The following is a 70,881-nucleotide window of genomic DNA, read 5'->3' on the forward strand; positions in this document are numbered from 1 at the left end:
CCACCCCACCCTTCCCCTCCACCTGCCGGTGTGGGGATGGGCAGGGGCGCAGGAGAGCTGTGTCCCCTGCAGGACCTCCAAGGAAACGGGCACCCTGAGGCCAGGGGAGAGAGCCGGCATCCAGGGACGCCCCCACAGCACGGGGCCGGGATGGGTCGTGGGCCCCCTGCAGCCGCCCGGGGCTGGGGAGGCGGGAGGCGGAACCCCAGGTGGGAGTCGCCCGAGGGGTGCGGGCGCGGAGTACGTGCGGCGGGCGGCAGGCGGCATGAAGGACGCGCAGCCGGCTCCCGCTGCCCGAGGCCGGCTCCCGGCTCCCGGCTCCCGGCTCCCGGCTCCCGGCTCCCGGCTCCCGGCTCCCGGCTCCGCGCGGTCCGGCGGCCGGGCTGCGCGGGGGGCGCTGGCGGCGGCGACCCTCGCCCAAGAGCCTCCGGGCGCGGAGCCAGGGGCCGGGCGGGCTCGGGCGGGAGGTGGGGACGTGGCAGCGGCTCAAGCGGGCGGAGCCGGGCCGGCGGCCGGGAGGCGGAGCCGCGGGGAGGAGGCGCCGAGCGGGCCGGCCGCCGCCGCGGGAGGTTCTGGAAACGCCGGGAACGGCGCGTGTCCAGGTGAGCGCCGTGCCTGCCCGGCCCCGGGCCGCCTCCCGCCCCCAGCCCCCCGCCCCCCGCCGCGGGGCTGGGGCGCGGGCCGGGGTCGCGGGGTCGTGCGTCCTGCCCCCGCGGGGACCGGGGTCCCGTGGGCGCAGCGCGTTCCCAGCGCAGCCCCGCGCCCTCCGCCCTGTGTCTACACCCGTCTGGGTTCCTGTCCGCCGCCGGCGTCTCCTCCCCGGGCTCGGGGTGGTGAGGTCAGCGCGCCCTTCCTGCTGTCCCTGGGCGGCCGGCGGGGCGGGGAGCGTGGCCGCCCTGCGCTGTCAGGCTCCCGGGAAGGGGCGGCCTGGCCGAGGCTGCCTGAGGTTGGTCCCCGAGGGGCCGCTCCTGGCTGGTGAGGCCACCTTCCTCCCTGCAGAGGGCAAAGGCTGCAGTCTGTGCCCTGACCCGCCGGCTTGGTGCTCATCGAAAGACGGGTGGTGGTGTGAGAAAGTTGTGTGTGTTTTCTGCCCCCTCCAGACATCCCTTTCGAATGTTTTTCCTCAACAGCTGCGGAAACCTGTGATAACTGCTTAGCTCAACAGAAGGACCCTTCAGTGTCAGAAACTGTAAGGCGCTGCTAGCCCAGGGGCCGACCAGCTGGACTGGAAGACGGGAAGTCCAGGCCCAGAGCAGGGTGGTGAGTGCTGTGCTGGAGAGAGCCCCGGCTGCCGGTAGTTGGTAGAGGATATGCTTCGGGTCAGAGGGCTTCCTGGGGGAGGTAACTTATTCACTGGAGTGGTCAGATGAAGCTGAATATGCCATAGGATAACCTGGACAGAGGAACAGCCTGTGTGAGGGAGCAGCCCCCAGCAAGGTGATGGGGGAAGAGACACTTGGAGGTAGCTGCCCATGGATCCCGTGCACAAGAGCCTCAAGTGAGGGGACAGTGTCTCGCACTGAGCCTTGGAGGGTGCTCAGCGAGCCCTTGCAACAGGAGAGTGGACCAGGACAACAGGGGTGGGCCCCTGGCCTCTGCATTCTAATCAGACATCTTTAAGATGCTGTAGAACAGCAGAGTCCCTTCCAAGGCTGAGATCTGTGCCCTCTGCTGGAGAGTGACACCTCGGGCTTGTGTTTCTTGATGGAAACCATCGGAAGCCCGGCAGCCTCAGCCCTTCTGCAGGAGATCCTGGCCGTGAGAACAGGGGATGGGGAATGTCACTCTGTAGTGTAGGGCATTCCCAAGTGTCTCCGAGTTTGCAGAGATCCCCTGCTCACCTCAGCACTTATAGAATGTTTTTGCAAACTGTTGCTTCTTCTCAGCCGGTGTCACATCTGGGGCAACAGATTCCATAGTCTAGTTCTCTATGAAATGAACCAAGATTTCCTTTGGCTTGTGCTTAAACTATTCCTGAAGTGTCCAGGGTTCAGTGCTCTCACTGTGGTTCGGGGCCTCAGGGCTCAGCTTCTTTTTTCACTTCTGCTCGCCAGATCTTTGGGCTGTGAATCCTTTTCTTGTAGTGCCTCCTTATTCTCAGACGGCCAGTCATGTCCACTGTGTGGGCCTGCCAAGGAAGCCACGTAGCAAGGATGGAGCGAGTTGGCTGGGGGCCTCATCCCAGAGATGCTGTCATACTGGGCCACCGTAGGTCTCAGCAGGCAGATGTGGTGATGACTAGTCTGTGGCTTCTGATAGGCCCTTCTGCCCTGCTACAGGCTCTGAAATGGGATGCCCAGGGGAGTATTTACTTTGCTGGTTTAGCCTGGCCATAGCTGATTTATGTTTATTCCTTGAGGACATCCTGTGTGCCTGGCTTCTGCTTAGAACATGCCTGGGGCCGGAAAGAGGGTGGAGCAGGAGGAGGTGGCAGCACTATTCTTGCCCATGGGTAGCTCATGATCTCTCTGAGATTGTTGCTTCACGCTGGCAGCTGGCCATGTGCCAGGGGAGGAGTCCAGAAGCGAGCGCTTATCAGAAGGAGAGACTGCGAGGGTGCAGCCCTGAGGAATGAGTGGGGTGAGGGAACCTGGGATCTACTCATTTCCTGAGAGCGCCTCGCTTTTTGACTCTGCCCTCCTTCATTATTGGGAGGGTCTGAGGCCCATCTGTGGCCACGTTGGCTGATAGTGTGCTTGGGCTGGTGGGTGTGTCCCTGGATTCTGGGATCTGTCAAGAGTTTAATCTTATGCAGATGGAGGTTGGCAGGAAATGCTGTGATGCAGGCACGTGCAGCTGGATCCAGAAAGTTGCTCAAATCTAGCAATTTGGACTTTTGAAGTACTCCAGTCTGGGACACCAGCCTGTCCTAGAGCAGAGGGGGCTGGCTGGTGGCTCCTGTGGCCTTGGGTTTGTGCTGGGGACGTGGAATGAGGGATAGAGTTTTTATTCTTAGAAAGAGCAGAGGGGAATGAAAAATATAGCCTAGACTTCTTGGAGCTGTGGAAGAGAGTTTTTAAGTGGTATCACTGCAACGCAGAGGATTAAGTTAGGTGTTTGGGTAGTGAGTACTCCGGCTCAGGTAGGATCTGTCTGAGCCTGATCACAGACCAGCCACTGCTCTAACCCTTTCAGCAAGTGCTTGCTAGAATATAGCCTATTTTGTACCTAGAACTCCTGAGGGCCAGGGTGTGACCAAGATCCTTAGGCCTTGTACTTGTAGGAACTTGGAGTGAGCAAGTCAGAGGCATAGAAATACATGAGCTCCAAGAGCAGTGGTCGGCAAACTCATTAGTCAACAGAGCCAAATATCAGCAGTACAACGATTGAAATTTCTTTTGAGAGCCAAGTTTGTTAAACTTAAACTATATAGGTAGGTACATTGTTATTAACTTAATTAGGGTACTCCTAAGGCTCTTAGGAAGAGCCACACTCAAGGGGCCAAAGAGCCGCATGTGGCTTGCGAGCTGCAGTTTGCCAACCACGGTCCTAGAGTATTGGCCCAGTGCCCTACCTTTTGCCAGAGAACTTCCCTTCCTTGGTGAGATATAGAGCCAGTAATTGACCAGTTCCAGGGTTATTCCATGTTGGCTAGTTAGTGAGGGGTCCTGGATTGTGAGAGAGCCACAACTCCCTAACTCCCCCTAACTCCCTCTTTCCTGAACGAATGTTTCTTCTTTTTTAGTACTCCTGGGACCTGGAGATTGCCCAATTTTTGCCTTGTTTTCATCTTCACTGTTCCCTAGACTGGACCTTCTTCCTCTCCAGGGATCAGCTGGACAGCTGGCTGATTCAGGTCCACTGATGTTCCTGCAGTACCCCTCATGCTGATGACTGGTATACATTGTGCCTGGTGCTGCTGGGCTGCCCACCGACCTCTGTCATCTCATTCAATCCTCACAACAGCCCTATGAAGTGTAGGTCCTGATATTATCACCACTATATAGATGGGAAACCTGAGGCTCAGCGACCCATAGCATTATGGTCACAAAGCCAGGAAGTCATGGTGGAGCTGAGGTTTAGCTCGGGCTCTCTGGCCCCAGGGTGGGTGTGCCTGCCTGCTGGACTATACCCCCTTGCCCTGAGCTGGGCTGGCTGGTCATTTGTGAGGTCATTTGTGATGGGTGTCTAGGGCAGGGGTGTCTATCACCTGCACTCAGGGCACCATGTTCCTCTCTTTTGGGTCCATGTCACTGTCTGCCTTTTGGTAGGACCTACCAGGGATGTCATGAAGTTGCATTGTGGGTCACAATAAAGTCCTTGACCAGAGCAGGCCTGCTGTGCCAGGCAAAGTGTGGCTCCCCTTTTTGGGAGGACCTTGTGCTGTAAGCCAACAGATGTTACTGATGGGGATTGAATGGCAGCAGTATTTAGTGGAAAGTATGTTTTGGGTTTAAGTCTCAGCTCTGCCAGTGATTTTCTGTAGCATGCCAGATGTGTAGAAAATGCTTAGCCTCAGTTATCTATCTTCTAGAGACCTGATGCACGAAATTCATGCATGGGGGGCGGGGGAGGTCTCTCAGCCCGGCCTGCACTCTCTCACAATCCTGGACCCCTCATTCCTAACTGCCCGCCTGATCGCTCCTAACTGCCTGCCTGCTCACTCCTAACTGCCCAACTGCTTGCTCTTCACTGCTTCCCTGCTCACTCCTTACTGCTTGGATCACCGCTCCTTAGTGTTGCCATGGAGGTGGGAGAGGTTCAGGCCGCTGCACTGGCTTCTGGCTGAGCAGTGCTCCTGCTGTGGGAATGCACTGACCACCAGGGAGCAGCTCCTGCGGTGAACGTCTGCCCCCTGGTGGTCAGTGCGCGTCATAGTGACCGGTCATTTTGGTCGTTCTGCTGTAAGGGTCACTGGGCTTTTATATATATCGATATATCGATAGCTGAAATGGAGATGATAATCTTGTTTACAAGATTTGGGTGAGGTTTGAAGGTGGAAATGAGAGGTTTTTGGAAATAAATATAGTGGTTATCTTAGCCTAGTTCCCAGAAACCAGCTTGAGCCAGAGCTTAAGTGCTGAATGCTTTATTGCAGCGGTTCTCAACCCTTGGGCGCGACCCCTTTGGCGGTCGAACGACCCTTTCACAGGGGTCGCCTAAGACCATCCTGCATATCAGATACTTACATTACGGTTCATAACAGTAGCAACATTACAGTTATGAAGTAGCAACGAAAATAATGTTATGGTTGGGTCACAACATGAGGAACTGTATTTAAAGGGCCAGAAGGTTGAGAACCAGTGGCTTTATTGGAAGGTGCACTTGCAGGGCAGCAAGAGTGAGGGAAAGGCAACTGAGGCAGAGAAGGATGGGAAGCAAATTCAGGATGGCGCTTTAGCAAGCTGCCCAGTCTGCACAGAGCAGCACCAGTTGTTCAGCCATGTGGGCCATCTCTGGGCGAGCTCTACAGAAAGTCCATGTGGCAGAACAGTTTCTCAGTGGAGGCCTGGAGAGGAAATTCATCTGCTGACCTCCTCTGTCTTCTGCCCTTCACTGGTCAGAGCTGTCTCATGAGGAGTTACCTCCCTCTGCTCCTGGGGTGCACTGCCAGGCCCTCCAGCAGCCACGGGGAAGGCGGATGTGGCATGTCATTGGAGTCCCAGAGTAGTGGGGAGAGCCAGAGATTTGGAGCCCGACAGCCTCCTCCACTTGGTCTGAGGGGAGTCAGTGGTCCAGGAGCTAGGTGAGGCCAAGAGGGTTTGAGACAGTACGTCGGGTGCATCCAAATCGGTGGCATGTGGATTGTGTCCTTGTGTGGAGTTCCTTCTTGGGAGTTAGTCTCAGCTGCTAAGTCTCTGCCAAGACAGTGACTGAATAACCAACTGGGCTGTTGCAGGTCGATTTTTACAGCCTTTTCTGCTGCTTCGTTGCCTGTTTACTGAAGCAGGAGACTGTGGTGTTGATGGTTCCCAAGTGGGAAGTACGCATCTACATGTTCATGGACGGGCCAGAGAGAGTGTAAAGATAGATAGAGATGAACACCTAGCCTTCATTAGGTTCTCCATGAAGGACAATATTTTTCTTGTGAGGTGGTAGTTGAAGGTATGAAACCTGGAGTCATGAGATGGGACTGGAGGAGGCAGTGGGGCCAAGTCACACAGAGTTCAAAAGGCTCTTCCGGCTGAGGAGTTAAGGCTTTATCCTGAGGGCATTGGAGAGCCTTTGGAGGGTTCTTAGCGAGACTGAGACCAAAGGAGGGGCTGCAGTAAATCATGCTGGCTGCTTTGTAGAGCAGAGGTAGGTGGGAGGCCAGATGAGATGAGAAAGCAGTGCAGGCCGGGGCCAGCGTGGCAGCAAGGAGAGAATTGGGGATGGCTCAGACCAGGTGATGACTGAGGCATGACATCAGGTAAGGAGAGTAGGTGCCTCCCATCCTTCCCTGGGGTGCCAGTGACAGCAGCTCGTGGGCCTGGCGGGGCCTGCTGGGACCGCTGCACAAGTCTAGGTTGAGCACGCCTGTCCTCTTGACTTTTCCATCCTGGAGTTGGGAGGCAGAGCCGCTGGGGGAGCCCTGTTCAGGCAGGTTTGGCTCCTTTACAGAAGCAGGCAGCCTCTTGTTCAGTGCCAAGCAAGACCTGTTCTCGGTAAACCCATGTTCTGTCTCGAGGCTGTTAAATATATTGTTAGAAGGCAAGCTGTTGCATTTGGGCTGCAGCTGGGAGCTTGGCAGAGGTTTCTGCCTGATGAGGTAAGGGGAGAAGCTAAGGACGCTCGCTGCTGGTTTGCAGCTGGAAACATCTTTCCACGGCCATTTGGCCAGGTTGTAAATGTCCTTTCCAAAGAGAGGGCTTGTTGGGGACTCTGATTGTATGTCTTGGAATTGCCTTGTGCTTACAAGCAGTGCCAGTCATCTGGTGGGTGGATCACTGTCACTGAGGTGTTGGCAGGATTTGGAGTACCTCCCTGTGGGGGTCCAAACTTGGGCTGCCAGGGCTGCTCTGGAGTCCGTTGGAGAGGGCCTGCTTTGTTTTCTTTTCATTTTAAGCATATCAGAAAATATGTTCCAGATTTCCCTAGGGCTCCTTGTAGAAAGTGTAGGTAATACAAATAAGCATAAAGAGGAAGATAAAAGTATTTCTCCAAGATACAACTAGGTTTATGACCTAGGATTCCAGAAGGCCTTTCTTGCATATGTATGTGTATATTTATAAATTTACATATATATATATATATATATATATATATATATATACACACACACACACACACACACACACACACATATAAATACATTTTTCCTTGTTAAATGAAAGCATAGAGTACATATGTTTGGGAGCCTGCTTTTCTCACTTAACAGTATGCTTTGATCTTCACTCCATGTTAATATGCATATGGTATCCATTCTTATGCAATCCACAACAATCCACTGTAGGGAAAAAAATGCAGTTTTCTGTTGTGGTAGTTTTCCTAACTTGAGCAAATCTGCAGTCAAGTATTATTTGTTGAGTGCCTGATATGGGCCAGACTTGGTTCTAAACTCGGGATGCAGCTCAAATAAAACTCAGTATTGGTTTTCTGTTCTGGCTCAGTGCCACTTTGTTTTTCATAAAAAGAGGTTTCACATTGCCCATTTCCAGGCCAACATGGATTTCTGAGGGCACCTGGGAGGGCTTCCAGCAGCCCTGGACACTTTGTGGGGGCATAGGGCAGGCACACAAACTCCTGTCTACTCTGTCCCAAGTAAGCTCTGAGTACAGGTCTAAGTGGGATGCGCTGGCATGTGGGCGGTTGGCCTTGCCCACACTGTGTGACACAGCCTGTCTTGGATGTTGCTTCCTCCCAGCCTGACCCGTTTTGTACAAAGCCTTCAGTGTTCAGCGGCCTAAGACCAGGAAAATGATGGGGCTCCAGAGCACCCATGCCTGCCGTGGCAGTGTTGATTGTGGCAGTTTGGGGGCTCCTTTGGGGTGTCTCACTTTCTGGGCCAGCAGAGTCGTCCCCCTCCTCCATCAGAGCAGGACTTTGCTCGCTCTTGGGAAGCCATTTCCCAGAACCCTGTCTGATATTCTTTGGAGCTCTGCCTCCAGGCTGGGATTTGTGGATGGGCTCAGTCTAAGCCAGGCAACACATTCCAGGGAAATGACAGCTGGTATTTACATAATGAAGGAACCTGGGTGCTTCTTCCTATGTGCTGTAAGGCACGAACCGTGGACAGTATCACCAGGGTGGCTTGAAAGGAATGAAGAAGCTTCTCCCTCCCTTGAATTTGTGCAACTGGCAACACACAGGGGAGAAGCGCTGGGGTCCCCCACTTCCAACCGTGTCTGGTCTGGTCTCCTACAAACATATAAAACCTGCTCTCCTGAGCTAGTCAAGCCTCTTGAGAGATAAGGAACAGCCACGACGCCTGTGGAAAGGACTTGTGTAAGCAACAAGAAAGGCCTTCTGGAGTCCTGGGCAGAGATGCAGTGTGGCAAGCCTGGGTGCAGACCTGTGGCTGCAACAGGGAGGACCCGGACCCCACCTCAGAGCTGGCCAGTCTCACTCCCCTTCTCTCTGTGCCTTGCTTTCCTCTGCTGCCCTCACTCCATGATGCACCCCTTCGCACAATACTCCCTACCCGACCGCAGATTCTGGGCTGAGAGCTCTTGTCCCATGTATCTCTGGGCCCCCAACATGTAGGGCGCTGATGGGCGTGCTGCTGGCTCTGTAGACACTGGGCAGGGACATGAACAAATGACGTCATTTACTTCTCTCCTCTTTCTGATACAAGACCCCGTTTGGGGGTGGGGGTTGTGGTTGAGCCTCTGGGAGCCTAGCCTGGAACTGTAGTGGACTGGAATTTCTTCTGAAAAGGTGAGGTGAGGAATGGTGGGTGTGATGAACTAACATTAGTCAGCTCAGACTTAGAGATGTTCGATAAGGCTTACGTTTTGGGGGGAAGCATTTTTTGTTGTTGTTAATCTTCACCCGAGGATATTTTTTCTATTGATTTTTAGAGAGAGTGGAAGCGGGGAGAGACAGAGAAAGAGAAACATCGATGTGAGAGAGACACATCGATTGGTTGCCTCCTGCATGTGCCCCAACCAGTGCTGGGGATCAAGCCTGCAACCCAGGTACGTGCCTTAGACCATAATTTCTTCTGAAAAGGTAAGGTGAGGAATGTGTAGACGATCTAACCACTGAGCAACTGGCTAGGGCAGGGCAGGGCAGGGGAGCATTTGGGTCTTCTTTATTTTCCTTGTTTGCTTTAAGTAAATTTCCTGTGGGGCTTGGCCGAAATAGAGCAGGAAGAGGAGGGACAGGCAGTGCTGGGCTCAGACGGGTGCTGGTCCTCCATCATGCCCGGGGCTGCGTGGCTGAGCTCAAAACGGCTCAGTTGTGTACTCGGGTCCACTGCCAGAGGGGCTTGCCCAGGTTGTGCCTGCTGCCTTCAGAGCTGGTCTGGCTCTTCTAGGCTGGTGAGGAGATAGCAGCTGGCCTCTTACCCATCAGCAGCACAGCCCAGCACAGCCTGGGGTTTCGGTCCTCTGTGGCTGATTTGTTTTTGTATCCGGTGTGCCTCGTTGAGTGCCTGGCATATGTGAGTCTTTAGAAAATATTTGTGAATGGTGCCTTGCCAGTGAGGACAGCACCGGCCACGGAGCCTCACTACAGGAAGAGCAGTATCTGCCCAGAATGCCTGCTCCCAGACTGCTCTCGCTGTGGCCAGGTACAGACGGGCAGGGGTCAGTTTTTATTCCTCTTCTGGCCAGCCATCAGCCATACGCTTCATGTTGGGTGTGGGTCCCTGGAGTCATAGTCTGTCAGTTTCTTTCTCTGTCATTGTCTCTCCTCTGATGTCAGTCTTCTATGGGCGGGGGCTGCGTGTTATATTTGGGTCCCCAGCACCTGGCGCTGTCGTGGTGCATGGAGTCGGAAGGAAAGATGGAAATAGATGAGCAGTCTGTGAGACAAGAAGGTGTGGGCCAGAATCTCAGACTTGCAGATTGTTAGGACCAGAGGTGACGGTGCCCCATGCAGGTTAGCTTTCCCATATCGCTGGTGGCGGCCAGGAGCCAGGAGGGCAGAGTCTCTCCCAAGGGCATGTGGCCCTGGTTTACCCCCTGATGGTCCTCAGTATCCTTAGCTTCCGTGTGCTAGGTCAGGGCTTTTGCATGTTTGAATGTGTGTGTGTGTGCAGTGCACATGTGTAGGTGTCTCCTCACCTATTTTTTTTTTTTTTTTTTAACTGTTGATCCAGTGCCTGTCACCAAATACCTAGCAGACACTACCCTTTGTGACCATGAAACTCCAGGTGTCCGTGTTGCTGGTGGCCTGGTTTGGCGTCCTGGGCTGTGTGCAGGCTGAATTCTTCACCTCTATCGGTATGTGCCCACAGGACTACCACCTACCTGAGCAATACTTGGCTCAAGTGCCAGGGTTTTGACCAGTTCTAGGGAGAGTGGCGCTCGCAGCGTTGCCAGTTCCCCTCTGAGGCCCTGATGACCTGGTTGTCTGGGAATCAGCTGTCTCAGCCGGGCCCCCTCCCTGGGAAGCGTAGGCTCCTCCTGGGCTGCCTGGCCTTCCTGTCTTCCTCCCAGACCAGAGAACATTCTGTGGCTGGTGGGTCCAGCTCTTCTCCTTCTGGCCTAAAGACTCAGAGCTTGTTTTCATGTGAAGAAGCCTCCAGGATGTCCAGGCTCCAGTGACATGACCCATCTGTGTGATGGTGAACGAATGAGATTTGGGGTTTCTTCCCTCAGGCACCCCCAGTGCACTTACCTCATATCCCCTTGGGGCCTCACCTCTCTTCCTGAAGCTGGGGGCCAGGACCATGTGAGGGCCTAGGTCCCCTTTAACTCGAAGTCCCCCTGAGAGCTGACCTGCTCGTGGCCCAGGGACTTGCCTCTGTGAGGATGTTCTATGCCCAGGGAAGGGGGCTGGACACCTCTCACCCATTTCTCACTGGGCCTTTCTCCTCTCCCTCGCAGGGCACATGACAGACCTGATTTACGCAGAGAAGGACCTGGTGCAGGCTCTGAAGGAGTACATCCTTGTGGAGGAGGCCAAGCTCTCCAAGATTAAGAGGTGTCCAATGTCCCAAGGCCCCACACCTACCTGAGTCAGCCCTCCTGCCCCCCCAGGGGGTGCCCATAAGAGGAAGCCATGGAGAGTACACTGTGTGGCTGGCCAGGCGGTTACTTCATGCCACTCCTCCAGGGTGGCTCTAGTGGGCTGAGGACTCTGCTTTTTCCTTTCTATTTAAGAGTCTCTTTGTATACATTGGGGTCCCAGATCTTATCTAGATTAAGGGGCTGGTAGGATCGTGGGGAGTTATGTATTCATTTTTGTTGTTGTTGTTAATCCTCACTGGGGGATGTTTTTCCATTGATTTTTAGAGTCAGTGGAAGAGAGGGAGAGAGACAGAGAGAGAAACATCGATGTGAGAGAGACACATCAATTCGTTGCCTCCCTCACATGTCCCAACTGGGGCCAGGGATGAAGCCTGCAACTGACAACCTAGGTACATGCCCTTGACTAGAATTGAACCTGGACCCTTCAGTCCGCAGGTTGATGCTCTATCCACTGAGTCAAATCAGCTAGGGTTTCATTTAAAAATATATACATATTTTTATTGATTTCAAAGGAAAGAAGAGGGAGAGAGAGAAAAAAACACACATCAATGATGAGAGAGAAACATCGATCAGCTGTCTCCTACACGCCCCCTACTGGGGATTGAGCCTGCAACCCAGGCATGTGCCCTGACCGGGAATCAAACTGTGACCTCCTGGTTCATAGCTCAATGCTCAACCATTGAGCCACACTAGCCGGGCTGTATTCATTTTTTATTGCCTCTCGATGAAAGCGTCCTAAATCTCACCAGGAAAATTACCACAGGTCAAGACCCGTGTGGGTGAGTGTGTTAGTCTTCCTTTTCCTCTGATTCCACAGCTGGGCCAGCAAAATGGAAGCCCTGACCAGCAAGTCGGCTGTTGACCCCGAGGGCTACCTGGCCCACCCTGTGAATGCCTACAAACTGGTAAAGAGGCTGAACACAGAGTGGTCCACGCTGGAGGACCTTGTCCTGCAGGACTCCGCTGCAGGTGAGGGGCGGTGAGTAGGTGCTTGGGTGAGCTGGCATGTTCCTGTGCTAGCGCCTGGGGAGTGTGTGTGTGACTGTGACCTGGGACTGGGTGTGGGTGGGCATGTGCACTGTGTGAACATGTGCCCTGCCACCTCATGACTCTCTTCTCCTCTGCGGGATCTGGCAATTGGGTGTCTTTGTTTTTGAATATGTACTAGTAATCAGTTCTTGCCTTTCCCTAGTGTTTTCACTTCTCTTTTTGGGTAGGATTTTTCTTTTCTAATTATACTTTAGTAATACATTCTTATAAAAAGTTGGAAAATACACAAACAATCACATGAGGAAATTATATTTCTTAATCCAATTGCCTAGTGATAAGCACTCAAATTCCAGTTTTTTTACACATGCATATACTTAAAAAAAAAAAAAGGAGCCATACATATGTATCAGGGATGCAAGCTCACTTGCTCTGAGGGACCAAATGATCTAACAGAAGCGAGTCAGGTGGCTGGGTGATGGGGCCAGCTCAAGCCTCATCTAAATTCATTCCCATTCATATCTTTTGTTTTTTAACTTCCCCCCCTTCATTTATATTTTTAGATATGAAACATATCTTTTGACCGATTTGTGACATAAGATTATACTGTTTTCCTGAACTTTGCAGCTTCTCTATATGTCCATTAAATGTTCTTCTGAAACATCATTTTAATGGCTGGGCAGTCATGTGTCATACTGATGTTGTGTAAACTGGTCAAGTCAGTGGGCGTGGCATTGTTTCCACGTCATCAGCTGTCTTGCACATACATCTTTGGTCATTTTCTTCGGATTCATCCCTAGAAGTGCTATTTGCAGGTCCATGAACTTCTTTAAAGCTTTAACTGTGCTTCCTGCTTTCACTGTGATAGAACTTCCTATGCTTTAACATTTTTCTCTCAACAGGAGATGGTGGGGTGGGCCCTCCTGCCTCCCAGCCCTGGACTCAGCCTCCAGGACTCTGCCTCTTCTCCCTGAGTTGGGAATGCTGCTTAACTTCACTCTACTTGTTTCTCTGGCCGAGGCATTTCAGTCCATGTGGCCAGACTGGGTTGGGCTTGGCTGGAGGCAGGGTGGCCTCTGGGGAGAGATTGGTGAGCTCAGCCGGGCTGGAGCCGTGCCCAGTGAGCTCACTGCTTCCAGAAGCTGTGGCTGCCTTTCCCAGACCCCTGCCTCCCAGCCTGGGCCTGTAGCTCAGAACTGACTGTTCCTTCTGCTATGTGGAAGAATAAGCCTGCTTAGATGACCACCTGCTCGGATGACCTCCTGTCTGCTTGGGTGACCTCCCACTCTCCATTCTTGTTTTCCATGCCCCACCCCCACCATCAGCATCTGTTTTCTTTGGAAAATCTTATCATTATCTGGAGGAGACAAGATAGGCCCATAGAGCAGTAGGTTCTTCTCACCTCTACCTTTCAGAGTTCTTGCCCCTGAAATGAGGGGGCATGTAGACAGTGTGGCTTTTTTGGGGGGGTAATTTTTCTTTTTACTAGATTATAAACTAGCGTCCCTGACCGTGCAGTCATGAGGAAGACAGCATTGCAGCTTCTTGGTCCCTGGGTCCCCAGGCAAGACTAGGAGTGTATGTTTGAGCCCGAGGCTGTGAGAGTAGGTGACTATGGGTGCTGCTGCTTTGGGGAAGAGGCTGGGAAGAAATGGCTTTGAAGTTCCCCTCCCAGTTCTCAGGCCACAGGCAGGATTGCAACCCCTGAGTCAGCACTAAGGGTCTTCCACCTGCTGGAGTCCTGAGGTGGCAAGAGGTGCAGATCTTGCTTTACAGCGAGGGCTTGCAGTCCCAGAACAGCCTCCTTGGGGTACTTCTGAGGTCAGGGGCTCTCCCAGCCTCCAGGCTGTGGTCTTGAGCACTACAGTTGGGGAGCTCCTGCCCTGTGGTCACAGCAGGTCTGGGCGTGGGGGAGTACCCTAGAGAGCATAGCAAGGCCCAGTGTGGTCTCGGAACCATGCTGGGCTGGTGCAGCCTCACCTGCCTGGCCTGGCTACATGATACCTGGTCCCTAATTCAGGGGGTGCAGATAGTACCATGCCTCTAGAACTGTCATCATCATTTTTCTGGATGATAAGAGCCAGTGGTCAGTAATGAGTGGTCAGTTGGGCTCCCTGAGTAGACCACCTCTATTCCTCGGGCTCCTCAACTTGAGATGAAGGCTGGAAGTCTGTGTTTACCTGGTCAGCCCAATTTTCCTGGATCCGGGTTTTCCATGTGATTCCTTTTCCCCTGAGTGGCCAGCAAGGCCTCCCTGATTCCTCTCTAGTGCCCCTCTGAGTTGCTGTCTCTGGCCTCCATCCCTCCATCTCCACTGGTCTGACTGAGTGCTTTGGAGCCAAGACTCCCCCATGTCAACCAATGTATGGGGCCATCTTTCTGTTCAGTTCCAAATGAACAGCACTACAGTGAGGAGCACGAAAGGAGAGGTCCCCATGGACTGGAGGGGGGACGGGGGAGCTTTCTGGTGGAAGGGAAATAACCTTTGATGGAGGGGCAGGGAAACTGCAGAGACACTCCAGTGAGTACCTTTCTGGTCCCAGGTGGAATTCTGCCCCCGGATCAAGGGTAACTTCTTGTTCTCACTCTCTCATTTGGAAGGTTTTATCGCCAACCTCTCAGTACAGCGGCAGTTCTTCCCCACTGACGAGGACGAAACGGGAGCCGCCAAGGCCCTGATGAGGCTTCAGGACACATACAAGCTGGACCCAGACACGATTTCCAAAGGGGAACTCCCAGGTAACTCGCCACTCTGGGCTTTGCCTGTCCAGCCTGTGATTCTGCTATGGTGTCTGGGCAGGGTTGGAGCCACTGCCCACTTGTGGTCTCTCCCCCCAGGTGGACCATCACCTCTCGGGGTGAGCCTCTCCTGGGTTTCCAGTTGGTGCCAGTCTCCCCTTCCCATGGAAGCCGTCTCCCCAGAGCCCTGGCCCGCAGCCTCCCTCCCTGTATTAGCCAGTTCCTCTCCTTCTGAACCTCAGAGAACGCTGAGGCTGCTGCTCAGGACCCCCTGGCTCCTGCTCCCAGAGCACCACTCAGATCTGCCCAGACCCACTCCTGCCCCCTCCCTTTGATTTCTTCTTGCCCAAGACTGATCTCTTGACTCCCAGCCCTGTGCCCTATGTGCCCTCAGTTGCAGTTCTGTCCCTTTCATTCTGTGTGTACCTCTCTGGGCTCTACCTGCCCCTGAGCTCACACACAGCTCTGTTCTAGCTCATCTTACAAATCTTCCCCCAGGATCCAAGGCCCTTCTGAGTGTCTACTGCTGATCTAGTTCTTTTCCCTCCTGGTGAAGCTGCTGAACAGACATCTAGTTTCTCTCCACTTCCTTGATTCCCATGCCCTCCTGAGCGCACAAAGTTTGCCCTCCCCCTCCCCCTCCTGTCCACCAACCCTGCAGCTGTAAGGTCACCAGTGGCCAGTCAGCCTGTAAAGCCAGAGGACAGCTTTCAGGCATAATGTTCTTTCACTTTTCTGCAGCATGTGAAACACCGATTGCCTGATATTTGCCCTTTCTTTGAATTTTGGGACACTGATCTCTGTCTGCCCTTTCTCTTTTGGCATCTATGGTCATAGTCTTTTCTCTCTCTCTCTCTCTCTCTCTCTCTCTCTCTCCCTCTCTCCCTCTCTCCCTCTCTCCCTCTTTCCCTCCCTCCTTCCCTCCCTCCCTCTCCCATTTTTCCTCCCCAAGGCCCCTTTCCCACTGATTGCTCCAATCCTATATAATAAAAGCCTAATATGCAAAGTGTCCGACCGTTCACCGTTCGACCAGTAGCTATGATGCGCACTGGCCACCATGGGGCAGATGCTCCGACTGGTAGGTTAGCTTGCTGCTGGGGTCCAGCCAATCAGGACTAGGCAAGTTGGGCCGGACACGCCCCGGAGCCCTCCTGTGGTCCCTCCCCAGCCCCGATCATGCACCAGTGGGGTTCCTCGGCCTGGCCTGCACCCTCTTGCAATCTGGGACCCCTTAGGGGATGTCGGAGAGCCAGTTTCGCAGTGGATTCATATATATATATATATATACACACACACACACACACACACACACACACAGACTGGAGGCCCGGTGCACAGATTCATGCATGGGTGTGGTCTGGCCGGCCCGCCCCAATCAGGAATGATCAGGTTAGGCCAGCTGGGGGGAGGGGATGCAGCAAGTCGGCCAGCCAGCCCCACCCCTGATCATGGTGTGGGGGGCCCATTGGGAACAGGGCTGGCTGGAGGAAAGGGCCGCAAGTGGTTGGCGGGCCGGCCCTGCCCCCTGGTCAAACTCCCCGTCGAGGGGACACTTTGCATATTAGCCTTTTATATATAAAAGGCTAATATGCAAAGTGTCCCCTTGGGAGTTCAACCGACCGGGAATTTGATCGCTCACTATGATGTACGCTGACCACCAGGGGGCGGCACGGAATGAAGGAAGGCCCCAGCCCGCAGCCAGCAGCCGGGGAAGGGAGGCCCCAGTCGGCAGCCAGCAGCCACTAGGGACTGTATCTGTGCACAAATTTTGTGCACTGGGCCTTTAGTATATTTATAAGAAGATATATTGGGTCTTTTGGTGGGGGGGGGGGGTATTAGATGCCAATAAACCCAGAATTCAGTTAGACTCCATTAAACCTTGGATGCCACCTCACCCAGGGGGACCCTGGAGAAGGTACGAGCACAGGAATTATGGTTTGTGGGAGAAAGAGGCTCTCTGTTGTTGGGTGGTCAAGGCCTAGAGCCCTAGTACTGAGGAGTCTGTGAACCAGCACGATGGAGTGTAGGCTTCTTCTTAGACACCCAGGCCACAAGACCAGGAAGAAGGCAGCTCAGGGCACCTGTGAGAAGGGTTGATGAGAAGAGGAAGCCACCAAGCATTGATCTTCTACCTTCTACCCATCCGCGTCCTAGAGGAGTGAGAGGTGGAGGGAGTTATTCCCTAAAATTCCAGCCTTACCTCGTGTCCTCCCTACATACCTTCCCAAGTGAGCCCAGCCGTTTCCATCACTTGAAGTATTACCTGTACACGGATGACATCCAGATCTGTGTTCCTTGTCAAGGCTTGTCTCCCGAGCTTCCAGCCAGTGTAGACAAATGCCTATGGGACATCTCTACTTGGATGTCCCACTGGGCTCCTCAAAATTCACATGTCCCAAACTAAAATCCTTGTCCTTCTTACAGCTGTCTACCCCTCTCCCTCACCCATTATCTCAGCAAAAACACCTCCATCCAGACCTGGAGAGTATCATGCTAAGTGAAATAAGTCAGTCAGAGAAAGACAAGTATCACATGATCTCACTCATATGTGGAATCTAATCAATAAAATAAACTGATGAATGGAGTGGGTCCAGAGACATGGAAGCGTGGAATAGAGTGTGGAATCTCAGAGGGAAGGTGGGTGGGAGGTAGTCAACCAAAGATCTTGTATGCATGTATGCATAACCCTTAGATGCAGACAGTGGTGTGGTGAGGGCCTGGGGTGGTGTGTGGGGGTGGGCTGGATAGGGTTGATGGGGGAAAAAGGGAACATATGTAATACTTTCAACAATAAAGATTAAAAATAAATAAAGAGCCAGTTTTCTCCCATTAAAAAAAAAAAAAAAAAGCACCTTCATCCATTGGCTGCCAAATCCAGAATCCTAAGGCCTGTAGGTTCCACCTCCCTAATGTCTTCTGTACTTGGAGGCCCTGACTCCAGCCTCATGATCACTTCTTTCTCAATTGTATTGTTGAAGTACCACTGTGACTTGTGTATCTCCAGCGCACTCCTACGCGTGGTCAATTCAGGGCTAAACCTAAATTCCTCCTACGTGTGGTGTTTGAGGTCCTGCATGGCCTTATCTCTCTGGCCTCCTTGCCCTTGACTGTTCTAAGCTTCCTCACCACTCAGCTCCTTTGTTCACCCCATGCCCTCTGCAGGAACACCTTTACCCACATCAGCAGGGCTCCAAGTCTGATTGCCCTCCGCACTCAGTCAGCTCAGCTGGCACTCCAGGGAGCACTGTCTAGGGAGCACTTTGCAGGGAATAGATATTTGAGTTGGCTTCTGGGGAAGATGCTGAGTACCTGTGAATCATTTGTTCCATTCTTGGCATCTGTGAGACATGTCGATAAAAGCTATAGATAATTATAATCCTAGGGATCATAGGGGATATCTTCATACATAATTTCTTTGAATTCTTGGCACAAATCCTCTAAAATTGATGCTATTATCTCTATTTCGAGATAAGAGGACTAAGACTCAGAGAGGCTAAGTAACTTGTCCATAGTCACACAGCAGGTGGGTGCCATAGTGAAACGAATCCTGTCCCTGACCCAGAGCCCCAGCCCTCTCAGCTGTGTTACAGCCTCCATCAATGCGTGTTCCTGGGCCTGCAGAGCCAGAGGAGCTCTGTGGAGGTCCGTGGAGCGTGCACAGGGGCTCAAGGAGCCCCCTGCCCTAACACAGAGGCTCTGGCCTGCCTATGAGCTCCATCTTGTATTTACTGTCCCCAACTTCCTATTCCACATTGTTCCTGAGCCACCAGGGCGAGCAGGCTCTGGTCTCTGAAGCAGCCAACCCATTGCAGCAGGGGTCTCATTCTGAGCAGAGTCATCAGGCAGAAAGAGCCCACTAAGAGGCAGCTCTTCCATGTCAACCGTGTCCCAGTTACTGTTAGCAGGGTTGTAGGGAAGCTCCTTGTTTTCCAGGATGGGGGTGGGGGCGGTGGGGGTGGGGGTGGGGTGGGTCACAGCTCCTCCTTGTTCTCCATAGGACCTGCTTTCATTGTTCTCTGAGGAACACACTCACAGACCCTCCCACCTTGCCCCCACCTTAAAGCCTGCATCTCCCCATGGCTAACACACCACATCTTCTTGATTTTAAACTATTTTCATGGTCATTTTCCAGGGCTCAGCCCACAGTGGATGACCTATGGTCACAGGACCTGCTGAAATGATGCTCAGCAAGTTCCCTGCCACCTAACGGCCAAAGCTGGCACTGCAGCCTTGGCTCTCGGCCTCCCTTGGTGTCTCTCACGGCTCCTGCTCCTTCTTTTGCGTTTACCTCTTATGTCCCTCCCAGTGTTATTCTTCCTCTGTCCCTTCTGTATAGGTGCTCCCTGGGGCTCTGGTCTCAGCCACCTTCTCTACTCTTTCCTCAGACTCTTCCTGGGAGCAGCTATCCTCATCCATGGCTTTAGATGCCACCTAGGTTTTGTTTTTTATATTCAACTAATTTTTTTTTACTCTCCAAACTCACACATCCAGGTGCCCAGCAGGTACCTTCTGTGTGGCTCACAGGACATTCATGCTCTCCTGAAAACTACTTCTTGGTGGGTTTCCTGGCCTCCACTATAGCAAAGGCCCCTTCCCACTGGGGAGAAGGGGAGTCTGAGGCTAGGAGATTGGCTGTGAACCCCAACCCAAGGTAGAGCCAGCCTGGCTGTGCTCACTGTAGCAATGGCCCTTTGAGGTGTGTGGTCTGAAGCCCCGGTAAGGCTCTGCTGGGATGATGCCCCCGGCCAGCGGCCCAGGCTTCCCTGACGTGGCAATCTCTCTCCCTCACACAGAGGCTCTTTGGTGCCTGACTGTTTGCCTGTCCTGCTGCAGGAACCAAGTACCAGGCAGTGATGAGTGCAGACGACTGCTTTGGGATGGGCCGCTCAGCCTACAACGAAGGGGACTATTACCACACGGTGCTGTGGATGGAGCAGGTGCTGAAGCAGCTGGATGCTGGGGAGGAGGCCGTCACCACCAAGGCCCAGGTGCTGGACTACCTGAGCTACGCTGTCTTCCAGTTGGGCGACCTGCGCCGCGCCCTGGAACTCACCCGACGCCTGCTCTCCCTTGGTAAGAAGGTTAGGGGAAGGTCAGATCGGGGTGGGCAGCTGGCAGGAGAACTGGTTACTCCACTGGCCACTACCTGGCCATTCTCCTAGGACTGAGCCAGTCTGACCTGTCCACTGGCAGTGGCTAATGCCTTACTGCTTTTGGACCCAGTCCAGTGACCAGCTAGCTCCTTAACCAACTCAGTTCTGTTTGGGGAATCCTCCTGCATTTTAGGAATCCTCGTGTTATGAGGCCCACAGTGCATCTGCTATTATGCATGATGGAGGTTTCATTGTAGTTTGAGAGTAAGCTATACTCCAGGGTTGCTGCAGTGACCATGGCCTGACCCTGAGTCTAACTGGTGGACTTGCCATGGCATTAGTGTTTTATGTGTCTTGTGCTATGGGACTGAAGGAGATCAAAAGCACTGCCCTGGTCAATGTGGCTTAGTGGTTAGAGGGTTGGCCCACAGACCAAAGGGTCACAGGTTCAATTCCTGGTACCTGGGTTGCAGGTTCGATCCCCGGCTCCAGTTGGGGCATGTGCAGGAGACAACCAATCAATGTGTCTCTCTCACATAGTTTTTCTCTCTTTCTCCGTCTGCTACCAATCCCCCCTTCTTCCGCTCCCTCTCTCCCTTTGCTCTCTCTAAAAATCAATGGAAAAAATATCCTGGGGTGAGGACTAATTAACTAATTAAATAAAGCATCCTTTTAGTAACATATGGGAACACCATAGTCTGGAATTTCACAGACCAGCAAAAACTTTCTTATGCTGATGCTTTTCATGAGTCTGATGTCAACTAGCATAGGAGTGACCAGCAAGACTGATGTGGGGAGAGAGCTTTTTAGATTCTGTCATGTAAGTAAGAGCCTTGGACAGGGAGTCAGGAGACCCTTGGGCTTCAGTTTCCTCGTCCGAGGAGGGGCACAGTAATCCTGCCAAGCGTGCTGCTCACTGTGAGGCCCACAAGCTGAAGCTGCGGCTGTGTCACGTAGCTGTTCTTTTTGCCAGTATTTCAGCCTGCCTTCTAGCCATGCCCAGCATGTGATGTGGTCACCAGGGATGGGTGCACTCTAGGGGACAGACGTCACTGGCACACAGCCAGGTCGGGAGAGGAGGCAGGACTCTGGACCTGTGTCCTTGGGACCTCCTGGGAGGCCTGAGAAGACAGCCCCCTCAGTGGCCAGCCAAGTGTGCCCACTTTGTTGCTTCTTTCTCGTCACTGACCAGAGCAGAGAGAACATCTGTTGGATTTTCTGCTCTGACTCGCGAACCCTGATGAGGTGCTGTGGAAGGCAGGATGCTGCATGCGAGTGAGCTGCTGGGAGAGAAACTGCTTATAGAATAATTTCTCTAAATGACCTAACAGATGTTTGTGGTTTCCTTTTCCTTCTTGTTCTTTGCCTTTTCTAGACCCGAGCCATGAACGAGCTGGAGGGAATCTGCGTTACTTTGAACAGTTGCTGGAGGAAGAAAGAGGAAAAATGGCATCAAATCAGACAGAAGCTGGACAAGCGCCCCAGGACAGCATCTATGAGAGGCCCGCGGACTACCTGCCCGAGAGGGACGTCTACGAGAGCCTCTGTCGTGGGGAGGGCGTCAAACTGGTGAGACACGTGGGTGGGTCAGCGGCCCAGGCCGTGGACCCGGGCTTTGGCTGGACGGGCAGATTTGGGGAGGAAGTTTCTCTGTGGGTCATTTCTCAGCATCTTCCCTAGTTCTTTGTAGTATCTGCTGAGGGTGACGTGTGGACGTTCTTTGAGATACAGGACAGGAGACTCTCTCCTCTCACATCTCTGGTGGATTTTCAATCCTCTCAGTTATTGCTGAGCTTCCCCCGCCCCCCCCCTCCCAACCTGCCCAGTTTCTGTTGGGAAAAACCCGAATGTGGACGTTGCTCAGTTCCCCAGGGAATCCTGGTCTCTGTAGTAGAGACTCGGCAAAGGCTGGAACTCCGCAGTTGCTAGAATTTGGTGTTGGCTATCACCGGCCTTGAGAGCCCTGGGGTCCCAGTGCGTCCTTAGGGAGGCTCAGGTGTGGGCACTCTTGGCCTTTTCCAGGCCTGACTGCCTCGCTCCCCCCGACCCTTCCTCCTGGAAAGGCTCCCCCTGCCCCAGCCCTTTAAACCTACTCACATCTCTGTGAAAAAGGTCAGGGGTCACCCTCTGCCATGACCTTGGGAAAGAAGAAACATTGCCTGATGTGTGGGGTATCATTTTATGCCCAGCAAGCTGAGGTGGGGTGGGAGGGAGCCGCTGCTGGACACAGGGTGTGAGACCAGTGTCTGCAGCCAGCCAGCCTGGGGCAGGGCTTAGGACTCACTCGGCTCAGGGCTGTTGCTCTGTGCTCCCCAGACACCCAAGAGGCAGAAGAGGCTTTTCTGTAGGTACCACGATGGCAACAGGACGCCACAGCTGCTCATCGCCCCCTTCAAAGAGGAGGACGAGTGGGACAGCCCGCACATCGTCAGGTACTACGACGTCATGTCTGACGAGGAAATCCAGAGGATCAAGGAGATCGCAAAACCCAAAGTAGGTGTCTCTGCAGGTCCTTCTTGGGTCCTGGTACCGTGGGGCCATTTGTCGCGTAGCCCACTGGCCTTGGCCAGCGTCCAGCATGAGTCCGCTGTGGGGGTGCTGAGGTGCTGAGGACTCGGTGTGACCTTGTCGGTCTGTGGGTCCAGGGAGAAGAATATTGAGGAGCCGATGTGGACAGCCAGGTCAGCTGAGCAGAGCACAGCTGCTAGGATGGAAGGGCACACGGGGCAGGGCAGGTGCACTGTGAGAAGCGTCAGCGTACCTGCTCGGAGCTGGTGTGTGTGGGTGAGATTTTAGGAAGTGCTGCCCGGCTGCGGCCTGCGGAGCTCCTGATCGGGACTGCTCCTGCACAGGGGGAGAGAGATCATTTTTACAATATCAAGTCTTCTCATCCAAGAGCCTTCTGGGTGTCCTCATTGGTTCATATCTCTTACCATTGTCTTCATAAAGCCCTGCATATTTCTTCTTACGTTTATTCCTAGGTAGTTTTCATGCTACTGTCACTTCATTTTGTTTCTTCATTATTATATTTTTACTGGTTGCATTGTTGTATTAGTTTGCGAATATATGCTAAACTGTTGATTGCATATTTCATAGTAAGAGCTAATATTGACCGAGTTCTTAAGTGTGGCAGGCCCTGTCCTAAGTGCTTAGGTCTGTTAAGCAGGCTGTGTCCTTATGTTCCTCTTCCCCACGTGGAAACTGGGACTTGTGCAGGTCACAGCGTGTCACTGAACTTATTCCTTATTCCTCTTTTGGTTTTCAGCTGATTCTCTTGGATTGTTCAGATAGTAGCATCACCTGCAACTTAGAAAAATGTTGTCTTCTTCTTAATATTTATAGTTCTTTTGTTTCAATGCCTTCGTGAGCTGCCCAGAACTTGTGGAGCACTGAAATAAGAGGCATCCTTGTCTTGTATCTAACTGGAGATTCTTCTGGTATTTCACTGCTAAGTATGCAGTTGGCTGTTAGTTTTGTATATATGTCACCATATTATAAAGTTACTTTTCTATTTCTAGTTCATAAGAGATTTGCTTCCATTTGACATCTTTCAAAGAGAACTGTTTGCTGCCATATCCTCACCACTCCCCTGTCACTGGTCAGGAGGAGGGAGGCCTCAGCTGGACCTGCCACTGCTCTGCTCCTAATAGAATTGTAGTGGCCAAGAGGAAGCCTAGGTTCCTGTCCTGCACCCTGGACCTCATGTTGAGTGACCTTGATTGGGGGTACTAGCGTCAGTTGTATCATAGATGTGACTGAGGGAGGGACTCTAGCCGGTATGCGTGGAGAATGGGGACCTCCCCCCTCCCACTTTGCACTCCCGGCATCAGCTCCAAAGCCCTCCAAGGGAGTAAAACACTTTCCCGGTTGCCAGGTGAGAGAGGCACTGTTGTGTCAGAATCTCCTGAGAAATTCCTCACGTGTTCCTTAGACCCAGGCAGTGAAACACTTCTGTGTGTGTGTGTGTGTGTGTGTGTGTGTGTAACAGGGGGTGCACGCATGCATGTGTGTGGCAGGGGCAGTGGAGGGGATGTTGAGAAAACTTGTCTTTGAACAGAAGCCATGTGAAGAGCCAAACACGCTGACCTCTCCTTTTCCGGAGCCTGTGGGGGACAGATGCTGTGCTGGCTTTGAAGTGGGGCCGGTGAGCTTAACTTGGCCGGTGGGGAATGCTTGGCAGCTGCCTGGGAGTCCCCAGCCGGTTTTCAAAATAGCCCTGTCTGTCCTTGGGAGCAAAGCACAGCTGCCCAGGCCTCCTGTGGGTGTCAGGCCAGCAGTGAGGCTCCGATGCTTGGATGGGGTCTAGCTGCCCCCAGTTGTCATCAGGGAGGAGCCGTAGGCAGGCGCTCAGGGAAGCCCTCCGTCCAGTGCTCTGGTCGTCTTACCAGAACATGCTAGGGCAGCAGAGTGTCCAGGTTGGTTGATCACACCTCCTGACCACCTCTGGGCCATCTGCTCCTCTCCATCCCTTCTGCTACCCCTGCCCAGACTACCATCATCTCTTGCCCTCACTTCTGCCTTGACTTCCCCACTGGCCTCCTTGTTCCCACTGTGGTTCCTCCTACTCAACTTTCCACGAGGTGTCCACAGGGATCCTTCTTACATTCAGACTATGAGTGTCCCACCCTGTATAAAAGCCTTCCCTGTTTCTTATTTGCCACAAGGTCACATCTAGACTCAGCCCCCCTCCCCTCCCCCCCCCCCCCCCCCCCCCCCGCCCACACACACACACACACACTCTTCTGTCTAACTTATAGCCCACAGACATAGTGCCACACCCATTTTCATCCCTGGCCCTCTGCATTGTCATTCCTTCCTTCTTCCTGTGATGCTCCCCCACTTGGCTAACTCCTGCTTACCCTCAAGTCTCAGCTACATGATCCCCTCCTGCAGGAAATCATTCTTGACCCTGCAGACTGGGCTCCCACTGACATTAAGCATGCCCCCCTGCCCCCAGCTCTTCCCGTGCTGTGCTGCAATTACCAAGCTGGTTTTCTGCCTTCCTCACTTGACTGAGTTGCATGAGGGCAGGGGCCACGTGTTAGTCACCCAGCATAGTGCCAAGCATGCAGTAGGCACTCATTAGGTGTGTATTGAGATGAAGAGGAAGTGCTGTTGGGGTGGGATATCTGGGTCTGTGGTCCCACCCATGTGAGTTCATTAGGACAGTCTACAGCTGAAGCACTGGGGGCTGGCTCTCGGCAGCAGGTCCTTCCTGGGAGTCTATCGCTGCACCTGTCTATGGAGACTGGGGAGAGATGAGGTAGTGAGGGCTGTGCGTGTATGTGACGTGTACATGTGTGCATGTGAGGTGTATAGGTGAGGTGGCTGCTTCCAGGCAGCAGTTCACTTATGTCCCAATTCTATCATCTGATCTTTTGAGACTTTACCTAAGAGGGTGGGATCCGTGCCACCTGTATGTGCTCCTGCAGCAGCGGGAGCCAGTGTAAGCAGGAGACTGTTTAGGTAGGTTTCTTGGCAGAGGAGGCCACTGAGGTTCAGCAGGACTGTGGGCTTGACCAGGTTGAGAGGAGCAGGCAAGGCTGAGGCGCAGGGATGCTGGCACAGTCTGACTGGCAGGAGCAGCCACGCGCAGGCTGTGCTCAGGCAGGGGTGGTACAGGGTCCTGGTGAGAAAGGGGGCTGTCTGGGAAGATGGATGGATGGACAGGCCGACTCCATAGGCGTAACTCTGCAGACAGCACCGACCTGGGTGAAAACAAGGGTGGATGGGGACTGAGGAGGTCAGTGATCAGGGTCTGACAGCAGAGCAGAAATGTGGAAGCTCCAGACTACTGCACTGGCCTGGCTTGCAGGATCATGGGGACCTCGGTTAGAGCCATTGCCTGCGAAGCTTCTTCCCTCACTGGCCTGACTGGCAGATCTGGTCCCAGTCTCCCCAGGAAAACACTCAAGGCAAAGAAGGATAAATCTGTCCTCTCTTCCTGCCTTCCAGCTTGCACGAGCCACTGTTCGTGATCCCAAGACAGGCGTCCTCACTGTTGCCAGCTACAGGGTTTCCAAAAGGTCAGCACAGGTGATGGTGGCAGGGTGACTGTTCAAGCCCCACCTCCAGGGCCTCCCAGGCTCTACCCAGGGATTCCTTGAGGGAGGGTGGCTTGGCTTGTCCTACCTGTCCAACCCTTCCCTGCATAGAGCACTCACCCATGCTGCCTCTGGGGAGAGAGTGCAGGACCTCACCTAAGCCTGTCTTCCCTTCCTCTCTTTCTCGCCCTCTTTTGCCTTAGCTCCTGGCTGGAGGAGGACGATGATCCCGTTGTGGCTCGAGTGAACCGCCGGATGCAGCACATCACAGGGCTAACAGTAAAGACTGCAGAATTGTTGCAGGTATGGCTGGTCCCTGGGACCTCGGATTGGACAGGGGTATTCCTGGATACATGGGCTCCCAAGGTGCCCAGGGCCAGGCTTAGGGAGGCCTGTTCAATAAACTGTATGACTGCAGAATGCTGTGAATATGGAGTGACGTCACATGGGGAAGCCAGAATTAAGCATGCCTGCGGCATTCAACAGTTAACATTCAGCAGATATCGATTATCTTCTGTGTGACTGGGAGCTAGAGGCCAGTGGTGGGCCTGGCAGGCCCATTCATGTCTTCTCGAATCCAGAAGCTGAAACCCTGAGTTGTCCCAAGGACACCTCTAAGAGAGCTATGAATACCTTCAGAGGGCGTGGTGCTGAGTCCCAGTCAAAGGTCCTTGGAGGTAAAGTGTTCTGTGGGATATTGATAGAAGCGAGTGGCCCGGACCAGTTGGCTGGTGAAGGTCGAGTGCTTTTCTCTAAGTGCCCGCTGTGGAGCCCTGGCTCCCTGCCCATTGCCATGGTGATTGTGAAGACATGTGGCAGCACTGTGCTGGGAAGTTTTGGGTGAAGCTCCTAATAATGAAACCTCAGTCTATTGAGTTCAAGTCAGCACTGGCCATCTTCGGAGCATTGGAACCTGTGGGTGCTGTTGTATAGTGATGGCCTGAGACGCTGTCAGAGAAATTTCACTGGCATTTTTCTCGAATCTCCTGGATCTGTTTGGCCAGAGGTTCTACATGTTTAAGGATCTCACTCTTTACCTGTAGGCTTGACATTAGGGTCTGATCAGCCAGAGAGCTTATTAGACTATTTAACTGAAGATCGTTTGGAAAAGATTCTCTGAATTTGTGCCTGGACCCACCCAAGCAAATTCATTCATATTCATTCTCTCCCTCTCTCTCTCTCTCTCTCTCTCTCTCTCTCTCAGCAATTAGAAAAACAAATTTGAAGGTCATCTTCATGGATATGTGTGAAATCAACTGCAGTTTTTAAAAATATGTATATCTTTATTGATTTTAGAGAGGAAAGGGAGGGGAGAGAGAGATCAATGTGAGAGAGAAACATCGATCAGTTGCCTCCCATACACACCCTGACTAGAGACCGAACACACAACCTGGGCATGTGCCCTGACCGGAAATTGAACTGTCAGCCTTTTGGTGTACAGGGCGACACAACCAGCTGAGCCACCCAGTCAGGACGAGGCACCATGTTTGTTTGCTTTGTCTTTTCGTGCTGTCCTGGCATTTCCGTTGCCAGCCAGCAGTGTTACAAGCTTTTGACCCGACATGGTCTGGGGGATAGGAGCCTGCCTTCAGCACCTGTCTCTAAGTGCTTATTCCACGGGGACCACTTGCAGTGTCATACGTGCACGCAGGGTCCCTGTGGAATGCTGCAGGCTTCTGGAAAGGAACTGGCTCCTCTTCTACTCGTTGACACTTTTACAGCTGTAGTTGGTGTGTCTTCACTACAGCTGAAGTGAAGCGGTTTTGTTGTGAATTGGATCAGGGCCCAATGGAGGAAGAGAGGCTACACTGCTAGAATTCTCAGAGATTGAAGACACTTCTAACTCAACATCTCAGCCTCACCAAAAAAGGGATTTCTAACTTAAAAAAAAAAAATGATTTCAGAAAGGAAGAGAGAGGGAGAGAGAGATAGAGACATCAGCGATGAGAGAGAATCATTGATCGGCTGCCTCCTGTACACCCCACACTGAGGACTGAGCCTGCAACCCAGGCATGTGCCCTGACCGGGAATTGAACCGTGACCTCCTGATTCATAAGTTGACGTTCAACCACTGAGCCATGCCTGCTGGGCTCTAACTTTATTTTTGTGTGTGTCTTCACTCTGATCTCTGCATCATAAAAACCCTGATCTTTCAAATGACTGACTCTCTAAAGCAGTGGTTCTCAACCCTCTGGCCCTTTAAATACAGTTCCTCATGTTGTGACTCAACCATAAAATTATTTTCGTTGCTACTTCATAACTGTAATGTTGCTACTGTTATGAATCATAATGTAAATACAGTGGGGCCTTGACTTATGAGTGTCCCGACTAACGAGTTTTTCGAGATATGAGCCGTCTCTCGGCCGATTTTTTTGCTTTGAGTTGCAAGCTAATATTCGGGTTACGAGCCAGCTTCAGATACCCCACTGCTAGTTGGCGCAGCGAACGTCACAGTGAACGCCACAACATCAGCCCAGCATCACGTGTCTCACTTGTTCACATTTGATTTGACATACGAGTAATTTGAGTTACGAGCTCCGTCATGGAACGAATTAAACTCGTAAGTCAAGGCCCCACTGTATCTGATATGCAGGATGGTCTTAGGCGACCCCTGTGAAAGGGTCATTCGACCACCAAAGGGGTCGCGACCCACAGGTTGAGAATCGCTGCTCTAAAGGTCCAAATGAATACCTCCTCACAGGAATCAGTTTTGATGTGCAGTTGCTTGTTATTAAAGGTACGTGTCTGGGGACCAGAGTTTGACCAGACCGTGAATCTGATTGCGGCAAATCCAGAAGTTTCCATGACACTTGCGCTATTTGGGAACAGTATTAGATAGTGTAGGGACAATAGCTGCAGCACCATGATCAAATGTGGTTCCCCAGCTGTTAAAAGATAAGCCGGCCAGAGCAATGCAGCTTCTCTCACTCCCTGGGATCCGAACACGTATGCACTCCACCCAGTAAGGGGGAGTGTTGGAAAATCCAGTCTGCTCCGCAGCTCCAGCAACAAGCAGTGATGGGATTTTCCTGAATGCAGTGGCACGGTGATCACAGCCATGTTTAAAATTTTCTCCTAAGGTCTTGATTAGAGTGGATCCACAGAAAAAGCATGTGTACTGTCACTTCGTCAACTGCTCTAGCATTTTCCTCCTTAGAGGCACCTCTAGCCTTCGGGCCACCTGTTGACCCAAGGCCTCCTGACCAACAGCAGGGTGGCCAGGTGTTTAGGCTATGGGGATCTTGAAGGCTGAAGCAGCGGGTGACAGCATTTTTTCATCCCCTGATTCTTCATATCAAAGTTTTTATTTTTGTGGAGACTGAAAATCATGCTGCCCAAATTCTGCACTTCATTCCATTAGACAGATACTGTTTATGCTCCAAAAGGAGGATTCTCTCTTGTAAAGTCCACCCTCCCGGCCCTTCCCCCAGGTCTAAGGGCCTCCGTTATTGCTAACTGTGCAGCATTTTCCACCTGAAGGCTGAAATCGCAGAGAAGAATATACTAAAAGTACCAATTTTCTGAGGACTAATAACTGAGCCCACAGGTTTTTTGGGTTTCAGTAAGACACAGTAGCCAAGTGTTCCCAGAAGGACTTTGATGGTGCCACTTGATTGACCAGCTTTCATACTGAATATATCTCCTGAAGCTAAAATAACTGTCGTGATTTAGGACTTACATTGTGCTGATAAACTATTCACAAAGGCATTTACGATTTCTCATCCCAGTAATGACACCTAGTGGTTGCTGCAGCGAGGTGGCTCGGGTCCTGTTCCAGGCCCAGGCTCCTGCAGGGGGCACCGAGGTCGGGCAGCAGCTCTGGCCACGTGCAGCTGGCCGCCCATGTCCTGCTGCTTCACTTGGAGGCAGAGTACTCCATGCAGTGGACAGCTGCGGGATGGAGGAATATACCCTTCCATGGGCATGGTGACAGACGCGGCAGGAGCAGTGCCAGGCACTGAGAAGCTCCCAAACTAGTATTAAAAAAAGAAATCCCAATCTTGAGTTTGTTGTTGGCTTTCCTCGGAATTACCTTCTCATTATCTCCCAAACAGGGCTTGGGCCGGGGCCTGTCTCAAGGGCTCCCTCTGCTGTCATCTGCGTGTCCCTGCAGGGCAGGAGCTTCTCCACAGTGGCCACATGCAGGTGGCTCATGTTCTCTTTGGGAAACCACATTTGTGCTGCAGCCTTACTCTCCCTCTAGCCGTAGACATGTTTGCAGCCTTTGCTCTGCCCGTGCTGGCCGGGCATAGTTACCTTCTACCTTAGAGGGGCTGGTCTTGGGGGTTCTGGTTTTGGGGGTTCAGGTGGTTCTAGTTGTTACCTGGGAAGATAGTACCCCTGGGGACATGGGCTGTTTTGGGGCCGTTCATGTTGCTGACGAGGCCCAACGTTGTTATTCCCACCAGGTTGCTAATTACGGAATGGGAGGACAGTACGAGCCACACTTTGACTTCTCTAGGGTAAGGACCAACTCACCGGTGCTTTCAGAGGGACCTGTTCCAGCTGGTTTGAGAAGGCTGGGGCTTCTAGAAGCACTTCAGCCTCCGTATCAGGCTCCCCCCGCCTCACCAGGGCCAACTCTTTGTTATTGGAGAAGCCCAAGTCTGGAACCAGGGGCCTGCAGAGCCCAGTGCAGCCTGGCTGCTTCCCCTGGGATGTGGGGAGTGTTCTTCCTGCCCATCCCTGTCATTCTCTGCGCTGACTGTCCAGCAGAGGACCTCACTAGGTCTCTGTGAAGGCTGATCCTGCCCCCTCCCCCGTGCCCTCCCAGACTTTACCTGGCAGCCTTGGCCCATGGTCCAGGGCAGTGATGGCGAACCTATGACACGCGTGTCAGAGGTGACACGTGAACTCATCTTTTTGGTTGATTTTTCTTTGTTAAATGGCATTTAAGTATATAAAATAAATATCAAAATTATAAGTCTTTGTTTTACTATGGTTGCAGATATCAAAAAATTTCTGTATGTGACACGGCACCAGAGTTAAGTTAGGGTTTTTCAAAATGCTGACACGCCGAGCTCAAAAGGTTCACCATCACTGGTCTAGGGCTAGGCTGATGGGTGGAACGCACACTTATTACCTTCCCCGACCCTTTTGGCCCCACTGGGGGGGCGGGGTGGTGGGTGAAGTCAGTTGCAAACTTGGGTGAAAGTTGTTGTTTGTTGCAGCGACCTTTTGACAGCGGCCTCAAAACAGAGGGGAATAGGTTAGCGACGTTTCTTAACTATGTAAGTATCGGGTCCAGGCCCGCCTGTTTACTCTCACTTAATTTTATAGAACGATGAGCAAGATGTTTTCAAGCATTTAGGGACGGGGAACCGTGTGGCCACATTCTTAAACTACGTGAGTATGATGTGTGTGGTGTGTGAGCCTTAAGAGGAGTCTGGGTCCAAAAAGCTCTTATATCCACTCCTGTCAGGGCTGATACCACCAGAGTTGCTCAGTGGCTGGGCCCGTCTTGGCTGGAGTAGAGAGTTGGCCTTCGTTTATCTATGGGCACCCCCCTGACCCCCAGGACCTTCACATCCCTGGCTTCTTTTTTGTTTGTTTGTTAATCCTTGCCTGAAGGATATTTTTCCATTGATTTTTAGAGAGAGTGGAAGAGAGAGGGAAAGACAGAGAGAAACATCAATGTGAGAGAAACACATTGCTTGGTTGCCTCCTGCACGAGCTCCAGCCAGGGCCCAGGCCATGGAGGAGCCTGCAACCAAGATACGTGCTCTTGACCTGAATTGAACCCGGGACCCTTGGGTCCACAGGCCAACGTTCTATCCACTGAGCCATACTGGCTAGGGCCCTGGCTCCTTTTCGATGGGCCCAGTGCTAGTCTGGAATTTGGGGGTGGGTGCCCCAAAAGTTCCCTCCTTGGCAGCAGAGTGAGGAAGTAGCCGTGAAGTGCTTAGATGAAAGCTGCCTTTGTTTCCCTAAACTTGGTGTCCTGTCTCCCACAGGCTACTTGCGCTCCAGCCTCAGGCCATTGGGTTTTCCTCACATGAGCAACAGTTTCCCGCCCCCTCTGCTGAGAGGGCTGGCCCTAAGGAGGCATAGAAACTATCAAGAAATTCAGAGATAGATGCCTGTGTCCGTATTTCCCTCTGGTTTCTCATTTACGTTTTTATTGTGTGGCTTTTATGTGCTGGGGACTGCCACGAACACGCTGGTGGGCAGGACATGTGTGGTCTCTCTTGTAAGGCTGACGGTCTAATACAAGGCTTACTTTAAGCAGAGGAGAGGTCATTGTTTCATTGCCATGGTGACAAGTGCTTTGAAGACAGTAGCTCAGGGTTGGTGCTCAGGGAAGGCCTCCCTTGGGAAGTAACATGTCAATATTGAGACTTGAAGGTTGAGTGGAAAATAGTTGGCGGAACTTGTTTTCTGGCAGAGGAGAAAGTGTGTGGAGACCTGGAGGAGGGAAGGAGCGTGGGATGTTGGAAAAATAGAAAAAGGCTGGTGGCTTGGAGGCAGGAATTGATAGTGGCTAGAAGAGGGAGAGGCTGGTGACACTGACAGGGCCTTCGGGTTCTGGATTGGATCCCCAGGGCTGTGACCGTTAGGGGTTTTCATGTTATTCATTTCCCCTGTCTGTCGAGTGCCCTTCAGTCTGTCTGGTATGTGTCCTGTGGAAATATTTATTAGCTGCAAATGCTATTACATTATGAGCAAAAACCTGAAGTGAGAGAGCCAGACGAGAACGAAGTGGTGCTTTGGGCGTGAGTCGAGGCACACGTTGTGGGCATGAGTGCAGCCTCCCTTCCATGGAATTTGCGTTCTGGTTAGTTTGAGGTCTCACCATGGGAGAAAGCAGGGCCTCTGGAGAGACAAACCCTACCTTCCCACCCAGAGGCCCGGGGAAGGTGCGTGTCTAACTAGAGCAAGTTTTAGAGGCCACAGTGGGGACCACAGATGGTGTTGGAAGCATCAGGGAGCTCCTGGTCAGGGTAGCTCCTGGGTATAGTGGCTTAGGCAAGGCCCAGGCCTAATGGGGATGCAAGGAGTGGAGGTCAGGCAGGCATTTTTCTGAGATTTAGATTGTTCCCCTCTGAGGACAGCTGGGATGTGAGTCTCCCCTACAGCTCTTGCGTGCCCATGGCATCGAGACTGTCCTGCTGAACCGTACAGATGAAGCCAGTGGTTCTCAACCTTCTGGCCCTTTAAATACAGTTCCTCATGTTGTGACCCAACCATAAAATTATTGGTTGCTACTTCATAACTGTCATGTTGCTACTGTTATGAATCGTAATGTAAATATCTGATATGCAGGATGGTCTTAGGTAACCCCTGTGAAAGGGTCGTTCCACCGCCAAAGGAGTCGCGACCCACAGGTTGAGAACCCCTGGATTAAGCAGTGTTTAGGGAAAAGCTTTTCTTAGCTGAAGGGCTGGCCGTGGAGCAGAGCCTCCAAGCCCTGTTGCTCTTGTCCAGAGGAGGCTCAGTCATGTCCTTCGTGGCTCAGTTGCTCTGAAATCCTTGGGTAGAAGGGCCAAGCTCTATGCCTTGTATTCCCAGATGAGCGATGTAGAAGCTGGTGGTGCCACCGTCTTTCCTGATCTGGGGGCTGCAATTTGGCCTAAGAAGGTAAGTTCTTGTTCTTACGGCTCTGATGTCGAAGCCGGGCTTTATGTTCCTCAGTCCCGTTCCCTGGCCTGCTTGACTCTCACTGGGAGGGGCCTTAGCCCCTTCTTACCTAAACTCTGACCTTGTGGCCTCAGCTTCCATCTGGGGAGAAGAGATAGGGAGGGAGGTCCCTCAGGGGCAGACAGGTTTGCAGGCACCCACCCCCCACCCCTCACTCCCCGCTCGCCCCCCCCCCCCACCCCCACCCGTGAAGGGTAGGTGTTTTCTGGGGAACTTTTCTCTCCTTGGAGTCCCAGAGCCCTGTCTCCCTGTACACGGGAAAGAGAGGGTGTGTCTGCTCAGGGAGGGGCTTTGGGGTGCTCAGAGTCAGGCTCTCCAGCCCAGTCTCTAAGGATGTTGTCTGATAGGCTGTTTCTCTTTCCCAGGGCACAGCAGTATTCTGGTACAACCTCTTGCGGAGCGGGGAAGGTGACTACCGAACGAGACACGCAGCTTGCCCCGTGCTTGTGGGCTGCAAGTGGGGTGAGTGGCTTAAGGAGTGGTGCTGGCCTTGGTGGCCTCGGCGGGCTTTAGTGGTCGTCCTTAGACTCTGAGCCGGGAGACAACTGCTGCCAGAGTTTCACAAAGCCACACTGTCCGCCTTTTGAGTTCCCCCCCCCCCCCCCCCATTATATCAAGAGTATATTAGGGGAACTTACAATACAAGGCATGTCTTGGGCAGAAGCAGGAGCCAGGGTGTGTGGTTGTGTGTTTTTTGTTAGTTTTTTTTTTTTTTAATCCTGCTGATAGTCCCTCCCAACCATTCAGCTGGGTTTGTGCCAAGACAACTATTTGAGGCCACTCTCAGAGATGCCAAGAGAGCCGAGGGAGCTCTGAGAAAGAATAGCCAGATAAGCATCAGAGGTCCAGGATGGCGCCCCAGAGCGATGGACTCTGGCAAGGGTTCAGAGGGGGCCCTGGGGGACAACTGGAATCAAAGTCGGGAAGGGGTGTCCCAGGCAAGCAAGGCACACGGGACAAGGCACAGCCTAAAACCAGCACCAAAGGTGTGGGAACTGGCTTCCTTTGTCACTTGGATAAGGGGAGGCCTGTGGCACAGGGACCAAGAGATGAGGCTGGAGGCTGGGACCAAACCGCAGAGGCTGAAGCTTGAGCAAGCAGCTGTGGTGAGCCATGGAGAGGCTTGAACCAGTGTGTGACAGGAAGTGATCAGAAAGAGATGAGTTTATAGCCTTCCTGGGGAGTTTTGGAGATAATGACAGGTTCACAGAAAATTGAGCAAATGAAAATGAAAATCGAGGCAATTGCTGACCAGGGGGAAAAAAAGTTGCACAAGAAAGGAAATATATGCCCTAACCGGTTTGGCTCAGTGGATAGAGCGTCAGCCTGCAGACTCAAGGGTCCCAGGTTTGATTCCGGTCAAGGGCATGTACCTTGGTTGCGGGCACATCCCCAGTAGGGAGTGTGCAGGAGGCAGCTGATTGATGTTTCTCTCTCATCGATGTTTCTAACTCTCTATCCCTCTCCCTTCCTCTCTGTAAAAAATCAATAAAATATATTTTAAAAAGAAAAAAAAAGAAAGGAAATATAAGTATAATCTATTAGGTGGCTCATGTGTGAGCAATATTTACATGATATAACGATGTAAATACTGAATATTAATGTAACTAAAACCTGTGATTTAATTATATTAAGTATATAGGAGGTAATAAGTATGTGTTTTAGAGGTAATATAAAAGAATTCTAAAATTGAAAGTCAAGAAATAGTACTATAAGCATGTTATTTAGAAAAATGAGGATAAATATCAGAAGACAAGTGAAGAAGTTGAATGTCTAATGGAAGGGGGGATTAGTAGTGGGAAGGGGTAGGAAGAAGATTGCTGTTTATCATTATAAGCTTTGTAGACAACTTGATTTTTAAAAAATATATTTTTACTGATTTCAGAGAGGGAGAGAAAGAGAAAACATGAATGATGAGAGAGAATCATTGATCGGTTGCCTCCTGCACGTCCCCTATTGGAAATTGAGTTTGCAACCTGGGCATGTGCCCTGACCAGGTATTGAACAATGACCTCCTGGTTCATAGGTCGATGCTCAACCACTGAGCCACACCCGCTGGGCAATAATTTGATTTTTTTAAACCAAGTACCTGTATTACCTTACGTTAACATATTTAAAATGCTCTACGTATTCTGTAGTGCATTGGAATAAATTTGTTGTATTCATTGTGAAAGAAAGAGACTGGTTGAGAAATGAAATCATGGTTCATGCGAATTTGAGACACAGCTTTAGCTGACCGCTTGGCTACCCACAAGCACACATATGGGATCCACTGGCATACAACTCCTGAGGTTGACATCCAGGCCCTCCACCATCTTGACAAGCTTCCTCTCCCTCTTCTCCTACCTCTCAGTTCCTACCCACCAATTTTCAATAATATCAACTTGGCTGGGGTCCTTATCACACACCAGAGTGATTCAAACCTTGATGTCTTTCTCAGCTTGTTCTCACCTCCTGGACCCCCTTGAATAGGAACCATCATGGTCTGTCCATCTTCTTCCCTGGATAACTCCTATTCAGCTTCATGCCCAGCTCTGTGGTCTCCTTCCCTCAGATAGTTAAATGCCCTTTGGCTCTGTTTCTATGGCAACCTTACACACATGTAACTTCTGTCACTGACAGACTTTTGTACAATGATCTGTTTATACATATGTCTTCCTCACTAGCTCCTGAGTAACTTGATACCTGAGACCATGTCATACATCTGAATCGTGGGTCCAGTGTAGGATTCATCCTGAAGGAGTCATTAATTTGGGGAGGGGGGGGGGCTGACCCTAACCAATAGGATTGTAACATAGTTTTTATCTGTTCACAGTCTCCAATAAGTGGTTCCATGAACGAGGACAGGAGTTCTTGAGGCCATGTGGATCAACAGAAGTTGACTGACATCCTTTTCTGCCCATCCTTTTCCTGGTCCCACAGCCTTTTGTCTTCAAGTTCAACGTGACAAACACCTTTGTATGTTCCAGCCCCTGTCAGGCCGGTCTTTGGAGAAGTGAATGTCTACTGGAGCACACAAGAGGATAGGGGAAAGTCCTGGGTGACCTCGGTCCCAGCCTTTCTGGTCAGCCTGTGCCATCTCGGGTCAGAGTGGGTGCAGCAGAGTCAGGCTGTCTGGCACCTAGCAAGGTGCCTTTGTACCTCAGATGCTTTAGGTGTGAGATGTTTCAGTGAACCAAAGTTCTGATACCTTGTTTACATGTTTGTTTTTATGCATTTCTATTCATGTGGCTTTAACCAAAAAAAAAAATAAAATGTCCCTGCCAGAAGCCTTAAAGTGCCTTATTTGGAGTATTTTTTAAGACATGGGAGCTTTTATCAAGTTCACTATTTCCTGTGCCTCTCCTCTGTGGAGGTAGACTCTGGGTAATAAGTACTTTAGTGGCAAAACCCTGACCTTGAGTACTAGATCTGGTGTCAACACTTACATCTCCTCCAAGCTTCAGTGTCCTTTCTCACCAGGAGTAAATGAGAGTTCTTGTTATCCCACCCTTCTCCAATATCTGGTATTGTCAGACTTTTGAATTTTAGTCAGCTTGTTACGTGCATAGTATTAATTTTAACACGATTGTTAATGACACTGAACACCTTTGTTTTACATTTATTAGTCCTTAGGTTTCTTTAAGTGTCTATTCACGTCTTTTTCTTAGTGATTCATAGGAATTTTTAATATATTATGGACACAAGTTCTTTGTTGGTTATATGTTTTGCAAATGATATATTTTTTTCTAGTTTGTCTTTTTATTCTTAGTTCTTTTGACGAATAGTTCTTAATTTTTATGTCAAATTATCAAGTTTTCCCTTTTTGATTTATGCTTTTAATGTCTTGTTTAAGAAATTCTCTCATACCCTAAGATCACGAAAATATTTCCTGTATTTTTTTCTAAAAGCATTATAATGTCTTTTTCATTTATGAATTTAATTCACCTGAGTTTGATTTTTGTATGTTGTATGAAGTACAGGGGTCTACTTACAAAATTATTTTTGCATATTTTATTAGGATAGGATTGGCTTATGCTAAAGGAATAAAGTAACCCCTAAGTCTCAGTGGCTTAATATATAAAACTATGTCTCATGTAAAAAAATCACTGGGTTTTTGCCCGGCTGGTATGGCTCAGTGGTTGAGCGTTGACCATCTCCCTTCCTCTCTGTAAACAATAATACATATTTTAAAAAAGAAAAACAACTTCTTGTCTAATAACTCCATGCTTTAGATTATCTGTAGATCTCTTTCTATTGTCGTTTTTCTCCTTAGTTTCTGGTCATTTGGTCCACTCTGTTGATATGCCTGGTAATTTTAAAAAAAAATATATTTTATTGATTTTTTGCAGAGAGGAAGGGAGAGGGATAGAGAGTTAGAAACATCGATGAGAGAGATTTTATTGAGCTTTCATGGTTGTTTTTTATTGGTCTACCATAATCGATTCTATTTTAGCTTAGGAGTCTTGTTTATTTGAGTTTAAAAATGTTTTTTCATGTGAAAACTAGATACTGAAAATCTTGTGTTTAATATCTTCCTTAGTTATCTGGTATAACATGTTCACCATTCATCTTGGATATTTCCTGCATTAAGCATGGAATCAACCTTATGTGTTGGTGCTGGTATATCCAGCGTGGTCCTGGAAACAAGCACAGAACAACCTTAGAGATAGTGCACTGTTTTCAGTAATCTTTATTAACCAACTTAGCATTAGCATATTCAGTATGGCACCAAAGAGTTGAGCATTTCAGTATGCTTTTGGCAGTGTGCTAGGGATGTCACAGTCTTCCAAATTCACAACAACTCTTTAGAATAGGTGATGAAAAAGCTGAATGTCAGAAAGCTCAGGCAATGTACCTGAGGTCATATACTAGTAAGGTCTCATTGCTGGTTAGTGAAAGACCTAGGAACTAAACCTGGATCTGGCAGTTTCCCAAAGCCTTTGCTCTAAAAAGTTATTTATATTTTCATTAATTCAATAATTATTAAAGATCAGATGTGGATGCAATGATGATAAAATATTGCCTTTACCTTTGAATAATTCAGAGTGATGAAAGAGATTCATAAATAGATGTGTGAAATGTGAGAGGTCTAATAATTGAGGACCTAGTGCTTGAGTAAGAGAGATGGTCTGGAATTTTGCACTATCATAGACAACATTAGATCTGGGTCTTGAAGCATAAATAGAAATTTGCTTTCTCTGCTATCCCAGTTTAAAATGCATGCACACCTGGCTGGATAGCTCAGCTAGTTAGAACATTGTTCCGATATGTGAAGGCTGCGGGTTCAATTCCTGGTCAGGGCACATGCCCAGGTTGCAGGCTCGATCCCTGGTAGGGGGTGTACTAGAGGCAGCCAATCAATGATTCTCATCATTGATGTTTCTATCCCTCTCTGAAATCAATAAAAAAATATTTTTAAAACAAACATACGAATCCTGAGGGGCATCAAGATGAAATGCAATCAAGGCACTTCACACAAAGATGTTTGCCAAACATTAAAACATAAAATATCAAATGACAAAATACACTATACTGAAATAGAAAGCAAAAACAGATTATAAATTTTTATGCAACTTATCTGTATAGGATGTTGTTTTGAACTAAGTAGAAAAAAAGGTGTACAATAAAAAACCCATGACTATGTACAAAGCTATGTGCTTAATAGAAGGTCTATCTCTTTGCTTATAACAAATTAGAGCAATAAATTCTGGAAGTATGTTTGATTAAAGGAAAACTTTAGCAATGGATATGAATACATTTCCTGAATTTGAAAGTGAAAAATCATATCACTGAATGAGCATATAAGTTATTATAGGTTAAGTGTTTATCAAATATAAATTGAAGAGGTAATAAACATCCTAGAAACAGAGATATAAAAAATCAAATGTGTCCTCAATTATTTTAAAAAATTAAAAAATATATTTTTATTACTGATTTCAGAAAGGGAGGGGGAGAGGGAGATAGAAACATCAATGATGAGAGAAAATCATCGATTGGCTGCCTCCTGCACGCCCCATACTGGGGATTAAGCCCTCAACCTGGGCATGTGGCCTAATGGGGAACTGTGACCGCCTGGTTCATAGGGCAACACTCAACCACTGAGCCACACCAGCTGGATTATTTTGAATTTTTACCTGAAGAAGTTACTTTCTATTAATACATCTGATTACAAAAAGCAGCCTTTTCAAAAGTCTGATGACTTAAAATCCGGTGTTAAGTTTCATTTGAAGTAGTTTTAAGCAGCATATGGTATCAATAATCCATTGTATAAAATCAGAATTGAGTTTGGGTCCTCTAAAATTGATTCACAATCTTAACCAAATTTGCAAGTGTTAGATAGTACAAGGGTCCCAAGGTCTGGGTGATTCTTACTAAATCCTATTCTGGCTAGATGAACTTGACTCTAACCACAACTGATAAGTTTAGCCAATGCAAAGAAGAAATCAACATGTAAGTAAACAAATAATGTCTGTAAGCAATGACTAAGCCAGTGATGGCGAACCTTTTGAGCTCGGCGTGTCAGCATTTTGAAAAACCCTAACTTAACTCTGGTGCCGTGTCACATATAGAAATTTTTTGATATTTGCAACCATAGTAAAACAAAGATTTATACTTTTGATATTTATTTTATATATTTAAATGCCATTTAACAAAGAAAAATCAACCAAAAAAATGAGTTTGCGTGTCACCTCTGACATGTGTGTCATAGGTTCGCCATCACTGGACTAAGCCTTCCTTCAAGGAGACAGCTTTGGTTGGGAATCCAGTCTGCTTTACTTGCTCAAAGTAAATGAAACTACCTAATGACAATCACAACTTGTTCTTTTTTAAAAAAATATATATTTTATTGATTTTCTACAGGGAGGAAGGGAGAGGGATAGAGAGTTAGAAACATTGATGAGAGAGAAACATCGACAGGCTGCCTCCTGCACACTCCCCACTGGGGATGTGCCCGCAACTAAGGTACATGCCCTTGACTGGAATCCAACCTGGGACCCTTCAGTCCGCAGGCCGATGCTCTATCCACTGAGCCAAACTGGTTAGAGCACAACTTGTTCTTTTTAATAGATATATTTTTAATTGATTTCAGAGAGAGGAAGGGAGGGGGAGGGAGGGATAGAAACATCAATGATGAGAGAGAATTATTTATTGGCTGCCTCCTGCAGCCCCCTACTGGGGATAGAGCCTGCAACCTGGGTATGTGCCCTGACTGGAATGCAACCATGACCTCCTGGTTCATAGGTTCACGCTCAACCATTGAACCACACACGGTGGGCACAACTTGTTATTAAATAGAACACACCAAGCAGCAAACCCTTTGAGTTTGGTAACATAAGTGGTTTAGGGAACTTTTTAAAAACAATATCAGCCACAGCAGCATCCTACAAAAGAAGTTTCAGTAAACTGAAGTTAATTAAAAACTGTTTAAGATCTCACTTGATCAAGAGAAGTAAATTTTGAAAAATTTGATGAGTTTGCCTCCATTAAAGCCAGGAAAATAAAATGTATAGTAATTTTTATTTTTGGTATAATGTTTAACCTTAAAAATAATATGAATTTTGCCCAGCCAACGTGGCTCAGTGGTTGAGCACCGACCTATGAACCAGGAGGGGGTGTGCAGGAGGCAGCCGATCAATAAATCTCTCTCATCATTGATGTTTCGGGCTCTCTCTCTCCCTCTATGAAATAAAAAATACACATATGTTTAAAAAATAATAATATGAATTTTAATATACCAACCTTTCAACTTTAAAATATTTTAAACGTTTACTATTTTGGGAACATTAACTATTTAAAAATACACAAAAATAAAGGGCACGTTTCCTTTTGCCTCAGGCTGTGATGTGGCTTGGCACAACATTGCTCTTAAATGTTCAAACTTGGCATCTAAACCCTAACATTAAAGTTGCCAGATTTAGCAAACAAAAATACAAGACACCCAGTTACACTTCAGTTTCACATAAACAGCAAATACTCGGGCGTGCGATAGTACTAAAACTTTAACTGCTTAGCCCACTGCAAATTTCACTGGCTTCCCATGTGTTATCTGCCAGCCCTAAACGTGATCCTACGAAGTAGAGAAAGCTGCCGGCCTCTCTCTCGGTGAGTTTTACTCTTCCACCCACGCAGTCCCGTCCCTCCGCCAGCCCAGCCGTCAAGCAGCAGCAAGGCAGCCGCCCACGTGGGCAGTCACGTGGCTCTCGACGCACGCACGCTGAGCACGTGCGGCGTGGGCGTGTCCAACCCTCACCAGCTCTGGACTGCGCATGCTCCCCCGCCCCCACTCATGGCGCAGGGCCCAGGGCGGCAGAGGAGAGAGCCCTCTGCTCCTCCCTCCGCTCTGCGGTCCACTCCTCCGCACTCATCACTCATCATGGCGGCCCCGGGGACCTCTGCTTGCTGCTGCCTCTGCTCCAGGTGAGTCACAGTCTCTGCCCTCAGGCCCTGCAGGCTGACCAAATGCCACGTGGTCCTTTCAGGCCTTTCATGGTCCGCGTGGAGGATCCGTGTTCTCAGTCCCCTCACGATTGTAAGGCTCAACAGTTCTCCCTCAGTTGACCTACAGATTCAGTACAATTGCAATGAAAATCTAAGCACACCCAAAAAGTTGTTGTACTTGTATACACTAGCAATGAATAGCTGAATACAAACAAAATTTTAAAAGATAATTCCATTTAAAATAGCATCAAAAGGAAAAAATATTGAGAAATAAACGTAATCAAGAAAGTACAAGACTTATATACTGAAGATCAGTGTAAGAAACTGAAGACTTAAATTTGAAAGACTTCCCATGTATATGGATTGGAACATATTGTTAAAATTGCAGTACTCCCCCCTCCCCCCCATAAAGATCCACAAATTCAGTGCAATATCCATCAAGATGTCCAATGGCCCTTTATTTCATAAACAGCTGATCCTAAAATTCATAGGGAATTTCAAGGAAACACAAATCGTCATGCTTCGACATGAATGAGTTTGAAATACTATGCCAAGTGAAAAAACAAGCCAGACACAAAGAGTACACATTGTATGATTCCATTTATATGAATTACCCAGAATAGGCAAATCCATAGAGACAGAAAGGACCAGTGGTTGCCAGGGGCTGGGAGGAAGGGGAAATGAGTGGTGACTGCTTAACGAGAACAGGGTTTCCTTTTGAGTTGATGGAAATGTTCTGGATGGAACTAGATCATGGTGGTGGCTGCACAACATTATGAATTTACTGAATGGAATGCCACTGAAGTGTACACTTTTAAAATGGTTAAAAGAATAAATGTTATGTATATTTTACCACAATGAAAACATCTCATCACAATTTTGTTTGTAGAAATCAATAAGCTTAATATGGAAAACTAAAAAAAAAACAAAGATAGCTGAAACAAATTTGACAAAACAACAAAGTTGGAGATCAGAAACAGACCTATGTTTCCTATAGTCAATTTATTTCAACAATGTTTCAAAGGCATTTCAATGGGAAAAAAATGTGTTTTAATAAGTCGTACTTGAAAAACAGGTAATTCATGAGGAAAAAATGAGCCTCAGTCCTTTACCTCACTGTATGCAAAAATGGCTCAAATTTTATAGACATAAATGTGAAATCTAAAATTATAAAACTTCTGGAGGGAGATATAGGAGAAAATCTTTGTGATCTTTAAGTAAGCAAAGATTTCTTCGCTATAACACAAAAATCATTATCCCTAATAAAATGGGTATATACTGGGGAGAAGATACATGTAAAACACTTCCTATATAATAAAAGCCTAATATGCAAATTGTCCCCTTGACCAGGAGTTCGACCAGGGGGTGGGGCTGGCCAACGACCGGAAGGGAGGCCCTAGCCAGTGGTGGCAGCAGGCAGCCGGGGGAAGGGAGGCCCCAGCCGGCAGCCAACAGCCACTAATTTCATGTACCTGTATCCAGAATATGTGGAGAATTTTATAAACTCAATAATAAGAAAATAAACAATGTAATTCTTAAATGGGTAGAATAATTGAATAGACATTTTACCAAAGAAAACATACAGATGGCAAATAAACACTTTAATCACCAAGAAATAGAAATTAAAACCATGAGATACCAGTATACACCTATAATGGCTTAAATAAAAAATAAAATGATAACAAGTGCTGGCAAGGATGTAGAGGAACTAGAATTCTCATATGTTGCTTGCAGGAATGTAAAATCATTTTGAAAAGTTTGGGCAGTTTAAAAAAAAAATACAACACAATTATATGACCCAATAATCCTGCTTATTGGTATTTTCCTAAGAGATAAAAATTATGTTCAGATAAAAACCTGCATGCAAATGTTTATAGTGGCTTTATTCATAATCATTAAAAACTGGAAACGATGTATATGTCCTAAAACTAGTGAATGAATATATAAATGATGGTACAGCCTTACAATAAAGTATTAGTAATTCGTTAATAAAAGAAACAAACTCCTGATACAACATGGATAAATATCAAATTCATTAGTCTATGCAAAACAAGCCATATTCAAAAGGGCACATGCTCCATTTACTTATTTTCATTTTTAAATCATTTTTATTTTTCAATTACAGTTGACATATATATTATATCAGTTTCAGGTGTACACCCCAGTGATTAGACATTACATAACTTACTAAGTGATCATCCCAATAAATCCCACATCCATCTGATTCCATACATAGTTATTAGATTATTATTGACTATATTCCTATGCTGTACTTTACATCCCCATAACTATTCTGTTAACAACCAACTTGTACTTCTTAATCCCTTCATCTTTTTTACCCATCCCCGCATCCCTACCCCCTATTGGGCAACCGTCAAAATGCTCTCTGTGTTTATGAGTCTGTTTCTGTTTTGCTTGTTCGTTTATTTTGTTTTTAAAATTTAGTTGTTGATAGATACCATTTTATTTATTACCATTTTATTGTTCACATTTTTAATTTTTTTTCCTTCTTAAAAAAGACCCTTTAACAATTCTTTAATACTGGTTCAAGTGGTGATGAACTTCTTTAGCCTTTTCTTGTCTGGGAAGCTCTTGATCTGTCCTTTGATTCTAAATGATAGCTTTGCTGGGTAATCTTGGTTGTGTCCTTGCTTTTCACCACTTTGAATGTTTCTTGCCAATCCCTTCTGGCTTCCAAAGTTGTGTGGGGTTTTTTAAAAAAATCTTTATTGTTCAGATTATTACAGTTGTTCCTCTTTTTCTCCCCATAGCTCCCCTCCACCCGGTTCCCACCCCACACTCTGCCCTTACCCCCCCCCCCCCCCACCACTGTCCTCATCCATAGGTGTACGATTTTTGTCCAGTCTCTTCCCACACCCCCACACCCTCTTACCCCCGAGAGTTGTCAGTCCACTTCCTTTCTATGCCCCTGATTCTATTATATTCACCAGTTTATTCTGTTCATCAGATTTTTTATTCACTTGATTTTTAGATTCACTTGTTGATAGATATGTATTTGTTGTTCATAATTTTTATCTTTACCTTTTTCTTCTTCCTCCTCTTCTTAAAGAATACCATTCAGCATTTTATATAATACTGGTTTGGTGGTGATGAACTCCTTTAGCTTTTTCTTGTCTGTGAAGCTCTTTATCTGACCTTCAATTCTGAATGATAGCTTTGCTGGATAAAGTAATCTTGGTTGTAGGTTCTTGCTACTCATCACTTTGAATATTTCTTGCCACTCCCTCCTGGCCTGCATAGTTTCTGTTGAGAAATCACCTGACAATCGTATGGATACTCCCTTGTAGGTAACTGTTTTTCTCTTGCTGCTTTTAAGATCCTCTCTTTGTCTTTTGCTCTTGGCATTTTAATTATGATGTGTCTTGGTGTGGTCCTCTTTGGATTCCTTTTGTTTGGGGTTCTCTGCGCTTCCTGGACTTGTAAGTCTATTTCTTTGACCAGGTAGGAGAAGTTTTCTGTCATTATTTCTTCAAATAGGTTTTCAATATCTTGCTCTCCCTCTTCTTCTGGCACCCCCATAATTCAGATGTTGGTTCCTTGAAGTTGTCCCAGAGGTTCCTTACACTATCTTCATATTTTTGGATTCTTTTTTCTTTTTGCTTTTCCAGTTGGATGTTTTTTACTTCTTCGTACTTCAAATCTTTGACTTGATTCTTGCGATCCTCTAGTCTGCTGTTGGATCTCTGTATAATATTCTTTATTTCAGTCAGTGTATGCTTAATTTCTAGTTGGCCCTTTTTCATATCCTCAAGGGTCTCACTAGACTTATTGAGGGTCTTACTAAATTTATTGGCAGTTTCTAGAAAATTCTTGAAAAACCTTATAACCGTGGTTTTGAACTCTATATCCAGTAGTTTGCTTTCCTCCATTTCTGTCATTTGTGACCTTTTTCTTTGTCTCCGCATTTTGGCTGCTTCCCTGTGTTGATAGAGTAGCTTTCTGTGCTAGGTGTCCTATAGGGCTCAGTGGCTCAGCCTCCCCAATTACCTGAGGTGGACACTCTTGGTGCACCCCTTTGTGGGCTTTGTGCACAGTCCTGTTGTAGTTAAGCCTTGATTGTTGTGGTTATCACTGGGAGGAATTGACCTCCAGGCCAATTTGCTGTGAGAATCAGCTGTGTCTATGGTGGGAGAGCTTCTGTGCTGGAGACACCCTTCTGGGGCAAGACTTGCTTCAGTGGGGCTTTGGTGCTCACTGAGTCTGCCCCCTGAGTGTTTCCCTTGTGGATCTGAGGAGTTGTAATCTGGATGGTCTCACTCTGACCACTGGGTACACTGGCACTTGGATCTAAGGAGGTGCTAATTTAGCCTCTGCCTGAGGCTACCCAGCAGGAGCTATGGCGAGAGATCTGCAGATTCCTCTTCTTTGTTTGGGATTTGGAGGTTCCCAGATGAGGCCCAGCTGTGAAGCAATGCAAGCTGCTGTGGGGCCTTGGGCCTTCTTTTGGATGTTGTGGGTCTCTCTGACCCAGCTGCAGTTTGTTAGGTAATTTTAGATTGCAAAGGGCCAGGTCATTCATATGCAAAAGCCTCTGCCCACAGCTTGGGTGGGGCGGGGTCTCAGGGAATCAACAGGACAGAGCAAACAGCTATGGCTGATCCTCAGTCCTGCCCTAAGAGGTCCCGGGTCTCAGTGTCCTGGTAATCGCTGCAAGCACCTCTGAGAGAAAGCCGCCCTCGAGTTCCGCCTGCTGCCAGACAGTCCAGTTTCTCCCGGTATGAGTCTGGGTCTTTAGAGACTCACCTGGAACTGGAGTTCAGAGCAGTCAGGAGCTTGTGTCTCCCTCCAGATTGAAAAAGACAGGCACGTCCTCAGTTGCCAGCCCTTTGTGCATGCGCCTCCGTACCTCTGCACTTTACTTTCGCACCTCCTCTGAGTCTCAGTGTGCTTTTCTCTTTCCTTCTAGTTGTAGAATTTCCACTCAGCCAGCCTTCCTGTGGTTATGAATGATGTCCGTTTTGTCTTTTAGTTGTACTTTTGAAGTGGTTGTGCGAGGCAGCAATTTCAGGTGTTTACCTATGCCGCCATCTTGGTTTCTTTGGCTTCCAAAGTTTTTGTTGAGAAATCAGCTGACAGTGTTAAGGGCACTCCCTCACGGTAATTAACTGCTTTTCTCTTGCTGCTTTTAAGTTTCTTTCTTTGTCTTTAGCCTTTTGCATTTTAATTATGATGTGTCTTGGTGTGGGCCTCTCTGGGGTCATTTTGTTTGAGACTGCGCTTCCTGGACTTGTATGTTTACTTCCTTCACCAGGTTAGGGAAGTTTTGCGTCATTATTTTTTCAAATAGTTTTTCAATTTCTTGCACTCTCTTCTTCCAGCACCCCATCATGCAAATATTGGTACACTTGAAGTTGTCCCAGAGGCTCCTTACGCTATCCTCCTTTTCTTGGGTTCTTCTTTCTTTTTTTTTTTTTTTTTTTTTTTTTTTTGCTATTCTGATTGGTGCTTTTTGCTTTCTTATATTTAAACTAGAGGCCTACTGCACAAATTTGTGTATGGGTGGGGTCCCTCTGCCTGGCCAGTGATTGGGGCCTATCAGGGCCATCTCACCTAGTCCCAATCAGCCAGACCCCAGCAGCAAGCTAACCTACCGGTTGGAGCATCTGCCCCCTGGTGGTCAGTGCATGTCATAGCGACCGGTCAGTCAACCACTTGGTCAGACACTTAGCATATTAGGCTTTTATATATATAGATTGCTGATTTGATTCTCATCTAACTCTACTGTTGATTCACTATAAATAATTCTTCATTTCAGTTATTGTACTAGTGACCTTCATTTCTGACTGGTCTTTTTTATGCTGTTGATGTTCTTCTTAAGTTCACTGAGCATCCTTATAACCATGGCTTTGAACTCTGCATCTAGTCAATTGCTTGTCTCCATTTTATTTAGTTCATTTTTTGGAGTTTTGTTCTGTTCTTTCATTTGGGGCCTATTTCTATGTATCCTCATTTTGGCAGCCTCCCTGTGCTTGTTTCTATGTACTAGGTAGAGCTGCCACCCTCATCCACCTTCTCCTACTGCTGACAACTTACACAACCATGCTATAGTTTTGTAAAACTAAGAAATTAACATTGGTGTATTATTGCCTTAAGATCCAGACTTTTTTTAGATTTCAGCAACTTTTCTACTAATGTCCTTTTTCTGCACCAGGATCTAATCCAAGATACACAGTATCTTTAGTCATCATGTCTTTTCATATATTTTTTCCTTGTTTTCAATAGCTTTAACAATTTTAAAGAGTACCGATCATATATTTTATGTGCCACCAACTTAGGTTAGTCTGATGTTTTCTTATGATGAAACTAAAGGTAAAGGTTTTAGAAAAGAATGTGAACTTCTTGTTGAATCAGTTTAGAGGCACATGACATCAACATGACTTGTTGATGTAAACCTTGATGAGTTGGTCAAGGTTATCACATAACTTTTGGTATATTGTGTTTTCATTGAAACTCAATTAAAAATACTTTCTCATTTCCTTTATGACTTCCACTTTGACGCAGGAGTTATTTAGGACTATGTTGTTTTAATTACCAAATGTTTTGGGGGTTTCCAGATATCATTCTTTTGTTTGTTTCTTTTTAATTCTAATTTTATTCTTTTATGGTCAGAGAACATAGTTCTTAGGATTTTGGTCTTAAGTGTGCTTGATAATTGGTTTATGGCAAAAAATATGGTATACCTGGTGAATGTTTCATGTAGACTTGGAAATGTGTATTTTGCTGTTGTTGGGTTGAATGTACTATAAATATAAATGTCAACCAGGTAAAGTTAGTTGATAGTATTATTTAGATTTTCTATATCCTTATTTTCTATTTGTTCTATCAATTATTGAGTGTTGAAGTCTAACTATAATTATGGATCTTTCTGTTTCTATGTCAGTTTTGGCTTCATGTGTTTTAAAACTTTTGTTAGGTGCATACATAATTAGGATTGTTATGTATTCTTGGTTAATTTGCCCCTTTATTATCATGTAATGTACATCTTATACCTGGTAATATTTCTTGTCTTGAATTCTATTTGTCTGATATTAATATAGCCACTGCAGCTTTCTTTTGATTTATATTTTATTTTTAGAAATAGATTTTTATTGATTTCAGAGAAGGGTGGGGAGAGAGAGAGAGAGAGAGAGATCGTTGATGAGAGAGATTCATTGGTTGGCTGCCTCCTGCACGCCCCTCACTGGGGATCGAGCCTGCAACCCAGGAACCCTGACGGGGAATCAAAGTTTTTATAGGGCAGATCTGTTTGTGGTGAATGGTCAGCTTTTATTTATCTGAAAATATGTTTCAGACTTTTGGTTTCCAGTCCAGCATATAAGGAGCTTAGAAGTTGACATTCCATCCTAACAACGAGTAAAAAATAACTGAACTTACTGAAAAATCAACTCTTTTATAGATCCATCAGAAAAATGAGGTCACAGGGCAAAACTCTTTACCATAAATTGGAGAGACAGGTAGATAGAATCACAACTTATTGGAGGAGAAACCCACCTCTGTGGAAATGAGTACTGGGATAAAATATTAAAAACACTTGAACTGCGATTATCAAATTGTTGAGACTTAGTGTGGATAAGCTTGAGAGATTAAAACTCCAGGGGATCCTAGTCATCAGAAGGCTTCTACACTTTTATGCCTTTTACTTTCAGGAACTCTACCAATTTCCACAGTGAGGATCACAGAAAAATCTTCTCATGGATTCAGCAGGTGTAGAGAAAAAGAACCCATTTTTGAATTAGGCCAGAGCATTCTATCCTTAATAAGTCCTACCCTTAGGAGAAACTATTTTATGAGAGCATAGCAACCTGAGATATTATTAAAACCAAACCATTCTGGGGAAAGGGAAATACCCAACTCCAGCCTCCTCTAGCCAACCTCTCCCACTCAGGGGGAAAACCTGAGAAATTGGTGAAGTTGACAGTCTGGGGACATGGGTTCACCAAAAGAGTTGAGATCAGTCATAGAACTATAAAATGCTTCCACTCTCTCCACACCTTCCTACTTATATTACTAAATACCTACTCACCAGAGTTCCTTTACTCAGTACATTATGTCCTCCTTTTAATAGGCATACTAAAAGGAAAAAACACAATTTAAATAGACACAGCAAGCATCAAAATTAGACCCTGATATGGCAGGAATATGAAACCATAATTTTGGAATTATGAAACCATAATTTTAAAAAGACTATGATTACTATGCTAAGAGCCCTAATGAAAAAAGTAGACAACATGCAAGAATCAGTGAGTAATGTAAGCAGGGAGATAGAAACTCAAAAAATCAAAAGAAAATGCTGAAAATAAAATAATATTGTAACATAAATGAATACCTTTGATAAGCTTATCAGAATACTAGACACAGACAAGGAAGAAACAGAGAGTTTGAAATTATTTCAGTAGAGCCCTGGCTGGTGTGGCTCAGTTGGTTGGAGCCTTGTCCTGTACACCAAAAGGCCATGGCTTTGATTCCCAGTCAGAGCACATACCCAGGTTGTGGGTTCGATCTTCAATCTAGGCATGTGCAGGAGGCAGCCAATTGATGTTCCTCACCACTCTCTCTCTCTCTCTCGCTCTGTCTCTGTCTCTCTCTGTCTCTCTTACCCTCTCCCTCCATCCCTCTCTTTCTCTAAAAATCAATAAAATAAAATAAAAATTAAAAAAAGAAAATATTTCACCCTAGCTGGTTTGGTTCAGTGGATAGTGTCGGCCTGCAGACCAAAAGGTCCTGGATTTGATTCCAGTCAAGGGCATGTACCGTGGTTGCAGGTTCCTCCATGGCCCAGGCCCTGGTCCGGGAGCGTGCAGGAGGCAACCAATGGATGTGTTTCTCTCACATTGATATTTCTCTCTGTCTTTTCCTCTCTCACTCTTCCTAAAAATCAATGAAAAAATATCCTCTGGTGAGGATTAACAACAACAACAGACAAGCAGCGTAAATACCAAAAAAAAACTACTCGTCATGTCATAATCAAACTGTAGAAAATCAAAGATAAAGAAAAAAAAAAGAAAAGAAGCCAGAGGAAAAATAATACCTTACTGTGACATGGTATAGTGTTACTTGAAAGTAGACTTGATTAGTTGTAAATGTATATTACAAACTGTAGGGCAACCACAAAGAAAAGTTCTTAAAAAGGTAGTATATTAATCATACCTCAATAAAGCTATAAACAAAAGTATAATTAATATGCTAAGAAAGAAAATAAAATAGAATTACATAAAATGTTTAAAATAGGTATGTGCTGCCAGACTCTGTATTGTTACGTACCCGTCTGCAGAAGTAAAGATATTTGCCTTGCTGTCTGGCTCCCAAGTATGCTTTGTGTTCTACCAGGACCCCTGATTTGGGGGGTTCACCTTATTTCTAACAATCTGGGGGCTCGTCCAGGATTCTGTTTGTTGTTATGGGGGGCAATTGGACCCCTCTCCTGTGGAGGTGTGCAGAGCTATTACCTCCCAGGCTGACTATGAGCTCAGGATCAAGAGTTAGCCAGCAGTGCGGTAAGGGCCCAAGCAAGCAAGAATCATGGCAATCAGGTAACCTCATGCATGAGCCAAGGTGAATTGGACTTAGTACTACTTTGGTGATTGGGTATCCTTGGAGGTCAGGTATATGTGACTGGGATGTGTCTTGGACATGAAGCAAGCAAGGAGTTCTTATCTGCAGTTCCATTCTCCCATGAAGGAAGTGGCTAGAGAGGGACGAAGCGGATCTCAGAGAGTGCAAGAGTTGATGTTATGTGTCTCTTATCTTTGCCTCTCCGTGTGCGTTTCTTTTTTCTCTTGCTGCCTTCAAGATTTTGTTTTTAGTTTTCAGCGGGATTGAGCATAGTTCGGGAAAGCTCCCTTATGGGAGGTTGAGCACATAGTCACAAGGGACTCTCGGGGAGTGCAAGAAATCTCCAACATGGGGGGAATTGAGCACAATGCGAGAAATACCAGCATGGGAGGTTGAGTACATCATCACAAAGGACTTTCTGAGGATGAGAAACAAAAATTCTAGGCCTAGGGAATGGCTTCCCTCAATAGTCCATTGGGAGAATGCTGAGGTTCTGGGGAAAGGCAGTCCCCAAAGCACGGACAGGAGACATTGCTCTGCTTCAGTGGTGTTTCTGTACAGGGCATTCTGTGATGTCTGTGGGTCATGTGCACCTGTATAAGAGTATTTCTGTTGATGTTATGTGTCTCTTTGTTGTTTGATTTAATTTGTTTAAAGATGGGGCATGTCTCACTTTGGGGAAAGCCCAGTTATGTGGCGAGGCTGAACACATGGCAGAGATGCAGGAACGTCTCAGCAGCTGACAAGAATTCCTAATCTGGGGGACTCTTCCTGCTTTCCCTCTCAGGGCATCAGCCACTAGAAACTCTTAGCTAGTGATATTTTTGTTTGTGTGTCTGTAATGTAACTTTGGTTACTGATTTACTTTGCTTGTTTTCTATATTTTGGGGGACTTAGTTTGACATGGCAAAGTAGGGATTACAGGCATGGGGGAGTAAGCAATGCAGGCTAGGGTGGGACTCCATTGCTTGGGCAACAAGGTTAGTGTTTCCATGATGGTGGGCAGTTCTTGAATGAGAATCCAAGGTTGACTCCAGGTCCCAGGGTTGTACAATTCCCAGATTTTTGCTTCTAATACTGGGAGGAGCAGATTTGCAGAAGTACTCTCCAGCAGGCTGTAAAATAGCAGTGTGTGTTTGGGGGGGGGGGGGGGGGGGTGGGGGGGCACTCCCACTTTGTAAAGAAGAATAAACCCGTGAGTAATCCGTTACAAAATTTGTCAAGATAATGCCTTGGGTAATAATAATTGACTTTAAAATCTCAAAGTTGTTAAGAATATATTGCTAATCTAAGGAATGTTAACTACTTACATGTCACCTAAAGATTAAGGTTTCTAAGGGTTAAGAGTTCTAATTGGAAAGAAATTATGGTTTTGGTGTCACTTTGAAGGAAAAAGTGGCTTCTGAAAGTTGTAAGGTTTGTGAGGAATGGTAATGTTTGTAAAGAGAAATGTTGAAAGGAAGTTACATAAATGACACATGCCAGTAAGCCAGGATAAGTAGAACAGGGAAACTGAGATGATTAAAGGGCAATTTGGAGCTACCTAGTAAATCCCATCTTCCCTAAACTAAGCACACTTAAGAGTAAATGATTTGCATTTTGCCTCCCTAATCAGAGTGCCAATAGTTTCTTAATTTGTCTGCTGTAATTCTTATCTTTGCCTCTCCATGTGCGTTTCTTTTTTCTCTTGCTGCCTTCAAGATTTTGTTTTTAGTTTTCAGCGGTATGAGTATGATGCATTTAAGCATGATTGGTGGGGGGAGATGTTTGTCATATTTGTGATTTCTGAGCTTCTTGTATCTCCAATTTATATTTTTCATTGTTTTCTGAAAATTTTTGGCTCACCTATCTTTACATGTTTCTTCTGTTTCTTTAATTGTATTTCCTCCTTCTGGGATTCTAGTTACACATATGTTAAACCATTTGTTATTTTCTGACAGCTTCTGGATGCTCTCTGTTCTGGGTTTTATTCACACACTTTTTTCTTCTCTTTCACTTGGAGTAATTTATATTACCCTACCTTCAAGCTCCCTCATTCTTTTCTTGGCTGTGTTGAATCTAAAATGATCCTGTCAAAGGCATTCTTCAGCTCTCTTACTATATTTTTTATTTCTAGATTTTCTGTTTGATTTTTTCTTATGTTCCCATATTTCTGCTGAAATTCCCCATCTGTTAATATATGTCATCCATATTTTTCTCACTTAAGCCTTTAACTTATTTGCCACAGATATATTAAATTCCCTGTCAGATCATTCCAATATCTGGCTTCTCCCTGTTATGGGTTCATTCAGCGAGATAGACCACCAACTCAGAATTTAAATTTAAGAGCCTTTATTAAGCTGGCCAGCAGACTACAGTTACAGCACCCTGCCGAAGTAGAGGCTGAACTGCAGCCCAGACTACTACAGGAGTTACATTTTATTATTAAATTCTGTGGAGGCCCAGAGAAAAATGTGTCTTTCAAATTCTGGGCCCCCCAATATGGAGGAAACTCTCTTTATTTATACTTTATCCAGTCCTTTGTCTCCCAAATTTGGAATGAGACTTCCGGGCCTTCTGAGAAAGAAGGCCTGTGTGCTGGGAAGGGGTCATGAGACCATATCTCAAGGCCTGGCCTGATGTCAGTACCTTCCTATCTGTGTGTTTTAGGAACAGAAAGCACAGCATGACCCGTCTGGCCGAAGCGCCAGATATGTAGCCTAGCACACTCCCTGATTCTGTTTCAGATAATTATTTTGTCTCTTATCTTAACAGTGCTTTATTTTCTTGCTTTTTTATTGCATACTTATCTTATTTGTAATATATTGTGTTAGATCATGATATAAACAGGATTTTGTTTTTCTGGAAGTGTGCACAATTCTTCTTCGCCTAAGCCATTAATGTGGAGAATTGAGTCAATTTCGTTAGCCAAACTGGGTTTTTGTTTTGTTTGTATTGTATGTTGCCTTCAGTGTACCTCCTCCAGCTTCAAAATATTTTGCTTAGGGTAGAGGCTGAGTTTTCAGAAGTTAAAAAAAAAAATTCCAAGCCCTAACTGGTTTGGCTCAGTGGGTAGAGTGTAAGCCTGCGGACTGAAGGGTCCTGGGTTTGATTCCGGCCAAGGGCACATGCCTGGGTTGTGGGCTCAATCCCTCTCTCTTCCACTCTTCTTAAAAGTCAATGGGAAAATATCCTCGAGTGAGGATTAACAACAACAACAAAAATGTGCATTTTTCTTACCTGCTTCTGTGTTGCCCAGTGTTTCTTTCTTTTGTCCTCTGCCACATGTGAATCTATGCGCATGTTCTATCTCTCTTTGGTGACACCTGTCTTTCCTTAGATTTTATGCTTTTTGATTGTCTGCCCTCAGATCTCTGATGGGAGGAAAAGATACAATTTTGTAGTCTGTCTGGCTATTATTATTGTTATTGCAAGATGTGATTAATACTCTTCCCAGATTTCTACATCCTGGAATTAGTTCTTCTTTGTGTTTTAAGAAATTTTGTTGTAATCCATCCATATGTGTTTAATATGCAGCATGACAATTGATGTTTCCTTTTATTTATTTACAGTTTTGATTTCTTCTTCTTTGACCTACAATTATTAATAAAAGGCATCCAAATTGGAAAAGAAGAAGTAAAATTGTCATTATTCACAGATGACATGATATTGTACATAGAGAAACCCAAAGACTCCATAAAAAAAAACTACTAGACTTAATAAATGAATTCGGCAATGTAGCAGGATACAAAATTAACACCTAGAAGTCTATGGCTTTTCTATACACCAATAATGAATTCACAGAAAGAGAAATTTAAAAAGCAATCCCATTTACCATTGCAACAAAAAAATTAAGATACCTGGGAATAAACTTAACCAAGGAGATAAAGGATCTGTACTCAGAAAATTTCAGAACGCTGAAAAAAGAGATAGAGGAAGACATGAACAAATGGAAGAATATACCATGTTCATGGATTGGTAGAATCAACATCATTAAAATGTCCATACTACCCAAAGCAATCTGTAAATTCAATGCAATCCCCATTAAAATACCAATGGCATACTTCAAAGACCTAGAACAAATTCTCCAAAAATTCATCTGGAATTAAAAAAGACCCTGAGCCGAAACCGGTCTGGCTCAGTGGATAGAGCGTCGGCCTGCGGACTGAAAGGTCCCAGGTTCGATTCTGGTCAAGGGCATGTACCTTGGTTGCGGGCACGTCCCCAGGAGGAGATGTGCAGGAGGCAGCTGATCGATGTTTCTCTCTCATTGATGTTTCTAACTCTCTAGCTCTCTCCCTTCCTCTCTGTAAAAAATCAATAAAATATATTTAAAAAATAAAAATAAAAAATAAAAAAGACCCTGAATAGCTGCAGCAATCTTGAGAAAGAACAATAATGTTGGAGGGATCACAATACCAGATATCAAGCTATACTACAAAGCCACTGTTCTCAAAACTGCCTGGTACTGGCACAAGAACAAACATATAGACCAGTGATTCCCAAAGTGGGCGCTACCGCCCCCTGGTGGACGCTGCAGCGATCCAGGGGGGCGGTGATGGCCACAGGTGCATTTGTTTTAACTTTTTTTGTATTACCTTTCTATTCTGAGTTCAATAAATAGTTTCATAATTTCAAACTTCAATGTTTCTAATTTACACCTTTCTTTACTATATTTTACGAAAAAGGTAGAAACATTAATACATATATCTTTCTGTTTAATTGCTATTAAAATTAAAAAAAATTAATTTCCAGGGGGCGCTGAGTAATATTTTTTCTGGAAAGGGGGCGGTAGGCCAAATAAGTTTGGGAACCACTGATATAGACCAATGGAACAGAACAGAGAACCCAGAAATCAACACAAGCCATTATGCTCAGTTAATATTTGACAAAGGAGGCAAGACCATATAATGGAGTCAAGACAGTCTCTTCAATAAATGGTGTTGGGAAAATTGGACAGATACATGCAAGAAAATGAAACTAAACCACCAACTTACACCATACACAAAAATAAACTCAAAATGGATAAAGGACTTAAACATAAGATAGGAAACTGCCGGAAGCCGGTCCATCCTTGCTGCTTGACACAGTCGCTGCAGGAAAGAAACATCTGCACAGCATATGTTTCAAGGGACCTGGCATATATAGCATATTGTTCTTAATATGTTTGCTCTCCTTAGCGCCATGTGTTTTAACCAAGGTCACCTCTCTGAGAAAGGTTGTTTCCCCAGGTGGGGATTTTTCCCTGAGGTTAGGGAGGGGATACAACCCCTTAATTAAGTGCCAGGCGGGTAGTTAAGCTACATAATCTTTACTCCCTGGAATGGAGATAAGAAACGCCCTAACCTTTGTAATAGAAATTGACAGGATTAAAATCGGCTGGTATAAATACGGATGTAACAAGACAATAAACATCAGATCCTCATCAGATCCTAAATAGGACCTGGCTGGAGAACCTAGACAGAACATGGCGGGAGATCCTGAATAGAACCTGGCGGCAGAACCTGACTGGAGATCCTGGCTAGAACCTGGCTGGAGAACCTAGTGAGAGAACATGGACATACAACCTGGAGAGAGAACCTTGCTAGAGAACATGGCTATGCTGATGGACTGAACGCTGTCTCCGTGTCCTTCCTTCTTCGCCAACTCCGTCCACACCTTTGGGGACCCCTGGACCTGCTGGCGTTGGACCCCAGCAGCTGGGGAGGGGTGGAGGGATGTAAGAGATCAACTGAAGGACTTGTATGCATGCATATAAGCATAACCAATGGACACAAGACACTGGGAAGGGGTGAGGGCATGTGCGAGGGGTGGGGGGCGGGCGGTGGTAGGGGAGGTTGGGGTAAGGTCAATTGGGAAAGTAAAGGAGATAAATGTACTATTATTTGTAATACTTTAAACAAAAAAAGAAAAAGTAAAGAAATATGGTCTTACCTTGCTTGTAATTACTGATCCTGAGCTTATGAAATACATAAATAATGTGGTGGAACAACTAAAAAACTGGTTTAGTTCAGAAACTGGTGGTAGTCATCTTGAGTATTGGCTCAGTGGATAGAGCGTCAGCCTGCGGGCTGAGAGGTCCCAGGTTCGATTCCATCCAAGGGCACATGCCTGGGTTGCGGGCTCAATCTCCGGTGGGGTGTGTGCAGGAGGCAGCCGATCAATGATTCTCTCTCATCATTGATGTTTCTATCTCTCTCTCCTCCCTTCCTCTCTGAAACCAATAAAGAAATATATTTTTTTTTTTAAAAAGAAAGTGATGAGGTCCTTGAAAGATGACAACAAGACTGCCAAAGATGAGCGTACACTCAGAGAAATGTCTCAGAAAGCTCTCCAAGATGAAATTTGCTCAGTGATCAAACAGATCACAGCAACCGTGACATTTCTGCCCCTGTTGGAAGTTTCTTATTCATTTGATCTGCTGATCTACACAAAGATTTGGTTGTACCTGAAAAGTGGGAAGAGTTAGGACCACAGTTCATTAACAATTGTGAGCAAGTCTGTCTGCATTCCTTCTCTACTACAATCCACAAAGTAAACAGCATGGTGGCCTACAAGCGCTTGTCCATGACTGGATATGAGACCAAACAATAATGGAACTCTCAAATGTGTTTCCTGAAACCAAGTCAACTATAGTTCATGTTTTATTTCATGATTAATTTTTAGATGTGGAAAACCTAACATCATACTTTACTGAATTGTACATACTTGTTCCATTTTTTTTGGCACCTGTTTAACTTTCCATAGGGTTGACATAATTTTTTACACACTGTTCAAAAGGGAAGCAGCAGATTACATCAGCACTCTAACGTCAATTCCTTTAAAGGTGGTCTCTGTAGATGGAAAATTTTTTGCTATAAAGCTAAATTGCCTTCCTAAATCAGACCTTTTAGTCAAGTAGGTTGACTCAAAATATAGGTAAATATGAAACAGCAAAAGAAGTCTGAATATTCAGAATCGTTGTTTAGGTCCTAAAGTAACTGATATCCACAATCACAAAATATTGCTATGACCCTTTTGCCATTTATTTCATTTATATAGTTTCCATACTAAAAAAAAAAAAAATCCCTCTAATTATTTTTATTTTAATGTATATAATTTACATTTACAAAGCTATTACTATGTCTACTGTTTAAATTCCCATAATATAGAACTCTTAAAAATAAACTTTTGGATTAATGTGGAAAAAAATAAAAATAAATAAAAATAAAGATTTCCAGTCTCCCTCAAGGTCAGAAACATATTACTCTATATTTTCTACTATATTTACTCTTTATATTTAGGGCTTTAATATATCTGAATTTATTTTTGTGAATGGTGTAAGGAGGGATTAACTCTATTTTTCCTCTTAAGTGGTAACTGTGTGGAAGCAGTTCTTATTTTTTGCTTTTCTCTTGCTAACAGTATTCTGAATTTTCCAGTTGCGTGCTTTGTATGGATTGCTCTTACACTCACCTTTTAAAGTGGATCCTGCTTGGCTTAAGGCAATCAATACATTTCATCCTCTGGCTACAAGCCTTGAATGGTTCAGATGCGTAAATGACCCTTTGGGGCCAGTGATGCATGAAGTAATGCTTGTTGGGAGCTTCTGAGAAAGAGGGTGTTTTTTTTGGTGTTTTGTGGTTTTTGTGTTTGTTTTTTTACTGTTGTCTCAGTTGCCACTGACAAATCATCTTACTCCCACAAAGGAACCTAGTCTTAGGATGAACTAGTACAGTGGAAGGCAAAGAAGAGAGAGCAACAGAAATCAGGTTCTTGTTGACATCACTGATCTGAGGATCGATCGTGTTCTAAAATCCAAACTACATTTCTTTTACATAAGCCAATACATTTTTGTATTGTTGAGTTGAGTTTTATTTTACTTAAAGTAAAAGTAGCCAGTGTTTTTCAGTGGTTAGAGCATTAGCCCATGAACAAAAGGGTTGTAGGTTCAATTCCCGGTCAAGGGTGTGTGCCTGGGTTGCAGGTTCCATTGCCGGCCGGTGGGGGTGCATGCGGGAGACAACCAATCGATGTGTCTCTCACGTTGATATCTCTCTCTCTCTCTCTCTCTCTCTCTCTCTCTCTCCCCCCTCCCTTTCCTCCCTCCCTTTTATTCTCTTAAAAAATCAATGAAAAAAATATCCTTGAGTGACATTTAACAACAACAAAAAAAACCCCAACACGAAATAAAACAAAAAAACTAACAAGTATTTCTTACCAATTTAATGACAGTTGTCACAATACTGTTTACTAAAAGATTCATCTGTCTCATACTGATATGAAACACCACTTGTGGTCGGCTCATCCTACTCACTAAAAGACCCAGAATAAACATGAACAGAAAATTCCAAGAATCTATAGCTAGGTAAGGATAGGTTTCCCAAAATACTGGCGAACATATTAGGCATGTGTGATACAGCTTACTGAGAGCAGAATTATTGTTTTATTGGTTCTGTAAGCTATTTATGGTGCTGACATGGGTGAGATTGTAAAAGGCAGTGAGTGCTCTTCTGACCTGGTGGACATCTCACTCTATGCAGACTGCCAAGTCCATTAAACTTGAGGGTTGCCTTTGTGAAAAAGCAAGAAAGGCAATAGGAAGCCACAACCCCCACATGTCCTCATCTCACAAATGTCCTTTGTATCCTAATTATTAACTACCTCAGGAGTAAATAAAAATAAAAGCAACCTTAAAGAGAGTCCAAGTCAGCATTTTCACCTGTCCCTTTATTTCACTCCATAAATCTCATAAGTATATGAGTCTGTTTTAGGATTCTTTGTCTGGCTTATTGATTTATTGTTTATTTATGTACGAGTACCACACTTTTAATTCCTGCTGTTTTATAACATTTAAATATGTTTTCATTGATTTTTATAGAGGGGGGAAGGGAGAAAAAGAGAGAAACATCAAACGGTTGCCGCCTGCACAAAAAATCCCGACCTGGAATTGAACGTGCAACTTGGGTATGTGCCTCAACCGGGAATCAAACCAGTGACCTTTTGTTTCATGGATGATGCTCAACCAATTGAGCCACTCTGGCCAGGGTCTGTTTTATAACATATTTTGATATTATATAGGGAAAAGCTTCCACCATAACTCTTTTTCAAAAAAATCTTTAATATTCTTCCATATGAATTTTAGAATTAATCTCTGAGGATTCATGAGAAGTTCTATAGGAATTTTTATTTTGATTGAATTGGGATAGAATATATTGACTAACTGGAAGAGAAATGACTTTTGTGGTATTTGGGAAAGCTGCTGATTTTGTTTGTTGACTTGTATTTGGTTACATCATTCATCTCCTGGTTTTTTTTGTGTAGAGAGTCTCACATCATCAAGAAGTAATATAGTCTTATGACTAATTAAGAACACAGATTCTGAAGTCAGACCACTTGGGTATAAATTCTGGCTCTGCCATGTACTTTACTTGAATGAGTTAAGATAGGTAAAGCATCTCATAAAGCAAGCAATAATAACAATCATCATCATCATCGATTTACAAATTGCAACTTAATCTTTTTTTTTAATCCCCATAGCTATTAGGACTTCAGTACAGTATTGAATAATAGCATGATTAACAGGTATTGTTGCCTTGTTTCTGACTTTAATGGAGTTTCTTCTAATGTTTCATTATTAAAATATATTTGCTATAGATTTTTTGGCATAATCCTTAATTGTCCCAGTATACAAAGAGCTCGCTGAAACAGTGAGTGAAGGCTAAGCGCTAAGCACTAGGAAAACCTGCTCGCAGTTCATGGGCATAAAATAGCAGAGCCAGAGAAAGAAACTCCAGGCAGGCCCTATCCTCCTCTCTTGGTGAGTCCCATGCTTGAAAGGGCATGGCAGAGATGTGCTTGGGCTCTGCAGCAATGGAGAAGTCTCTGGCCTGCCTGTGCAAGCGCATATGCAGAGGTGGATACATGTGTGTATGGGTGCACATGCGTGCTCAGGCTGGTCCTGGTCTCTGCAGCAGCAGCCCTTTGGGGCCCTGCCTAGCTGTCCTCTCTGCATTTGGCAGATGGGTTCCTGACTGATGCATCTGTTTTGGATTGCCAGTTTTCCATGTGCAGCACCTCTATATCATCTGCTTCCACCCCTAGGGCCACTCTAGGTGATGACTGAAGCATCAGACCTGTGGTTTCCTTAACAGGAAGTTATTTAGATGCTGAAAGCTAATTTTAGATGAGTTGATATGGGGTTTTAAAAGAATGTTTCAGGAGCGCTTTAGTGCTCATGGTTCAACCCCCTGTTCCTCTCACTACAAGAGATTAGCAATTTCCCATTGTCATTGTCTCCGTCTAGCTGGGTGAGCTCATGCCCATCTGGGCAGAGTTCTTGGGTAGAAAGCCAGGGTTGGTTTTCTTTGGATTCCAGGCTGCCTAAGTCATTATTTTTGGCCTTGAGTTCCAGGCAGACTTGTGACTCAGCACAGGCTGGCTGTAGACCAGGCTGACACAGGGCCTTATTCCTTGAGAGGACTGCCAAGCAGCTCCAAGGATCCTGTCAGGACAGAGCCATCCACCCCAACCCAGCTGATGCCTGGGCCAGAGACAAGATGAGGCTTCTGGGCAAGAGAAGTGTTATCTTAGATGGCAGGCACTTAGGTGGGGTGTCTTCTCCATGTCAGCCTCTTCCCAAGCCTCTTAGAAGGGAAGACACTCAGACGTATTCTGTGTGCTAGAGATCCCATCACTGCTTCCGCCCTGAGGGTTGGGGCTCCTGCTGGTAGCAGCAGACACAAAAGCAGCAGAGGAATAGGCACAGAACTTTCAGAGTCTGGTCCTCCTGAGCTGAAGCCTCACTGGTTAGCATCCTCAGAGCTGAATGGTTTCTATTTCTGCCAAGACCTGCTCACCTCCACAGGGACCTACAAAGCCCATTTTCATCTGCTGCCCTGTTCCCTAGAGCTTCCATAGCAGCCCCTGCAGCAGAATGCTTTGAGAATGCTGCCCCCCATTCTCAAAGAAGGGTTTCGGTTAGTACAGGCAGCTCCATACTACTGATGGGATGCCCAGCATTCAAGGAAGGAGCTCTGTATGTCTGATCGAGGCAGCAGCTGGCCATGAGCCCTTACCATAAACCTGGGGCCTCTGGAAAGCTGAGGAAACATAATTGAGGTCTCTGCCAGTGCCTAGTCTACCTCTTGCCTTGCCTTAAGATAAGGTGTAGCCTGGGAGATGAGGCCAGGCCTCTAGGTCTGTTGGGTAGTTAAGAGGAGACACTTCTTGCCCTGGAAAGGCTGTAGACGGACATTTCCAGGGGCAAACAGCAGACAGCTTGCTCTTTGGCCAATCAGTACCCTGAGGAGGACCAAGCTGGGCAAGACTGATGGTCAACCAGGAGCCAAGGCTGGACTCATATCCAGAGAGGAGAGCATTCTCACAAGAGTTCCTGTGTTTGCAGCCTAATGACATAGTGTTAGATAGTGTGAGCTAAGTCCTGCTTTGAGTGTTCCATAGAATGTGTCTTTGACCTATTTTCAAGGGCTGTGGTGGCAGGAGGAATTTTTGGCCACATCATAAAGAGTTTTGTGGCCACCTCTGATAGACCCAGCTCAGGAAGTTGTAATTTTCCACAATTAGGTTATTAGTCACCAAAATGATCCCTGCCCCCAGCTCCTGGTTCCTGTGCTGCAGCAGGCTGACGAAGTTGTCAATGCGACACCAGCTCCTCAGGTTAGGCCTCAGTAGCAGGCCAGCGCCCTGGAGGACCTCAGTGCTGAGGTTGGGCCTTCTGTGTGCCTGCCATGTTCCTAGAGCTTCAGAGCCCCATTCCAAGATTTAGTGCTTTGTCCTCCCCAGGAGGCCTAATTTGGGCAAGAAATCCCTTAAGATTTCAATGAAGGAATGTGGGTGGAGAGTAGCTCCCAGAAAATCCACTCAAGGTAAGACCATGTACTCTGTGGCATCAGTAACGCTCAGGACACAGTCCATGACTTTCTGGGTCATTTTTATTTTAAGATAAGAGAAAGTCGTAAGCCAAATGGATACATTAATAGAGGTATTTCATAAAGCACTTTCAGGAAACCAACAAGGACCAGAGCTCCTCACTCATTAGAAAGATGGGGGATCACTCCTAGGTCTCCAGGATGGGCTTCACTTGGGGAGACAGCATGACGTGCAGCCCACCCCTCTGTGGGGATTTTAACTAGTTAGTCCCTCTTCCACACTCCTGGGTTGTCTCACCCCAGCTCCTGGGCCCAGCAGGGTGCCCTAAGGAGCACCCTGCTCCTGGAGCTCATGGAGAGAGCTGGCCCTGAGCTGGCCCCAAAGCCATGGGAACAGGCATGCACCTCAGTTGCCAGCTGGTGGCATTTACCTAAATGGAAAGGGCCTCTCCTCCCGCAGCCTACAGCTTGGCCTCTGTGATGATCTCTCAGTCGGGACAAGTGTGTGGTAGACAAGAACACATGGAAGCAGGAGCTGCAGCCTTTGAAGCAGCAGGATGGGATGGGACTGGAGAACCTGGACTTTCCCTGGTCGTATTCCTATCAGAAGCAGTCGCAAAGTGGCCACAGGTGATTTTGTTTGTTTGAAAGTAATCTCTCTTTTTCTGAATCCTGGACACTGCCTTGATTCTGGAGGGACCAAGGATAGTCCAATGTCCCAGAAGTTTTGGAACCTCTGAGGCAGTGGTTCTCAACCTTCCTAATGCCGCAACCCTTTAATACAGTTCCTCATGTTGTGGTGACCCCCAACCATAAAATTATTTTCGTTGCTACTTCATAACTGTAATTTTGCTACTGTTATGAATCATAATGTAAATATCTGATATGCAGGATGTATTTTCATTGTTACAAATTGAACATAATTAAAGCATAGTGATTAATCATAAAAACAATATGTAATTATATATGTGTTTTCTGATGGTCTTAGACGACCCCTGTGAAAGGGTCGTTCGACCCCGAAAGGGGTTGCAACCCACAGGTTGAGAACCGCTGCTCTGAGGGCCCTTTTCATGGCTTTGAAGTAACACAACCCACCACCCACCCTACCCAGGCCCCTGGTGCTGATGTGGGTCAGAGGAGGGATCTGAGAAATAACTTAGCCTCTAAGATTTGGACTGTCTTCTCAGGGTGTAGTCTTCTCAGGGTACAAAAGTCAGGAAACGCGTGGCTTGCTACATATGGGGAAGGTGGAGTAGCAAATGAGCAGGTACTGCATTGAGGGAAGGTTTAGAGGGAGGTTTGTCAGGTGAATGGTGGTTCATGGTCTAACTACAGGGAAGAAATCAAGAGGACAATTAGTTAGGAATGAGGTGGCCACTCTGCCCTCAGAAAAGTGGGAATATGAGTTCACAGGGAAGTGACTATTAAATAACACAGGTGGGCAAACCCCAGGCATTACTGTAACCTTCTTTCACAGATTCCTTTTCACAGTGTTTCTCATACTCCCCTCCCCCTCCTTAAATAAAGGTGCTGACCTCAGTTGATGCCTTGTGAGGTGACTCAGGATCTCTGCTGAGGCTGGCAGTTGTGCATCGAGTCTAGGCAAGGATGCAGCTGCGGTGGGAGATGGGACCAGCCTTGAATGGGCAGAGGGCTACAAGTCAATCTGCTTTTGGATCCTTTGCCTTATTCTTTCTGAGAGACTGATCTTTGGAGTCCAAGAGAACTGGCTCCAATTCCTGGCTCTGCTGCCTACTAGTTGTAAGACCTTAGATAGTTTCTTAACTCCTCATTTTGCCCCTGTTTATTTATTCATTAGTTCATTCATTCATTTACTGAACATATATTGCTTGAGCATCTTCTCTATAATAAGTACTAGTTTAGATACTTGGGAGACATCAGTAGAAGAAACAGAGAAGTATTTCTGCCTTCAGAGATGTGTATCATAGCATGAGAAGCACAAAATAAACAACAAGTCTGATAATGTGTTAGAAGGTGATCAGTGCTATAGAAAAAAAATAGAACAAGATAAGGGGGGTTTGGGATGCTGGGAGTGGTGGTAGAAGGGGCTGTAGTCTTAAAGAGGGTGGACAGGGCAGATCTCTTTGAGAAAATAACATCTGAGCAGAGACTTGAAAATGGTGAAGGGATTAGGGAAGAGCCAGTGCAAAGGCTGAGGCTGGTGTGTGCAAGGAACAGTGAGGGGGTTGGCATGGCTTGAGTGGCATGAGTGAATGGGGAAAGGCATGGGAAGAAGTCAGGTGATGGAAAGATGAAGGGACAGATGGCATTGAGCCTTGTAGGCCATCATAGGCCATTTTGCTCTGGTAAAATGCAGAGCCACTGGAGAGTTTTGAATAGAGCCGCATGATCTCATCTAGATGGCAACAGGATCATTCTGGCTGCTGAGTTGAGAATAGACCCTACAGCAGGGCACAGGTAAAAACAGGGGAATTAGCTAGATATGTCCACTGATGTATCTTTCAGGCAGAAGATAAGAGTGGCTTGCCTCACCGTGAGTGCAGTGGAGGTGAGTTTGGGTTCTGGTTATATTTTGAAAACAAAGCTATTAGGATTTGCAGGTGGATTAGATGTGGAGTATGAGAGAGAGACAGCCAGTGTCAATCATGACTCCAAGGGTTTTGCTCTGGGCAGCTGGAAGAGAAGACTTGACACCACTTGAGAAAAGGAAAGCTATGGATGAGGCAGGTTTGAAGGGGAAGATCAGGAGTTCACTTTGGAAATGTAAAGTGAGATAATATCTACTTCCCAGGGTTGAAGTGAAAACTAGATAATATATGAAAGTGCTTCAGACTAACACTTAACTAGTGCTTAGTAAGTGTCACTTCCCTTTTCCTCTCTCATACAGGTTGGTGAAGTGTAAGCAATTGGAAGTCGTCCAAACCAATTCAACTAATTGCCTTTCTGTAGAAATAAGCCAATCAGATGCCAAAACAGTCTCCTTCCAGGAGATTTTCTCACCCTTCAGAAAACTTTCACTGTTGCTAAAAGGGTCTTTCGATTTGTCAAAGGTTTCTCCCCAATGTTGACACACTGGGGTGATATGAGTTTCTGCATTAGTGGCACCTGGGGCCCAGGCAGCCTGTCATCTGTGCATCGCTCTTTCACGGATGTCATTCTGTAGGTGTCAGGGGAGCAGCAGGCAGGACCTCCCCATAACAATGAGATTAAGGAAAGGAGTTTCTCCCCAAGCTACACTTTTTAGTTAGCTGATCCCTCAGCAGTGCACATTTGCGGTCACTAATGGAGCATCTGATGAAACGGACTGGTCATAAAATTCTAGGGAACTCTGTCCCTGGCTCCACACCACTTTCCAGCTATGACACTTTAGGTAAGTCACTTAGCTTTTCTGATTCCCACATTGAATGGAGGTCTTGCCAGGATGTGTATATGATAGCATTGTTTGAGGATTAAAAGGAATAACACATGGGACCTGCCATGCGGTCACCTCCACGAGAATGTAAACTCCCTGGAGAAGCTGATTTCTCAGTACCCATAAAATGCTGGGTACACAGAGGAGCTCAATAAATACTTATGAAAGAATTTTTTAAACCCTAGCTGGTTTGGCTCAGTGGATAGAACGTCGGCCTGTGGACTGGAGGTCCCGGGTTCGATTCCGGTCAAGAGCACATGCCTGGGTTGCAGGCTCAGTCCTCAGTAGGGAGCGTGCAGGAGGCAGCTGATCAATGATTCTCTCTAATCATTGATGTTTCTATCTCTCCCTCTCCCTTCCTCTCTGAAATCAAAAGAAAAGAAACTTCTTGTTTAAATAATATCATGGTTAAGTCTCATTCTTACCTAAACAGTCAAACTTAGTGCCTTGACCAAAAAAAAAAAAAAAAAAAAAAAAAAAAAAAAAAAAAAAAAAAAAGCTGTTACAACATTAGTTCGCAACTTCCTCTGAGCACCTTGAATCATTTGACTCAATAAAATTGCTGGCCTGTGGCACATTACAATTGCAGAATGAACGAAACAAAAAGTTTATAAGAGGTATAGTAAGAAGTTTTTTCACAAAGTGTGTAAATGTGTGTGGTGGAGAAAAAAGAGGTGCCTGAAGGATGCTAACCAAAGTGCACTCTCTGTATATGGGATGCTTTGTACTTTACTTGGTTGGATTTTTAGCAATAAACATCATTCTTAAGACAATAGAGTAAATGCTAAGAAGGCTCTGAAATGTTCGAGTAAGATTTGTGTAGAGCCTGTGTGATGGATCAGCTTTCATATGAGATGATTTTAGTGGTAACAATGCTTCATCTGAGGGACAGCCTGGCCCTGCTGTAACCGTAATGAGACTGGCCAAGCAGAGGCGTATGAGAGGATGACGGCTTAGGAAAATAGATAACCTTCCTCGGAAGTACCCAAACTTCCTTCTTACTCTGAAGTTGCTGGCTGTCGAGACCCAGAGCGGTGCTCACTCTCAGGGAGACCCTTTGCTCCAGGCAGAAATGTAGGGAAAACTCTTTTTTATTATGCATCTATATACTAGTTGATGGTGTGAGGGCTCCGGGTTCGATTCCAGTCAAGTATGGGACATCTTTGACAGCGCCAGGATAACAAAATCTTTGTATCCAGAAGTTCTTTAGGGCTGCCCATAGGATTGGCATATGTGAGAACAGTGATCTCATCCTTATTCTAAGTTCTGGAGATTTGGCTTGTGGGCACTTGCCAGTGTGGGCATTAGTAAATGAACCCCAAGTGCACAGGCTTCATTGGCCTATGAAATATAGGACAAGAGAAAGGCTTAAGTTTCCACGTGTTCTCTCAAGAAAGTTATCAAATTGTACAAAGCAGAGCCTTGGGGTCCTCTAGATTAGGAGCCCTGACATTGTCCTGATCCAACAATATTTCCCCGGGTTAATTCTTAAGAGCCCAGAGCAGTCCAGTTCTTGAAAAATTATACAATTCTTTTAATCTCCAACCCTTGAAGTCCCACTGCAGGATGCTAAGCGGCTAGGGGGAACATCGCTGTATGGCTCACAGAAACCCTCCCATCCCCAGCAAGCCACTGAGTTGTGCAGATGGGAGTGAGTTTTGGTAGTGGATCACTTTTGCCCCAACACTGAATGCCCACACAGCATCTGATATTGCTATTTATGCAGCAACTATCCTTCTGTTTCTGCCCTCTTCCTCTTGACACCCCAGCCCTCCTGCTTTGCTATCTTTGGGGCTTAGATGCTGAGTGGGGAAGAAAACTCTCCTCTGTGGTGAGCAGTGGTGTGAGTAGGTGGTGAGCAGTGAGCCTCTGCTTACCACTGACTATTCCTCCTACTGGCAGCCTTCCCTCCACCACCATCCCCACCCCGGCTCGGTGTTGCTAACCTCTAACTCTCCTCTGCTCTCCATGGCCAGGAGCTCAGAAGCTGTTCCAGGCAAAGAGGATGCTAGTTTGGGTGCCTGATGACCAACATGCTACAGCCTCAGGGGGCATTACCCTCTGGGTGTCTGCCTGGATCATAGTCAGCTTAAGGTGCTGTGGCAGGTATGGCATTCACCCCTCAAAGTTCTGGCAGTTCCAAATACGGAAGGGTACTTGCTGTGTCTTAATTCCTCATGTGACCAGAATCAGGAGGCCCTGGAAGTGAGGACAGAGCCCAGCTGGATCAGGCCCCAGGGATCCCTCTCCATCTGTCCCAACTTCCTCCTGGATACTTCTGACTCTGTCCAAGGGCATTTGGCAGAGGCCTTCAAGAGCCCAGGTCAGCTGAGAAGCAGAGTGTGAGGAGCCTCCACCTGCCTCTCTCCTGTACTCCATCCTGTGTCCTCTATTCCCTGTGACCCCACCGCCCAGTTCAGGCCATCATCCTGGCAGGACAATTATAATAACCTCCTCGCTGATCCCCCTACTGACACATTTGTCTGGCACAGTAGCCTAAGTCATCTTTTAAAAATGTAAATTCAGCCCTAGCCAGTTTGGTTCAGTGGGTAGAATGTCAGCCTGTGGAGCGAAGGGTCCTGGGTTCGATTCCATTCAAGGCCACATGCCTGGGTTGTAGGCTTGATCAGGTAAGGGACATGCAGGAGGCAGCCAATCAGTGATTCTCTCTCATCATAGATGTTTCTATCTCTTCCTCTCTGAAATTAATAAAAATACATTAAAAAATAATAAAAAAGTAAATCCAGCTCCTCCTTGTCAGTCAAGTCACCTCCGAAAGGCTCCCATTGATCACTCCCATGTCTCCATGCCATCATCTGTTTTATTATCTCCATTGTTCTGATCTCTGACATTATCTGGAGAACCCTTTTGTTCACTGCTTTACTGTCTGTCTCCCCCACTAGAACGTCTCTGACATTATCTGGAGAACCCTTTTGTTCACTGCTTTACTATCTGTCTCACCCACTAGAACGTAAGCATCAAGAGGTCAGAGAATGCCTGGCCAGTGTGGCTCAGTGATTGAACATTAACCTATGAATCAGGAGATCATGGTTCAATTCTCAATTAGGGCATGTGCCGGGTTGCAGGCTTGATCCCTAGTAGGGAGTGTGCAGGAGGCAGTTGCTCAATGATTCTCTCTCTTCATTGACATGTCTATCTCTCTCTCCCTCTCCCTTCTTCTCTGAAATCAATATTTTAAAATCTTTATTTCTTATTTTTTCTAAAGAAGGCAGAGAATATGTCTTGAATCAATCCATCCATCAATCTATCCATTCTTCACAAGAGTTCCCTGGGCTGAGTGGAGAAGAGAGAGCCTCTCCTTCGTGGTGAACAAGACATGAGCCTACTATGACCAGGGGAGATTGGGGCAAGGGCCTCTTGGCAGGATGGCAGCCAGCCAGTAGGCCGTGTCTCTTTAAAAGCAGCAGGAAACCAGGCTCTGAGATAAGAAGCACTACTGCCAGTGTTGATAAAGGTGGGGAGAGGGCCAGAGGGTAGAGAGGTGAGGCTGCTCCGTGGGGATGCCCAGGCCTCTGTGGCTGGCCAGGCAGCACCACATGCTTCCTGTGGGGAATAAGGAGAGGAGATCCCCTCTGCAAAGGCCCTGAAGCTGGGGCTGCCCCAGATGCCTCACCCTTGTCCTCACTCGGGTGGCTGCTGTCCCTATCTGCTATTCACGGACGCTTGTGCTCTTGGCCCTGGCTTCCTGTGCTCCTCTGTGTTTTAGTCTCTCTATTGGTAAAATGGCTCCACCACTCTGGTGGTTATGAAGAGTCTGGGATGTCAGAGTGGAGGGGCTCTGGAAATGGGGGGCTGGAGGCTCAAGGGGGAGTGAGGCTCCCTCTGGAAGACTGAGACATGAGGTGTGAGAAGCAGGCAGCGGGTGGAGGATAAGCCAGGCAAGGCTCAAGCTCAGGGTCTGAGGCAGGCATGGGGCAGACACTTGGAGGCCCCAGGCCTAGTTAATCTCCTGATGCTAAATAACAAAGACCTGGCATTCCTCTCAGTATTTTATCCTGAGTAGTTCCTGCCAAGTGGCAGGGAGGGTAATGGAAGAGCACCTGGCAAGGAGTTTTGAGATGA

At 46.8% G+C, this 70,881-nt stretch overlaps 1 protein-coding gene across 5 annotated transcripts; it reads left to right on the top strand.

Moving 5' to 3' along the window:
- Positions 1-529: 529 nt before the first annotated feature.
- P4HA2 (prolyl 4-hydroxylase subunit alpha 2) lies at positions 530-36,838 on the top strand. Of its 5 annotated transcripts, none has more exons than XM_070415040.1 (16): positions 530-602; positions 1,131-1,260; positions 10,187-10,310; positions 10,917-11,013; positions 11,878-12,029; positions 14,649-14,786; positions 19,620-19,859; positions 21,255-21,448; positions 22,196-22,372; positions 25,835-25,905; positions 26,127-26,226; positions 30,333-30,386; positions 31,095-31,154; positions 33,433-33,501; positions 33,927-34,023; positions 36,377-36,838. In XM_070415040.1, exons 3-16 carry the CDS (start codon positions 10,229-10,231, stop codon positions 36,445-36,447), a joined length of 1,602 nt encoding a protein of 533 aa, XP_070271141.1. In that variant the 5' UTR covers positions 530-602; positions 1,131-1,260; positions 10,187-10,228; the 3' UTR covers positions 36,448-36,838. The 5 variants fall into 5 exon arrangements, with proteins under 5 accessions (XP_070271141.1, XP_070271138.1, XP_070271139.1 ...); XM_070415037.1 differs by lacking the exon at positions 31,095-31,154 and adding an exon at positions 31,204-31,269; XM_070415038.1 differs by lacking the exons at positions 530-602; positions 31,095-31,154 and adding exons at positions 930-946; positions 31,204-31,269.
- Positions 36,839-70,881: the final 34,043 nt, after the last annotated feature.

This window comes from Myotis yumanensis, unplaced genomic scaffold (assembly GCF_028538775.1).
Source record: "Myotis yumanensis isolate MYYU_CA2020_CCGP unplaced genomic scaffold, mMyoYum1.0.hap1 SCAF_5, whole genome shotgun sequence".
In the NCBI taxonomy this organism is placed as follows: domain Eukaryota; kingdom Metazoa; phylum Chordata; class Mammalia; order Chiroptera; family Vespertilionidae; genus Myotis; species Myotis yumanensis.

Excerpts from the sequence above, each read along its gene's own strand:
- P4HA2 (XM_070415041.1), top strand. The coding sequence starts at position 10,229 with ATGAAACTCCAGGTGTCCGTGTTGCTGGTGGCCTGGTTTGGCGTCCTG. Across the intron at positions 19,860-21,254 it reads CCGACGCCTGCTCTCCCTTG|ACCCGAGCCATGAACGAGCT; the intron begins GTAAGAAGGTTA and ends TGCCTTTTCTAG. Across the intron at positions 22,373-25,834 it reads AGGAGATCGCAAAACCCAAA|CTTGCACGAGCCACTGTTCG; the intron begins GTAGGTGTCTCT and ends CCTGCCTTCCAG.